The sequence below is a fragment of the Microplitis demolitor genome, chromosome 2 (assembly GCF_026212275.2).
Source record: "Microplitis demolitor isolate Queensland-Clemson2020A chromosome 2, iyMicDemo2.1a, whole genome shotgun sequence".
NCBI lineage: Eukaryota > Metazoa > Arthropoda > Insecta > Hymenoptera > Braconidae > Microplitis > Microplitis demolitor.
This window is the reverse complement of record NC_068546.1, coordinates 13785581-13857669: the sequence shown is the minus strand read 5'-3', so window position 1 is coordinate 13857669 and position 72089 is coordinate 13785581. Positions and strand designations below refer to the sequence as shown.

The 72089-nt window shown below is 32.9% G+C and overlaps 2 protein-coding genes across 2 annotated transcripts; both read left to right on the top strand.

The window, feature by feature from the left end:
• Positions 1-31103: 31103 nt before the first annotated feature.
• Positions 31104-32198, top strand: LOC128667310 (GATA zinc finger domain-containing protein 14-like; the record flags this gene model as incomplete). The annotated part of the gene is made up of 1 exon (XM_053736918.1): positions 31104-32198. A coding segment is annotated over one exon (1095 nt), but the record flags the coding sequence as incomplete, so codon positions are not given.
• Positions 32199-60286: 28088 nt separating this feature from the next.
• Positions 60287-66688, top strand: LOC128667348 (uncharacterized). Its single transcript, XM_053737013.1, has 5 exons — positions 60287-60391; positions 60475-62321; positions 62631-64004; positions 64188-64856; positions 66672-66688. The coding sequence occupies exons 2-5, from the start codon at positions 60512-60514 to the stop codon at positions 66686-66688; spliced, it is 3870 nt and encodes a 1289-aa protein (XP_053592988.1). The 5' UTR covers positions 60287-60391; positions 60475-60511.
• Positions 66689-72089: the final 5401 nt, after the last annotated feature.

Below are 72089 nucleotides of genomic sequence, written 5' to 3'. Positions count from 1 at the left end.
TAATAAGGTTTATGAAGGGTATCTAAGGTTTATGAAATTTATAAGGTTTTTATAAAGTTATAAGGTATAAAGTTATAAAAGGTTATAAAGGTCATAAGTTTAAAAGGTGAATTAAATAAATAAAAGGTTTAATTTGTCAAAAGAAATTATTAAATTATTTATAAATTATCTTTCCTCATCCTTCTTTTACAATTAAATAAATTACACCGACCCTGACGATCCAAGATCCGGCTCTGGGAGGCCGTTATTACTTCCAGTGGCGCCCTTAAAAAAAGAATTTAAGGACGACCAGAGTAACAGCATAGCCCTATTATAAAAAAATAGTTTGGTAGCTATCAATGAAACAAGTTTGTCATCGAAACTAGCTCAGTGGGTGACTGATTTCAACATATTATGTGAGGCAGCGAATAAACTCCTAAAAATATTCTAAACATCGAATCAAGAAAAAATCAGTTATCTACCTCTTGATTCTCGGACCTTACTTGGTATACCGGAAACGCCGATAGTAACTCGTGAAGCACCTCCTGGTCAATATTTTCATTACGGGTTAAAAAATGCCTTGACTGATCAATTGAGAATGATTGATTATTATACTCTACCGGACTTGACTGTCATTAATATTAATATCGATAGGCTGCCAATTGCTGAAAGTTCGATGAGTTAACCTTATCCCATTCGTGCGCAAATTCATCCCAAAGTTTCTTAGCCATTTGTAATTGGGATATACCATGGATATGAAAAACCCAAAAGCGTTGACATTGTGATCTCCGTAAACTGATTTTTTTAAGATCTCTAAAAAATGTAATGTTTTCGACGTCTAACCGATGAGCTCTTAAAGATATCGTCATGTGGCGCGTAAGAGGCTTTTCTGATATCTTTCTGTTATCTTCGGGATAACTATTTCGGATGTCAGATCAAAAAAATATTATCTTTAGGAGCTCTGTATGTTATTTTTCTACCGGACGGGCAGATTGTTGTTGGTTGAAATTCGATTTGAAATCAATTTTTTTCAGGTGGCTTGATACTTGGTTACAATTCTTGAATGTTTAGAATTGTTGATGTAAATAAGCAAAGGGGGTATACTTATACTGGTTAATTGACAATCTGTCTGAATATACTTTTTAATATGACGAAATTTATTTAAGTGTAATAATAAAGTTTAAAATAGCAATAATATTTAAAAGAAATAATTTAATTATTTAAATTATTTGTAACATTGAATAAAGTAGGCTGGCAATAGCCTATCGAACAAGGTACTTGCTTACCAAAGCGTTGGACCAGGTTCGATTACGGCATGCACCAATAAACTTTATTTTTATAATACTATTTATGTGCATTACATTGGCAGCCCTCTGGTGGTGGAATGCCGACAACTTTTCGACCGAAGAAGTGGCGCCGATTCCATTACAAAATGATAGCGGAACACAAAACTCGATCGAATCTGCAGGACTCTGCTGCCTCTATGACTAGGCTAGCGGGTGGGGCTTCTTATCAGAGAATAACACTTGTATCGGCCGAGCATTGATGGTGGCAGACGCTCATAAAACATTCGCAGAACCTCTAGCTTCAGTGTAAACCAACGTGTCAAAGCAATGATAGAGGGAGTCCTCCACCACCAACGTTGCTCTTGAATAACAGACACCCTCCATTGTATAGGTGTCTTATCCAACACAGTGGGCTTTGAAGGATGGACTATAATTAAACCCACATTAACTTCTTAGGAGACATAATTTTGGTTGACAAGACCTAGGACTCTTAACGACGGGAGAACGACAGTGGGCTTAGCTAACACCCGATCCCGGTTCTTCCTGGACTAGTGGAGACTGCTGACAGCTTCTTGACCACTAAATTACTGAATAATATGTTGTGGTTTTACAGAACGAATTTACAGAATTATTATTTATTCACCTCAATGTCATAAATAGTTTCTGAAAATTAATAAAATATAATCTATTCATTGTTTATTTTTGTTTTATAATTTTTTTGCTAAAAAAAAAAAAAAAATTAAATGTATTGAGAATCACTCAGGTAGCAAAGATTACTTAGGTATACAGGTTCGTCGAACTGAGTGTTAAATTAATTTTATAAAAATTTTAAGCATGTAGCTGTCTGCGTGTATTATAAGTTGAATAAGCTGACGTAGATGTGTTCGCTAGAGTTAAATAATGGGTAGTTTTTTGTAATATCACAGTACTCACAATTATCAGTTGCAAAGTCCATTGTGAATGTATGCCATCACTTAATAGTATTTAGCACTAGAATTTACAAGTTTAGAAAGCTATTATTTATTTTATGCGTAAAGGAAAATATAGTTACACACACATAACCTTTCTAAAATTATTTATAAGTCCCAAAATACTTCTCAAATTTATATTTAATAACAGTGGATTCCCTATCCGAAAATTTCCATAGAAACCACTCAACTGCGACGAAAAACGCATAGAATTTTATAGACTGTATTAGTTTCTATGCGGTTTTTGTCGCACTTGAGTGAATTCTATAGGAATTTTTGGATAGGGTTATTATTTATGATTCTATTCTTATTTTTAAATGAGTTAAAAGCAATATACCTCACTTATTTAGATCGAGTATTAGGCTAGAGAACCCATTAACGTCACTAAATAATACGAAAATAAAAAAAAAATGTAATTTGTGAATGTTCAAAATTTGAGAAATATTTAACTTACGCATTTTTTGTCCGTACAAAAACTGAAGACGGAAAAAACGAATTTCAAAATTGAGTTACAATTACTACGTGAAAAGTAACTCGATAGTATTCATAGATCCGATAGATACTACTTTTAGCTTAAGGGACAAATTACTATTCTATAAGTAAAAGATACAAACACTTAGTCAAAAATACAAACGCATAGTAATTTTTAATTTATGATGGCACATTTTACTTATGAAATGGTAATTTTCAACTTTAGTCAAAAATAGAAGCTATTGGATTCTATTAGTGGTTTCGAGTTGCTTTCTGCCAAGTAATTTTTGTTTATTTTTTTTTCTGTGTAGTACTTTGAAAAATCTACTATTTGGTTTTTTGTTTTATTTTGATAAATTGAACATTGGCTAGCAGGTTATTATAAGAATACTTTTTGTCGCATGAGTAAACTTAAACTTTAATTTGAATTATAAAATTCGTGAAGTTACCTTGATTTGAAAAAAAAAAAAAAAAAAAAAAAACGATTAGAAAGAATTCAAAATAATTCAGTTTTAATGCTATATAGATATACATTAGAGTGTCCATCACTCACCAAATTAGATTTTTTTAGTTAGCCATGATATCCATCATTTATTTGTGATCCAATAATGATAAAAAAATGAAAAAGTTTATTGTAGTGCCGTTTAACCCTGCCTAAGTAATGATACATTCTCATTTTAGTACAATGGAACAGATTTTATTACTTGCTTAACGATAAGTTCACAGCAATGACTGATACCTATTTTTTATCGAATTTCCCCCCTCTTCAAAAAAGGTCTCTTATGTTTTTTCCGTGAGTCCAACTGCTCAAGAGATATTGAAGGTCAAAGTTTGATTTGTTTAAAAAAATTCGCGTTTTTGTTTGAAATTTTATCACTCTGTAACATCTAGCTATAAAATCGAGCCCTACAAACTTTTCGTAGGAAATTGATCGCTCTTCAAAATAGGTTTCCTACACTTTTTTCGTAAATCTAACCATTTAAGTGATATCGAAGCTCGAAATTGACAGATTTAAGAAATAGTGTTTTTCGATTAAAATTATATAACTCTTCAACAAACGGATGTTTGCATAGGCTTTTAACAAGTTTTTGTTGGAAATTTATCGCTCAACAAAGAAGGCCTCTTTGATTTTTTTGATAAACTCAACCGTTTAAGAGATATTTAAGCTTATAGTTGACAAAAAAGTTTCACAAGCGAACTCAAAATTTTGCTGTGATGATATAAAAAATTTCTTTTATTTTAATCTTAAATATCTCTTAAACGGTTGAGTTTATCGAAAAAATCAAGGAGACCTACTTTGTTGAGCGGTAAATTTCCAACAAAAACTTGTTGAAAGCCTATGTAAATATCGGTTATTTGGAGACTTATATAATTTGAATCGAAGAACACTATTTTATAAATCTGTCAATTTTGAGCTTCGATATCACTTAAATGGTTAGATTTACGAAAAAAGTGTGAGAAACCTTTTTTTAAGAGCGATAAATTTCCTACGAAAAAGTTTTTAGCGCTTAATTTTATGGCTAGATGTTAGAGTAATAAAATTCCGAACGAAAACGCGAATTTTTTAAACAAATCAAACTTTGACCTTCAATATCTCTTAAGTAGTTGGACTCACGAAAAAAACGTAGAAGACCATTTTTGAAGAGCAGAAAATTTCCGAAAAATCTGAATTCTAGTCATTGCTGTGCACTTGTTTTTAAGCAAGTGACAACATTTATCTCATTGTTCTAAAATGAGGATGTATCATTACTTAATCAAGGTTAAACGGCATTAGAATGAACTTTTTAATTTTTTCGTATCACTTTTGGATCACAAATAAATAATTTATATCATGGCCAAATAAAAAAATCTAATTTGTCAAATAACGGATACCCTAATATACATTTATCATTAAGTAAATTGTCTTGATTTATAAAGGTTAGTTTCATTGACATTTTATTAATTTCAAAATATTCTAAATCGTAATTTGTTTGTTACTTTCTTTTCCACCATTCAAAATTTTATACCGGCCATTGTAATATCCCGCACTTCAGAACTTATTTTTAACCCATATGAATAGCTATTAGTTACTAGTATCACCGCCTATCGGATTAGTTCAAACCGAGGATCTACCGGAGTGAAGTCCGAGTACTCTTAATATGTGGCAACCTCGTTCAAAAATTTAAATGTTGGGCGCCAGGTGCGTTTATACTCACGAATAACAATTATCAAAAATGTCGGCTCAGGGTGGCGAATCGGGAAAAGGTCAGGCACTTAAGATTACGATAAATGGTTGATCAGAATTGAACGAATTAGTGGTATATCAAATAAACAAAATAATTGATCGGTTCACACATATAATCGATTACAAAAAAATACTAAATGCCGTGGTCGGCTTGAATCGATATAAACAAAATTAAAAAAAAAAACGTAGTTGATTGAAACCAGTCAGTTCATTGCTCAACAAAAAAAAGAGTCAGTTGTAGAAATAGAAATACACTTATTTGATTTCACAAACACACACGACGTAGTTCTTAACGAAATACTCGACCGGTAACGTCAGAGTATTCTTACACGGCGAGGCTACAAGACGGCCGACGCAAATGAGAAACAGATAATCCGTAATTCTCAGAATTGTTCGATGAAATAAAATGAAATATAAAGGAATATTTTATATCGGTAACGCGTTTGAGTTGCATTATCATATAATTATTAGACGTAATTAATTATTAATTACACACAACGCGTTTCACTAGTTCATCAAACACAATCAGTATGTCGTACACTGTATTCAGTTCTCGTGCCGAGGCTTCAGCTTGTTCACTTGTTCGCAAAAACTCAGATTTTTGTGCACAAAATAGTCGGATTATTACACACGTAATAATTATTACTCGCAATTTAATTGTTCTCCCGTAAATCAAAATTGTTCTTTTTTGTCGTAAATCGAATTGATTAAAAACGTGGTCGTTCAGTTCGAAGTCTATCCCGGATCTCTCATTTCAATCCATGCGGTGAATCGATTGCTTGGTCCACGTTGAAATTTTCGATTCTAGATGTCAATAAAAATTGCTCATCCGGTAACTATTCATTATGTCAAATAAATTCAAACCACGAGTCGATGTCGAATTTTCTATCATGTTACAATATATATATATATATATATATATATATATATATATATATATATATATATATATATATATATATATATATATATATATATATATATATATATATATATATATATATATATACATACTAGCTGACCCGGCAGACTTCGTACTGCCTCAATCGATAAAGCAAAATAAAAAAATCAACTATGTTTAGATTTCTACTATATAAAATTGATGTATTACCGTACGATGGACGGTAATGTTTATAGTCATTGGTACTTATAGGTTACAATGACATTAGCTGACGAAAGTTGAGGTTATAATAGTCTCATGAGAAAGTTATTTTTTTGATGTCCTAGAGACATCCATAAATAGTTATCATTTTGCTAACTTTCAGATTTCTTTTAAGTGACCTCAACATAAAGTTATCGAAACGATAATATTTTTCTGAGCTCTTGAAGGTAACATATTTTGGATAACATTATGTCATCTTTTTGACATTGATGCCGGACGGGTCTATAGTCATAAGGTATATCATTAATTTTAAAAGAGTTTAATAGAATGATACACAATTTAATTAAATTATAAAATTTAAATTTAAATTTAAATTTAAATTCTTATACCAACTAATCCTGCCTAAAACTACCAGTCGATATAGCAGGTATGTATCCAAATACATAGATGTCGCTACTTTCGGCTTCTAGTTGTCTGAGTTGTAATGTTGGGGAATTACATGAGTTCTTTTCGCGTCTAACCTCCGCAGCGATTATATCGTTGACATTTTAATAATTGTAAGCATACATTTTTTTTTTTTAATTGATAAGAAAATTTTACACTATAAATTATTAACAAATTTGCTCTGCGATTTTTGCAATAATTAATTATTATGATGGAAATGTGAAAGTGGTAATTACAATATTTTTGAGTGTTCGTTGTAATGTTTGAATGTATATGGATTCACTTGCATATCTATGGAAATGGTTTTAATTGCATGTTTATTTTTTTATAATGTATGTACTAATTAAATCTGTGTGCAATTATATTTTGTGTGCAAGTGCATGTTTGTATGCGAGTGCATTTTTTGTGTACATATGAATTCTCTGTATCCATGTGTAAACGTTTTTTTTTTCTTTTCAATTATGTATTTAAGATATTGTCTGGTTTCTTTTTTTCTTTTGGCTAGATTTTGTAGGCTTGTTTTTTTTTTTAACCTAAAAATAAAATGGAGAATTTAACACATTTTAATTTTGTAATCTCAGCACGCTGGTTGAAACACTTGAGTGTTAATAATATATTTGATTTGTTGAAATCACAAATCACGGCCATTGTTTTGGGGGTGTAAATTTAATTTCCGTTCAAATTAAATTTATAACTTATTGAGCCACACCGTCCATCGTACGGTAATATACCACTTTCAAATAGTGGAAACCTAAACAGAGTTGATTTTTTTATTTTGCTCTACAATCGATTGAGGCAGTAGGAAGTCTGCCGGGTCAGCCAGTCATTATATAAAAAGAAATTGAAGGTCTATTCGGAACGCATCGTTTTGTGTTAGCGCCTGTGTCTTACTATATTCTGATTATGTCGTCACAGATCTTGAAAAGAATAGTTTTCTCATGTACATATTTGTTTTGAAATTGAGAAACTTAATTTAACGACTTCTAAGGATACGAGTTGAACGTGTCAGCCGTGACCTAAATACAGGCTAAATTTATTTAATAATAAAAAGGTTATATTAGGTTTTATAGTTTATAAGTATCGGTTGAATTCATATAATAATCAAAAGGTTATATTAGGTTTCATAGTTATAAGAATAGACTGAATTAACTAATATATTAATTAGGAAGATTAATTTAAAAATAAGTTCAAAGGACACATTAAGATAGGTTAAAAGGATAAATTATTTGCAGAAGTTTTTTTTTCATTCTGTTTGTTTTTTTTAATATTCACTCAAATAAAATTACTTCAATATTATCATTAACTTAATAATATATTATATTAATTATATGTTTACCATAACTTAATGATCGAATACAATAGAAGAAGGAAACATAATAAAATTGTAGAAAAACAAAATACTACACAAAAGCAAAAATAAAAAAATCGGGACAAAAAATTGCGAAAATTAGGATATAAAGAAAAAATCATCAGCATATATGGATTATTGAAGTATGGGTTATTGATATTATGTATGTAAGGGTTATCGATATTCTATAAGGATAATTGGAGTATGAATCTTGATATAAGGATCGATGGAAATTGAAGTATAAGAGTGTTAATTAAAGCCCAAGATGATTGATGAAAGATTGTGTTCTTAAATGTGGATAATAAGCTAACGATAAAATGATATAATCATTAGCACTTAAATAATTTAATTAAGAATAAAGATAAATGACCTGTATTAATCGCCAACCAGATCGATTATTTCTGGAGAAAACTGATCAGGATATCGAGGAATGTTAGCAGACGATCTCAAATTCGTAAATTCGAATGGCCACTTGTTTACAAACTTTGATAAGAGATAATTCAAAGTAGGATTAACAATGTTATTATCTTGGATTATAAGATTATCTGGAACTTCAGCTATCCTGAAGTTTCAGTATTGGTGCAACGGCAACATTACTAATTCAGTCGCAATATTGCGGACAATGAAAATTTGACCTTGTAAACATTCACCCCCAAAACAATGGCCGTGATTTGTGATTTCAACAAATCAAATATATTATTAACACTCAAGTGTTTCAACCAGCGTGCTGAGATTACAAAATTAAAATGTGTTAAATTCTCCATTTTATTTTTTAGGTTAAAAAAAAAAAAACAAGCCTACAAAATCTAGCCAAAAGAAAAAAAGAAATCAGACAATATCTTAAATATGTAATTAAAAAGAAAAAAAAACGTTTACACATGGATACAGAAAATTCACATGTACACAAAAAATACACTCGCATACAAACATGCACATGCACACAAAATATAATTGCACACAGATTTAATTAATACATACATTATAAAAAAATAAACATGCAATTAAAACCATTTCCATAGATATGCAAGTGAATCCATATACATTCAAACATTACAACGAACACTCAAAAATATTGTAATTAACACTTTCACATTTTCATCATAATATTTAATTATTTGTCACGTAACGATTCAAATTATCTTATTTTAGTTAGTTGTAAGTGAAATATTTTAATTTTACATTTAAATTTGAGTCGTTACGCGGGCATTCCGCCATTTCGCCGATGGAGACGGCAGTCCGTGCACAGTGCTGGCGCATGCGCGCCGTGTATGAGAGAGCACGTGTGCAAAATAATTTTAATTTATAATTTAAAAATACAAACAACTGATTTTCGTTATATTTAAGTATTTGTTTATGATTTTTAAACAGTTGGGATGCATAATCCAGTGTAACATTATGCCCCAATATTTGTTTACCATATTATTTTATTTAAACTTGTCATCCGACTAAGGATGTCAGTTGTCGTTTAGAAAAATATTGACCGCCGGGTATAGGTCAATCAATACCTTGGCTATATTCCCGACGTCAATTTTATGATTGTTAAATAATTATTATTTCATTTATTATATAAAATAAAAAAATTCATACGTTATAAATAAATGGTTCATACACTAAATAATTATTCATGTATCGTTTAAGTGTCCAGAAATGATCTTTATATTTTATATTTTTTTAATTTAAAACTAGGCCCAGGGCTAGTAAAGATAATCATAATAGTAATTAAGGGCGATGCGTGCGCCACGTGGGCGACGACCAACAGGTGGAGGATAGGGTAATGAAATCAGAAAGATACGGGCTAGCATTGTGTGTTGACGCTGTCATGTGTAAGACAGTGCATTTATTATTTATTTTGAAAAGCAGAGTATAGTTATTTAAGTTCACCGGGTGAATTAGCTGGATTGCATATATTTGTAGCAACTCATATTATTTTGGTTATTGGAGATTATTAATTTTGAGTAAGTACTTTGGATTTCTTTCACGGCAAATGTTTTCATGTGATAACCTCCCCCGGTAGTTGTTTGTCGCCGCGGCGAGGGAAATTAAATTATTTATATTTACTGGCTGAATGGTACATGGTATTTACTATAATTAACTGTAGTTAATTATTGTTGGAAATTTTTCTTTATAATTGTAAAATTAAAAAATTTCCAGATATTTCTGTACATATACAAATAGAGCAAATACAACGTAGTTAAACTTGCCGGTAGAAATATATATATATTTATATATATATATATATATATATATATATATATATATATATAGTGCGCATACAGTACTTGAGCAAATTCCTCAAGTACTGACATCATCACTTGGGTGAAAATTCCTCAAAGTTAAAATTATTTTTTTCGGTTTTCACTTAAACGTATTGGTATAACTATTGAGCATTATTATTATTATTTAATATTATTTAAAATAATTAAGTAACTTTATTTTTTTTTACTTTCGATTTATTTGTTAACCCCAGCGGTCTAAAATTATTGTTGACATTTATTTTAAAATTATAAATTATTTTAATATCGAGGAATTTATTATTTTGAGTATGAGTAAGGATAAATCCCGTGTCTTTCTCTCTCTCACAAATGTTAAGGGATAGAATAATAAATAAAAAAATTGTTATTGTTTATTATCCTTATTTCGGAAAATTTAAAAATTGAATAATTATTTCAATAACTTAATATTAAATTAAGATTTTCTTTAAATAAGTGAAATTATATTTATTTTTTTTTTGGTCTATTAAGCTTATATGATTTATTGTAATACTGCGATCATATATTGTTAGCAATCACCAGGTATTATCGTTGTTATTAATTTAAAAAAATTAAATATAGTAAAGTATTATTTTTCAATTGTTTAGTAATTAAAACGTGGAAACCAACAGCTGTCGGGGAAAGTTTAATATTTATTTCTCTGGATCTTTTCCTACTGCGTAATTTTATTTTTCCTGATCTTATTTGTTATTTGTATGTAATTATTTATTATTCATCTACAATTGTTCATCATTTATTTAATTTTTATTGTGTCGTTCGAGTGTTTATCCGCTTCGCCGCAAACTGCTTGCTCGGACCTTTTCCTCGTAAGCTTTCCTCCTGAATAATTTTCGTCCGTTTTGAATAAACGGTCTGGCACCTGCGTGCACTAACCCAGCCTGAGGAGCTGGTCCAGGCACGACAACATTTGATTATTATATATATTTTGACGATTATTTAAATCTATTATTTTATTTTAATTTGATCTCGATATTCATCATCATTTAATATCGTTTAATATTATTCATTATTATTTAGTATCACGCGTGAGCTACCGCATACGCTATATTAGTCTGTTTCGCGTCTTCGTCGCGAAATTTCAGCAAAGTATACGTTACATGGCGCCCGACGTGGGGCCAGGGGTTCGATAATTAAAAATTTATAAATTATTAATAAAAATAAAAATTTACGAGATTCCACGGAGGAGTAAGACACCATTAAAAATTTTATTGGCGGATAAAAATAAATTTAAAGATTTCTTATATACATTTAATTTTAATATACATTAATTACATTTAATTTACTTATTTACATACAACAAAAATGAACGCGTGGGAAAAGATTTTTGCTGAAACTGATCAATTGATCGCTTGGGCGTCTTTGATACGGGTACGAGGTGGCCATACGGATGATGAAGTCATTCCGGGTGATGATAATGATGCGAACGGGAACGCGGGCATGGTTGAACCCGCGAATAATATTGAACACCAGGATGCCCCGACCATCGAGACCGAGAACAAGGGCCTGCGCGAGTTTTTTTGAGCATAGCCGTGGGCCTCCTCAACAGCAGATGATCCCGACGATCATAAACGGTCCAGTGAACCGTTCCTTCCAGGAGGTAGAGATCGTGGATGAAAACACCCACCTTGCCCATGCGACTGACCCTGGGCATAGGGGCCGGGGGCGCGGACGAGCGTCACAGACGGCCAGGGATGTTGGATCACACGACACCTTTACTTCGGTACCAGAAACCGAGCTCACTTGGATGCTGACGCGACCGGATGATTAAATCTGGATGATTTTATTCGGATTGGGGTTATCCACCGCTGGTAGCCTCAATAAACGGCGGGATCGGTTAAATCGTTATCACAAACGGGCTTTAGGGGTTCCAAACATACCCTGGGATCCGACCAAAGATAAGATAACGCCTGATGTGGACGCACGGGCCCAGATGTGGTTTTGGCGCCCTCTAGGGGACGCCAAACTAGCAAGTACCACCCTCTTCGCGGGTTCTGGGACCAGTACCCCAACCGTTAGCCGTGCCCGCATGTCTTGCACCCGTAACATGCGTCAACTCCGTGGTTGCAGGAAGCCAATAGGTACCTCTGCGTGGGCAAAGCCGACCCCTTTTGAACGTCTTAAAATTCTAAGGGTAATAGCCCGTACACAATACTATCACTAGCATATAGTGATAATTACTCGGTAATAATAACTAAGGTCAAGTCTATTTAACTGCTGTCTTAAACCCGAGTGAGTATAATGTGGAAGAAACCCTTTTTGGGGTAACGAGTGCAAGCTGTAACTCGCCACTTATTCTCCAGCATGACGACCAATACATGGAATTGGTACCATGGGGGACCCAATCCAAGCCCCACTTCGACCAGAGTCTCTCTATTTCCTGAGATGGGAGGAGTGTTTGGGTCCAAGTGAGGACGGTCTCGTGGTGGTTGTTGGTGAGGCACCCACATGCACTGCATGCCTAATGGGTAAGCTAATGTGAGCTTATGCTCACATTTCGCATTTATAATATTATGGTAGTGGATAGGCGATTACGCAGCGCGAGTATGCCCAAAAGAGCGTGGTATCGGCCTCCCGTAAAACGGAGGTGGACCTAACCGTCCTGTTACATTAATTAATTGTGGACGCACGGGCGACGAACTTGACCGACGCGGAGATCCGTCGATACTTGTTTTCACAGCAAGTCAATACATCAGGTACCAGCGAGGTAATTCAGGACCGTTTTCGGCGGCTACTAAGACGCGAGGACGGAGACTTCGATGCACCCTGGAATTTGTGGAAGGATAAGTTGGTTCCAGTTGGCCCAGAGATACCTGAGATTTCTGATGGCATGTATGCATATGTCACAGGGGCGACGTTTGTCCCAGCGTTGCGTATATTGAAGGAGAAGATGGAGCGTGGACAACAGAGACTGTTTGAGATGATCGAGAGATTGTCTGAAAATAATCCAATTCGCGCATCTTCCCCACATGGTGGCCCCACAGTACCTGCGGCACTCCCGGAGATCAGTGTAATTCCCACTGTTGCTACTACCGTGAGTTCTGGACAAAACCCGAGACCTGCCACTACTCAAGGCAACCATGCGCACGACCCCAGGACCAATCTGCTGGCTCCGCACCCAGATGATATCACTTATAACCAGTGACGGCAAAATACTGGGCCTGGAGGCCCTCCTAACCCCACACCGTCCAGAGTTCAGTTCCAGACACCCAAGGATTCCCACAGAGGTCGTAATTCTGACTGATATCATCACAATTCGTCGGGAGAGTCGGATTCAGACAACAGTTATACGTCATCGTCATCTAAGTATCACTCACATCAGAGTTCGGGTAGCGAGAAACGCAATTCACCCCGCGTGTTCGCTCGTCATCACGGTGCCATTGCCAGAAATTGGAAGTTATCGTTTTCTGGTGATGGTCCCATGACCAGCGATGAATTCCTGAGACGCCTGGTCATGTTAATGCACAGCGCCGGGATTCGTCGAGCTGATCGTCTTGCTGTACTACCAGAGGTCTTCAAAGGCAAAGCTGAAGTCTGGTTTAGTGCGAATTGCCACCGATGGTCGAATTGGGAGTCGTTCCGATCAGAATTTTTGACGTGGTTTAAGAGTGGTGGTCGTCAACGTGAAATCAGGGATGATATTCGCGCACGGAATCAGGGCCTGAAGGAAAATGCCTGTGATTACTTGATATGCCTGCAGAATTTATATTCTCGCCTGAGACACCCACCATCGGAGCGTACGCAAGTCAGACGGACAACAAAAGGATTGTTACCTACGTACTGGGACCACTGTCCACTTGGTGACATCGATACTTATCACTCGTTGTTGATAAAAGCCACTCAAGTCGAAGAAAGATGGAAAGCAGCGAGAAACCATCGCCAACCACCACCGAGGGAAGAACCGAACATTAAGGAATGTTCGTATTCTGCCGGTATTCGATCTCCAAGGGACCACCGAGCTGGCATGCACGCGGTTGACACCACGGCCGAACACTCTGACTCTACCAGTGGTTCACAGCCGGGACAGGGGACGAAAAAGAAGAGAAGATCTCGTCGATCTCGCCAACAGAGGGCTGCTGAGCAGCATTCGGCACCTGTGACACCTGGTGGAACTGACCAGTCCACAAAACCGGTCACCAAAGCGACGGTACAGACTGCCGACCAGCGTCGGAATGCGCAAAACCAACCATCGGACCGACAGAACAACCTGAATGCGCAGAATCGCGGCGCGATCCCGAAAAACCCTCCCGTACAGCATCAACAACCTCCGAGGGTGTCGAATCCACCTACCGGTAACTCTCCAAGAGGTCCAATGACTCCACATGGTGCTAATCGATCGCCTCCGGGATTCAATAATGCTAGTAATCAGTCGTTTACCCGTAATACGGGTCAGATGGGACAAAACAGAATCGTTCGTCCAAGATTCTGTTACAATTGTGGCTCACTGGAACGTTTGGGCTACTTCTGTCACGAACCACGCCGGGACGTGTGCATGAGATGCGGAAAGGTTGGAAAGACGGCCGTTACATGTGTTTGTAACGTTGACAGCCGTCCCAACACTTTTCAGTTACCAAAAAACGACGACGCAGCCCGCCAGTAGAGGTTGGCGGTGCTGGATGTTCATTAATCCCTCCAATAACAGTCACCAGGGAGCGGGTTTCGATGAGTTTACGTCGTATTGTTGTCCAGGCGGACATTCATGATGTTTTTGATCCACTGTGCGAGGCCAAGTGTGAAGAAGATGCCACACTTGATGAATTAACCGGGGTAGATGATCGTACAGCTGTTACAGTGCCATTTATAAAGCAGCCCAGCGATGAAAATGATGATTTTTGGCGTCTACGTCATGGTAAACCCCGACCGCAGGTTTACATCCGCGCGGGTATTCGTCAAAAGGTCGCAATAATCGATACTGGGGCTAAAACAACGGCTTTTGGTGACTTCGCGAGAGAATTAATGGCTGATGGTTTTCCATGTCTGATTGAAGCTCGACCGACTCGCTTTGGCATGTCAAACAGAACGACTGACGTGAGTGGAGGCGTGGTAAACGTGAAAATGACCCTCGATGGTGTTGAAGAGGTCGTATTTCCAGTTCATTATATTCCTCGGTTGGGAAGTTTGAATTTGATCGGTACCAATTTCATAAATTATGTGAATAGGGAATTGGATCTGAGAAACCGATCTTGGCGTATGCGCAATGGTACCTGGCATGAATAAATGTTCGAACCTGAAGTTAATGCCCGACCTGAAGACGTTGCAGCTGTGCATGAACTCACTGGAGATGAAACCAAACAGTTGGGTGAATTCTTGGACCTTCAACGGAAACTAATGCCACCTGGTTTGGGATTGACCTCGTTGGTTGAGCATGAGATTAGGCTCAAAGACGAGCGACCGATTAAACAGCGGGTTTATCGTCGATCACCAGTGGTTCTTCAAGCATTACACGAGGCAATTGATAAGATGCTCGAAGATGACATCGTTGAACCTGCTCGAGCGTCTGAATGGTCCAGTCAGCCTATTATGGTCAAGAAACCCGATGGAACATATCGCATGTGTGTTGATTTTCGCGATGTGAACAATGTCACTGAAAAAGACACCTATCGACCGCCGGATATGATCGAGATTCTCGAGAAATGTCGTGACGCACATTTTATTACGACACTTGATATGAAATCAGCGTTTTGACAAATCCTAATGAGTCCAAACAGTCGCAAATATACTGCTCTTTGGGTTTCCGGTCGCGGTCTTTTTCAATACAAACGTATGCCGATGGGGTTATGCAACGCTCCTGCGAGTTTCCAGCGTGTGATGGACAAGATAATTACACCTGATTTATTTCCGTTTGTGTTTGCGTATCTGGACGACATAATTATCGTAACCCTGACTTTCAAGAAACACCTGGAGATGTTAGGAGTCGTTTTGAATCGGTTACGAGGCGCTGGGTTTGCTTTGAACTTCGACAAAATAAGTTTTGCCAACAACAAGTACGATTTTTGGGCTTTTTACTTGACAAAGAAGGACTCAGGCCAGATCCTGAGAAAACTGAACTGATATTAAACTACCCGCGGCCGAAAAATGTTAAACAAATACGTCGTTTCAATGGCATGAATAACTGGTACCATCGCCATTTGAAAAACGTCGCGTGCGTAGCTGGTTCATTATATCGTTTGACGCGGAAAGATGTACCCTGGCGATGGACTGAGGCTGAAAAAAAGTCTTTTCAGTCTCTCAAGAAAGCACTCGCGGAAGCTCCAGTCTTGTCAACACCTAACTACACGCTACCGTTCACGTTGTATGCGGATGCTAGTCAGTGTGGACTCGGCGCAGTCTTAGTTCAGCGTAACGGGGACCGACAATACTTACTTGCGTGCGCGAGTAAGTCATTGAACAGCGCTGAAGCCAACTACAGTACGACTGAAAAGGAATATCTTGCGGTAGTTTGGGCCGTACGTAAATTTAGACATTACCTTGAGGATTTTAAATTTACAGTCGTAACTGATCATGCCAGCCTCCGGTGCCTTATGAATGCTCGAGATCCGACGGGAAAATCAGCCCGGTGGGCTATGGAGCTCTCCAAGAACGATATGAAGATCGAATATCGGAAAGGGGCGGAAAACGAAGCCCCGGATGCCCTCTCGCGCATCTACGAAGACCAGGAGCCTACCGAGAGTCAGGTCAACGCATTAGGCGAGGCTGGAAACGATGAATGGTACGAGGAAAAATGTCGCTTGTTGACTGCTGATCCTGAGGCTCTACCCGACTACCATTACGAAAATGGTAGATTGTATCGACGACGGCCTGAATCCATGAGACAAATCCTCGATGAAAAAAATAATGACTGGAAATTAATCGTACCAGTCGATCGACGAGAACGCATACTCCAGGAAGTCCACGATCATCCACAATCTGGTCACTTGGGCGTCCAGAAGACATACGCACGGGCGTTGCTGAGGTATTATTGGCCCGGAATGTTCCGTGATATACAGAGATATGTCAATACTTGTAAACGATGTCTTGAGTCTAAACCAGTTCAACGCAAACCGATCGGGTTTATGACTCCGAGGATACCCAGTGAGCCTTGGGAAGTCGTAACAGCTGATACGATGTCGTTCACGCGTTATCATGCGGGTTATTCATATTTACTCGTTTTTGAAGACCTATACACTCGGTGGATCGAGTGCGTGCCCGTTCGAGCTGCAAGCGGAAAAATTGTAGCTAAGAGCTTTCAACAGTTCGTTATTAAACGCTGGGGCGTTCTGCGCGTATTCTGTACCGATAACGGACGCGAGTATCTGAACCGAGATGTCTCTGATCTTATTCAAGTCTGTGGTATTCAGCATACTACCACACCACCGTATCATGCCCAAGCTAACCCGGTTGAAAGAGCCAACCGTAATCTGAAGACCATGATTATGAGTTACTTGGGTGATGATCATCGTGACTGGGATGTAAATATTCACGAATTCTAGTTTGCGTACAATACTGCGGTTCATGAATCACTCGGTGTGAGTCCTGCGTATTTGAACTTGGGCCGTGATCCATATCCTATTCGCACCTGTCGAGTTGCAGATGACGATAATATTGTTGTTGATGATAATGTCGATCGCAGTGGTTGGATTCAACGGATGGATCGTATGGTAGAATTACGCGATATTGTGAATCAACGTATTCGACGATCCTCCGAACGATACGCGGCTTATTATAACAACAAACGGCGCAATATTTTGTTTGAGATAGGTGATCAAGTCTATAAACCTACTCACGTCTTGTCGAAAAAGAGTTAGCAGGTTGTGGGTAAATTAGCACCGCGCTATGCGGGCCCATATGTCATCTCGAAGGTGGTTACTCCAGTCATTGTCGAAATGGAGACCCCCGAGGGCAAATATATTGGCCGTAGCCACGTCAAATTTTTAAAATTAGTTAAGCGAGCTGAAAATGTCCGTCAGAGGCAGGTGGACGCAATCGCATGGCTAAATGCTTTGTCTATAACTACTACTTGAATATCTAGGCTTTCCTACTGCTATCTATCTCTATCAATGTCTACTACTATACTGTTGATGACTATTACTGTCTTACTGCTACCTACAACTACTGTCGCTTGGTTAATCTGTATTGTATATACCCCAGGGGAATTGGCGTACTAATTAATAGTTATCTAGGAATGGCGCTGTCACACGGGGATATGATGAGGTATATGGAGATATACCACAACCTGCAGGGTATTGCGATGATACCCCGTGGGTCAGCCACCTGGAAGGCGCACTTGACCCTTATGCTACAAGTGAAAATCCATATGTACCGGAGACAAACCCCGCGCCGAAACAATCTCCCGGCAGGTTGTGCCAGATGTGGACAGGGTGGACACCCGGCGAGGCTGTGTACCAACATGCCAAGAGAGGACAGGCCTTTCTGCAATGAGTGCCTCAAATTTTACTCCGGGAGATGCGATGGACCCCATGGAAGACTACATCTCGGGAACTTAGGTGATCAATTAAGTGAGCTACCATGGTAAGGGTGGTTGACGGATGACGACCGGCTACGCAGAGTTTACTGCTTGAACGAGATGGGTCCTAGCGACCCTAAGACGGCCAACTTGGAGGCCGTATGAGAAGATGGGCGGATAAGCCACCACCGTTTTTCCTTTCTTTTTTTTTCTTTAGATGTTTCATTTATATTTATTTATTATTTACATTCATTTGTTATAAGACGCCCTGTGAAGTAGTCATCAGGATTTTGTTTCTGATAAATAAAACGGAGCAACCCAACCAATTGAGAGAGTACTTAATTCGTTGATCAAACTAGTTCACCCCCTTTTCCCTCCCATCGACGGTTCGAGCAGGTTGGTAAGTGACGGAGTTGTTTGACATTTTGTTCGAGTTCTTTTTGTTTTTGTCGTTTCGGTTAAATTATTTTTCTTTTGATTTTGATTATTTTGTTTTATATACCCGGTACAAAAGATCCAGGTATAAGTATTGAATTTAAGGTTTCAGGTGATTGTACCGGCGGAGGGAATGCAGAGTCTCGTCCGTGTTTCAGGGGCAAAACACTGCCTGGTGGGGAGGTGTCACGTAACGATTCAAATTATCTTATTTTAGTTAGTTGTAAGTGAAATATTTTAATTTTACATTTAAATTTGAGTCGTTACGCGGGCATTCCGCCATTTCGCCGATGGAGACGGCAGTCCGTGCACAGTGCTGGCGCATGCGCGCCGTGTATGAGAGAGCACGTGTGCAAAATAATTTTAATTTATAATTTAAAAATACAAACAACTGATTTTCGTTATATTTAAGTATTTGTTTATGATTTTGAAACAGTTGGGATGCATAATCCAGTGTAACATTATGCCCCAATATTTGTTTACCATATTATTTTATTTAAACTTGTCATCCGACTAAGGATGTCAGTTGTCGTTTAGAAAAATATTGACCGCCGGGTATAGGTCAATCAATACCTTGGCTATATTCCCGACGTCATTTTTATGATTGTTAAATAATTATTATTTCATTTATTATATAAAATAAAAAAATTCATACGTTATAAATAAATGGTTCATACACTAAATAATTATTCATGTATCGTTTAAGTGTCCAGAAATGATCTTTATATTTTATATTTTTTTAATTTAAAACTAGGCCCAGGGCTAGTAGAAATAATCATAACAGTAATTAAGGGCGATGGGCGCGTCTCGTGGGCGACGACCAACAGGTGGAGGATAGAGTAATTGAATTAGAAAGATACGGGCAGTGATTGTGTGCGGACGCTGGCCTTTGAGCAAAATTATGCATAATTGCGTCTTATTATTTAATCTTTGTTAATAATTAAAATTGTCGCTAATATTAGCTATTAGTTGTTGTTCACCGGGTGATTGTTTGATCATTTGGATTTAATCATCGGGAGATTATTTTTTTTCCGAGTAAGTACTTTTGTATTTTTTTCACGGCATATATTTTCACATGATAACCTTCACCGGTAGTTGTTGGTCGCCGCGGCCAGTGAAATTAAGTTGTTAATAATTGACTGCTGAATTATACATGGAATTTATTATAAATAATTATTGTTAATTATCGTTGGATAAGTCCTATCTTATTGTTAAAAATATCTAGGTATTTCCATATATACCTATAAAACATATACAACGTAAATAAACGTTGCCGGTAGACATATATATCTATAGATATAAATATCTATAGAGCGCATACAGTACTTGAGCAAATTCCTCAAGTCCTGACGTCACGACTTGGGTGGAAAAGTCCCCAAAGTATTAAAATTATTTTTTTTGTTTTCACTCAAAGTATTTGTATGAATATTAAGCATTATTATTTATATTTATTATTATTTAAGATAATTAAGTAACTTTACTTTTTCTTTTCATTTTGGTTTACTACCCCAGCGGCCAAAAAAATAGTATTGCAATTATTTTATTGTAAAATTATAAATTATTTTAACAGCGCCGAATTTATTATTTTGAGTGTGAGTGAGGAAAAATTATGTATCTTTCTCTCTCACACAGGTGCTGAGAGATAAAATAAGAGATAAAAATATTGTTATTATCTATTAATTTTGGACAAATTCCAACTGGGATAATTAATTCTTTTATTCAATATTAAGATTGATGGCACTAACTAAATTGAATTATATTAGTTTATGTTAAATTGAGTATAAATAATTTTTTCTAGTTACATTATTTTCCGAGTTGAGTACTTTGTTTTGATGATGCGATATTTATCTAATAAAATTTATCTCCAGTGGCAAAAGTGTGTAACGGTCTAAATTTTATTTTGGCAATCCCGAGGTATGTATCACCAGGTTGTTAGCAATTTGAACCCAAACTAAATATTGTGACAAATTATTATTTGTTTTTACTGTTGTTTATAGAATTAAATATTCAGAAACCAACAGCTGTCGGGGAGAATTTAATATTTATTTTCCTCTGGATCTTTTTCCACTGTCTCATTTTATTTTTTTCTACTCGCATTTATTATTTGTATGTAATTATTTATTATTCATTTACAATTTTCTATTATTTCTTTAATTTCTATTGCGTCACTCGAGTGTTTTCCGCTTCGCCACATGTCGCTTGCTCGGACTTTCCCTCGTAAATCCCCCCTGTATAATTTTTGTCCGTTTTGGATAAACGGTCTGGAGTCTGCGTGCACTAACCCAGCCTGAGGAGCTGGTCCAGGCACGACAACAATTAATTATCATTTATAGTTTAACAATTATTTGAATTTATTATTTTATTATAATTTAATTTTATTATTCGTTAATAATAATTATTATTAATTTATCACGCGTGGGCGACCGCATACGCTATATTGTGCTGTCTCGCGTCTACGTCACGGAATTTCAGAGCGGTATACGTTATAGAGTATAGGAGTTCTTCAATTACCAAACAAAATTTATTCATTTTTAAGATGTATTTATAAATTCACCAGATTTATAAAACTTTACATCTTTGTTTTATTCTTACAAGAATAATAATCTTTTGTATACAGAAGTATACAGTCAAATTTCCCAAAATTAAATAAGACAAATAATGGCGTCGATAACGACGATGATTTCTAATATTTTTATTTGTCTTTAATTTCTGAGGTGATTCGATCCAAATTTGATCTATCTGATAGTATATTGATGGTGATCTGCCTATTGATGTAGTGGAACAATTTTTAAAAAACCAGTTTCTTAAACATCTTACATTATTATGAGTACAGGAATAATAATTGTTCTCAGAGTCATAAAATTTTTGTATGAACAAAAATAATTTCTAATGAATTTTTTCAATGATAGACATTTCATCTCTTCTGGGTCGATGATTGGTTTTTTATCATCAAATGCTGAATCCAGCCGATTCTTTTTCATAGTTCTTTTGACATAAATGTAGGTTATTGTTATGTCTAAATTAATTTTTTTTATTCTTATAATTATGGAAAAATAATTATTACAGAGCTCTTGTTTTCAAAAGTGCGCGAAAACGCAGCGTCAGCTTTTTCAACCTTTTTATGCGACAAAGAATAGTGGGAGGATAACTGCAATAAGTTTAACAAATAATTAATAAACTGTTGTCACCTTCCACCAATGACAATAATTAAAAATTACCCATCAATCGTCGAATCAAAGTTTATAAAAAGCCTGATCACCCACAGCTCACGGCTAGTCGGTTTATAAAACTTACGGTCCGCGAATATTTGAACGTCGAAATTTCGTACAGTCTTATTGCAGGATTCCGCCTAGGCGTTGAAAGGTCAATAAGAAGATCTTTAATATTTTTTATTTAAACCTTATTGCAGGAATCCGCTTCGACGATGAATAATGAATAAGGCATTCTAAAATTGACATCTTTTTGCAGTCAATTATTGCAGGAATCCGCTTAGGCGTTGAAAAAGCAATAATTGACCTCTTTATCTATAGAAAATCCTCAAAGATTGATAGAAACATCTGGTCTGATCGAAATAGTGACGCTAATCACGTGAGTTTGCGATTCCATCTCGGGCTGAGTTATTTTGTGCATAAAACCACTTTCCGGGTGTGTAAAAAGGACGCATTAAACATAAAATAAAAATCTTATATAAATATCCATCGATAATAAATATTCTCAAAATATCAATTGTTTAAAAATTGTGAAAAGATTCAGTGTACAAGTGAATTGTAATTAAATCAGTAATAAAAAGACAAAAATCATAAGTTCAGCCTTCCGAGTTTCACTTGAGAGTAGCTCCTAAGTTTACATCCTATTACCCCAGCCGCGCCCATCCAACCAAATCCTACAGGAGGACATAAGGTGAGCTGCAACGTTCTGGAGGGATTTAACCTGCCGTATCTAAAAAGAAAGAAACGTCGAAAGGTAGGTGAAAGATTTACATTCTACTCTTTCATAATATAACAGGTTCAACACAAGAGCACCAGTCTCTTCGGATACGTTTTGGGTTCTTACTTTTCGAAAGACCCACCATAAATAATAAATTATAGGAAAATAACTCTTTCTCGCATTCTTTACTGTTGTCCGCAACCTCCAAATCGCTCGTCTAAATTTTTCTATCGCTACTGAAGGGAGAAATCCCGGATAATTAATTTAAATTTAAGCGGCGGATATAACATTATATTTCGTAAAATAATAGTAAGTATATCTTTTACATTTTTATATGGTATTATACCAGAATTCCAAGCTAATCCATGATTAAAATCAGCTAATCATTCTGACGTTTTTCCGGAACAGTTAGATCTACTTGATCAAATGATGATCAAAAAGCAGAGAGGTAGAATTCACGAAATTATCAGCATCATCATGAATACTAATTGATGATTACATTTGACAATAAAATAATTGTCAATCATAAATCCTTAAACATCCAAGATACGCCATTTTTAACTCTGTGTTGAAGTATGATGCAAGACTGAGCAATAATTTTTGAATTTTGTGCCATATATATTTTTACAATCTTTCTTTCTCATAATGGTGTCTATAGCATGTGTTAGAGTCTTCTCGGAATATGGCGTCATCTATTGCGTTATATTTTTATGTATTCAAGAAATAAGTACGCTACTATTTACGATACAATCAGAATTTTCTCAGAATCTAATGTACCCAGATAGCAAAATGACGTCTAGATAAGTTCTGAATGAGTTCCTATTTATGATTTGGACGTCTCATCAGCATCTTGAAGAAGTCTTTGATAAGTTCTCAAGATGTCTAATGAGCCCCCTAGCGAACTCAATAAGATGTCTTTAGAATGAGTTCTTAAAGAGTTCTTTTTTCTGACTTCGCAAATAACACTTCAGTATGAATTTATCATGACGTCTTTAAAGAGCTCCTAATTTTAACTTTATAAAAAAGTTTGAAAATGAATAAATTTAGACGTCACAAAATTGATGTCTTGTTTATGAAGTCTTCAAGAACTCTTAATTAAGAGTTCTTAAAAATGATATCTTTAAGAAGCCATTATAAGACTTCTTGAGGACGCCTTTAAAAAGACGTCGTAAAGCAGTCATTCTGACTTGAATGCTGTCTGGGTAATGACTTATTCTGTAGAAATTTCTTGACTTTTTTTTTTCACCATAGAAATATGAATATTTGTTGCACAGCTCAAGAGCGAAAGCGCTGAAGGTGCTTTATAATCGCTCTAAATTTTTTGACTCATTCACTCACAAATTATCTCTAGACTTTTTCGATTACACTAAAATCGTTCAAATTTTATACCAACACAGAGACAATTTGTAAATGAATAATTTCGGACTAATATTAAGTCGATTAATTATTCCATTAATTAAATATAAATTATTTTAATCCCAGTGACATGAGTTGTCAATTGTCGTGTATGAAACTTGGTAAACCAAATAACTCTCGAAAGAAACAGTTAATCGGTCTAATTTTTTTTACTATCTTTGTATTTTTGATCACAAGAACCCTATTAAAAGTTATTGTCTAAATCGTTTTAATTTAATTGTAATTAATTAAAAACGTAAAATTAATTATTCACGAAAAGTTTAGCGGCAATTTTTATCTTTACTATTGTTATTATTACAAAATTAAATTTTTTTTTCTTTTTTTCTCCCCATCAACTACTGACAGCAGCACTAGCGCATAACAGTAGGTTTAAAAAAAAAAGAGCTACTTCTACAACAAAAATGCGGGATTCTTAGAAAAAATTTAAATAAAAAAAAAAGAAATTTAACTGGAATCAAGAAATGAAAAAATCAAAGTAATAATTCAAAAGTTGAATAAAAATTCATAATAAAAAAAAAACAAATAAAAATAATGATTAAAAATAAAATGAGCGATTGAAGTGTGCAATTTTTGATTTTCCAACATTTTTTACGGAATCCAATTGATCTATTATTTTGGATAAAAAACGTTTTTAATTTAAATTGTAGACACTAATTTTTTCTTAAAATTATCATACAATCTCTTACAATTATCTCTAAAACAATATTTATTTATAATAATTTCCTGAATTTTCTATGGAAATATCATTCTCAACAAGTTGAAACTTTCTAAAACGAGTTGAAACCGGTTTCAACTCGATTATACCCCATTCTGAAAAAAGTAAAAACGCGTTTTAAACAAGTTGAAACCAATTTCCAGTTGCTTAAGACCAATTCTAAACATGCTAGAACTTGTTCCAATCAAGTTCAAACTTGTTTATGATCTCGTGAGTCTCAGGATTGCATCAGAAAGAAGGGGGCTCGAACTTATGACGCCTTCTCGAGAACTGTTAAAAATACGTCATTATTCCGATAAATGCTACGTGACTGATGCAATAAAGGTCAGTATTTCATCATCTTTCAGAGGTTGTTCAGTAACGCCACCACAGTCGCGCAGTCCATATAAATAGAGGATCGTTGTAGAGCAGTGAACATTATTTTCTGAATTTATATCCAGTAAACATAATCTAAGGTAAAAGCGTCCATTATTGACAGGACCCCTACTATTGACATATTGTTTTAGTTTATTAATTCTTTAATTACCCGGATGAATTATCACACTGCTCAATACTTCTTATCAATTTTTTTATAGTTTTCAATGAAAAAATAGTTCAATTTTATTTCTGGGTATGAATTATTCGCTCCAAAAAAGTTTGTTTTTCAAAGTAGACCACCATCGCTAGAATGTACGAAATTTCTTAACAATTTCGCTTAGAGAGATCGTATTTTTAGAAACGCATTTCTCTATACAGTTCTAATGTAAGTGTATCATTCAAAAGTATTTCAGATTCTGTATGGCCTAAATAACCTCTGAATCATTGATTTAGACTGATGAATCGTAGTTATTATTCAAAAATAGCAGATGTCAATAATCAGTACATAAAAATTGACGTCTGTTAACTAGCGACAGGCCACAAACGGAAGTAACTTAACCTCCTAAACATATATCGATATATTGATGTTTACACGCTGTCTAAGAATTTCATAATGAATAAAACAGTGAACAAAAATTGTTGAAGCAAGAACAGTGTCGATGAGTGTATGAAGAAATAAAACTGTGTCCTAGATGAATTTTTAATTGTAATTATCGTATTTTTTCGCTTTTAATTATTATAACTATAATTGATTTTAATCTAATTGACGGTGGTCTACTCATTTTCTACGAACTTGATTTGTTGGTTTTAAATTAATATATTTTTTATTTGATTCATCGCTATTGAAGTAAATTAATTAAGATATACGAGTAGAAATATTAATTAAAGCGTCCAATGCAAAAAAGTTAATTACAATTTTACGTCCAGAATAACGAACACAAGTTATTCAGTCCCTTAATACCGAGTCAAAGCACTTAAGCCATTTACTCGGGTAGCGGGGATCTCGCTATCTAGTGTCGAGTATGTCAATGTACGAAAATAAGATATACGGGGTGAATGGATGTGTCTTATCACTAGATAAATGAACAATTAATTAAACTTGCAATTAGTTTGTTCAATATAATAAATTGTCAGGATACATTATTTGGCTGAGCTAGAGACCAGATTGTTGATGAAGATTGTCACGATATTTAAGTATCGCGGCAGTCTCACATCAGGTCGGTGAGCAACAGATGGCAACACACGCTGCTCACACGTCTCTACACTCATTAATTTTATGATTATTTTGTTTATATGTACAATTTTATTTCAATTACTACACTCCTATTACTTAACTAATTTATTAGGTGAAAACTGCGCTGAAGTCAGCAAAAATTACTGATCATGTGGAGTTTACAAGTAGATTTTATGAGGCTGGGAGATAATTATTCATTTTATTTATATGCTTGTAGTTATTGTGGTTGGTCGGCGCATGCGCGGCGACGCAACAGTTGTCATCAACAAATTTATTATGTTATGAATTAATTTTAGAGTTATCATACATAAATCAGCTATGGATTTAGCAATTTATAATACTGGTAATTAGTAATGCGAGAAGTAATTGGGCATTTGACGTCGGGAATTGGCGAAGTTACACAATTGACATCGGGTACGTTGTCGTTGGTAGTATTTGAAATTAACATGCGACGGAGATAGTTCTCCATTGGTTAAACTGAGATGCAGATATACAAGATTGCCGGTCGAGGGGCCGGCATGAATAATAATCGAGCCTAGTGGATGATTAAATTTTGATCGCAAATATTTATTATTATTTGAATGCCGAATATTTATTGTGGAAATATTTTGATATCATTGTTATTTTATGTCACGTGATGACAAACATATGCGACTGGGTTTCGATAGTCTTATATATATGTATATATACATCACAAACTGTTGATTATTAATTTGAGTTATTAATTATTATTTATTTGAGTATTGGTTATGAATTACTAGTAATTTGCGTATTGATGATTATTAGTTTGAGTTATGAATTATTATTTATTTGAGTATTGGTTATGAATTACTAGTAATTTGCATATTGATGATTATTAATTTGAGGTATTAATTATTAATTATTTGAGTATTAATTATTAATTATTTGAGTATTAGTTATGAATTATTATTAATTCGAGTGATGAATTATTATTAATTTGAGTATTGATTATTGTTAATTTGAATTATTAATCATTATTAGTGTGAGGATTGGTTGTTATCAATTTGAGTTATCATTATTATTAAGTTTAGTCTGAACTATTAAGTTATTATTTAATTATCACGTGAGAGTGATCAAGGTATAAATACCAGTCATAATTATTTTACCCAAGAGGTGATATTTATTTTATTATTGCGTCCAAAATAATATTATTTTGAAATACCGTAAATTCACCAGTGGAATTTACTGGAAAAGTTGACTGGAAATAATTGAACTGAAATTACTTATGTTCACGTGCGAGTGAAATATTAATTATCACCAGATGTGTTTTTTTTTTTTTTTTACAATACATTTATTGTTTCTGTAATATTATTATTATTTGAATTCTATATACGCATACTATTATTATTATTGTTTTGTCAGTGAGCTACTATTATTTTTCCGAATATTATTTATGTACATATGCGATATAGCTGATTGATTAATTAACTAATTAACTAATTGATAATTAAAAACAAATGGTCATCAACCCGGTATTTCTGTAACTTTGTCATTTTAATTACTGCTATCTTTTCTTGCTATCCTTATTCCTAAATCCGGAATCGCTATCCTGTTATTTATTTATTTTCATTTTCATTTTTCCGTTGTGATTTTCGAGTTCATTTTTGTTCGTGGGGTACACGAACTGGCGCCCAACTAGGTTATCTAACCCAGCCTGAACAGAGTCGCGAGTCCAGGGAGATTCAGGGTATCTTCAGGTGGGACATTTTGGGTTTGGTATCATTTTACTTTCAGGTCTTTCAACCAACGGAGAGCCATAACGGCTATTGAATGCCAACCACACTCCGCCGTGGGACGCGTAAAATAGTAGGGAACGTTATAAGATTCGATTCTTATTAAATTGTTGTTGGTTGTAATTCGGTTCGAAATAAATTGTTGTCAGGTGGCTTGGTAGTTGGTTACGATCCTTGAATGTTGAGAATTGTTGATGTGAATGAGCAAAGGGGTTTACTTATACTGGGTAGTTGACACTCTGTCTGAATATACACTTTAAAAATGACGAAATTTATTTAAATGTGAATAATAAAGTTTAAAATAGCAACAATATTCAATAGAAATAATTTAGTTGATTATATTATTTATAATATTAAATAAAAGAATTAACAATCGAAATTATTTTTATTTAGATTAATTTAATTTTATATTGTATAAATTCTGAATTTAATTGTTAATGACTCGAACCAAGAGATTAAATTTTAATATTTTAAAATAATATGATTCTATGAAATCAAGAGCTTGATAATTAATGGGCGCAGAGGACTAATTTGCGGCGGTTTTTACAGACGCTATCAAAGGCGAGGGGTAACGCGCGCGACCTTGATTTGATTTTGTTACCAAAAACTAGTGTTATTAAGGTGAGTTGAATATTTGCGGGTCATGGTGTAGAAAGAAAGTGCACGGGACGACATAGGGTAGAAGCTTCTAGAACAATGACTCACACCCAAAAAAAAATAGCCAAGTCCCATGTTAAAAGATAGTGATTATTTTGGTTTGTTAATTATTTATTATTAATTAGATTTATGATTTAAGTGGTTACTCATTATTAATCCGTGGTTTTTTATCCTTCGATTGATTTTATTAATTTTTTTCTATCGTTATTGGCTCAAATATTAAAATTATTTTTAATTATTATGGAGCGATTATTAAATAATCTAAAATTGTTATTGGTTCGGTTAAATATGAGGAACAATAGGATGACACTGGGGCTTCTGAATTGTCATTATTCTAATTATTTATTAGGTTATTATTAAGAGCTGAACATAGATATAGTCATATGTGTTAGATAGGGCGACAGAAGATGAGTCGTGAGACTGGCCTCAAAAGGAGATTTCATAAATCTAGATCAGTGTTAGTAAATGAGCCTTAGTTTAGATTATTAATTACTGGTTGTAATTATTAAATAATCCGAAATTGTTTGTGGCTTGCTTGGATGAGATATATATAAGAAGAGAATTATGGTGGTATATATAAGAGAGCATTATGGTGTTTTTAATTTATCATTGATTCAATTATTTATCGAGTTATTTAAATAAAAATTATCGTTATTTCCATATGTGTTAGTACGGTACGCGGTGGCACGCGTCGCAAGCAATAATAATAATAATAATAATAATAATAATAATAATAATAATAATAATAATAATAATAATAATAATAATAATAATAATAATAATAATAATAATAATAATAATAATAATAATAATAATAATAATAATAATAATAATAATAATAATAATAATAATAATAATAATAATAATAATAATAATAATAATAATAATAATAATAATAATAATAATAATAATAATAATAATAATAATAATAATAATAATAATAATAATAATAATAATAATAATAATAATAATAATAATAATAATAATAATAATAATAATAATAATAATAATAATAATAATAATAATAATAATAATAATAATAATAATAATAATAATAATAATAATAATAATAATAATAATAATAATAATAATAATAATAATAATAATAATAATAATAATAATAATAATAATAATAATAATAATAATAATAATAATAATAATAATAATAATAATAATAATAATAATAATAATAATAATAATAATAATAATAATAATAATAATAATAATAATAATAATAATAATAATAATAATAATAATAATAATAATAATAATAATAATAATAATAATAATAATAATAATAATAATAATAATAATAATAATAATAATAATAATAATAATAATAATAATAATAATAATAATAATAATAATAATAATAATAATAATAATAATAATAATAATAATAATAATAATAATAATAATAATAATAATAATAATAATAATAATAATAATAATAATAATAATAATAATAATAATAATAATAATAATAATAATAATAATAATAATAATAATAATAATAATAATAATAATAATAATAATAATAATAATAATAATAATAATAATAATAATAATAATAATAATAATAATAATAATAATAATAATAATAATAATAATAATAATAATAATAATAATAATAATAATAATAATAATAATAATAATAATAATAATAATATTAATAATAATAATAATAATAATAATAATAATAATAATAATAATAATAATAATAATAATAATAATAATAATAATAATAATAATAATAATAATAATAATAATAATAATAATAATAATAATAATAATAATAATAATAATAATAATAATAATAATAATAATAATAATAATAATAATAATAATAATAATAATAATAATAATAATAATAATAATAATAATAATAATAATAATAATAATAATAATAATAATAATAATAATAATAATAATAATAATAATAATAATAATAATAATAATAATAATAATAATAATAATAATAATAATAATAATAATAATAATAATAATAATAATAATAATAATAATAATAATAATAATAATAATAATAATAATAATAATAATAATAATAATAATAATAATAATAATAATAATAATAATAATAATAATAATAATAATAATAATAATAATAATAATAATAATAATAATAATAATAATAATAATAATAATAATAATAATAATAATAATAATAATAATAATAATAATAATAATAATAATAATAATAATAATAATAATAATAATAATAATAATAATAATAATAATAATAATAATAATAATAATAATAATAATAATAATAATAATAATAATAATAATAATAATAATAATAATATTAATAATAATAATAATAATAATAATATTAATAATAATAATAATAATAATAATAATAATAATAATAATAATAATAATAATAATAATAATAATAATAATAATAATAATAATAATAATAATAATAATAATAATAATAATAATAATAATAATAATAATAATAATAATAATAATAATAATAATAATAATAATAATAATAATAATAATAATAATAATAATAATAATAATAATAATAATAATAATAATAATAATAATAATAATAATAATAATAATAATAATAATAATAATAATAATAATAATAATAATAATAATAATAATAATAATAATAATAATAATAATAATAATAATAATAATAATAATAATAATAATAATAATAATAATAATAATAATAATAATAATAATAATAATAATAATAATAATAATAATAATAATAATAATAATAATAATAATAATAATAATAATAATAATAATAATAATAATAATAATAATAATAATAATAATAATAATAATAATAATAATAATAATAATAATAATAATAATAATAATAATAATAATAATAATAATAATAATAATAATAATAATAATAATAATAATAATAATAATAATAATAATAATAATAATAATAATAATAATAATAATAATAATAATAATAATAATAATAATAATAATAATAATAATAATAATAATAATAATAATAATAATAATAATAATAATAATAATAATAATAATAATAATAATAATAATAATAATAATAATAATAATAATAATAATAATAATAATAATAATAATAATAATAATAATAATAATAATAATAATAATAATAATAATAATAATAATAATAATAATAATAATAATAATAATAATAATAATAATAATAATAATAATAATAATAATAATAATAATAATAATAATAATAATAATAATAATAATAATAATAATAATAATAATAATAATAATAATAATAATAATAATAATAATAATAATAATAATAATAATAATAATAATAATAATAATAATAATAATAATAACAAAAGAAAGATTAGTCATAAAACACGCGTTCGAAGGAATTTATAGATCTAGATCAAGGTTATTGGAGGAGTTTTCATTTTAAATAACTAGTTGCAGGTTACACGAAATGGTAAATTCCTTGATCGATCTCTGGTGTTTAGTTAGTTGGTATAGTAGTGTTTATCTAATCTCTAATTCTATTTTTCTTTACCCACTGGTTTATTATAATTATCTCGTGTTGTTATCGATAAGTGTCTATGAATCTAGTCATTACCTATAGGATGTTAAAACTTTATTATTATGGCTGTGTGCTCTGCTGCGATATGTGATGGCTGTCCGATAATATGTAGTTAATTAATTGTTATTTTATTTATTTTTTCGCAGAATATAGCGTCTTAATTATGAATGTTTAGTCTCTTTTTTATTATTACGTTTCTGGTGATATAGCGTTCTTGTTTACATCAACAATTTTGACAGCTCATCTGACTTTAGATATATTTAATTTTTAATTTATAATTTTTATCTTTTCTATATATATATACATATATATATATATATATATATATATATATATATATATATATATCACTTCTGTATTTTGGCATGTTACGCCGTAACATACATTAATTTTAAAAACGATAAAAAAATCCAAACAATCTAGTTGACACACTGTAAATTTTTCCCTAAACTGTGAATTTTATAAACTATAATATAATTTTTTACACTGTTGATTCACATGTGTGTGAATCTTGAATTAATTTTTAATTATGAACCTGAATGATATATATATATGGATAACGATATGGATAATTAAAAACATTGATAGTTTTCTTGTTTTATTAGTGAATATAATTGGTAATTAAGGATATAGATTTATATCCTGCGTTTTTTGTTTATTACTTTCTGTCTATAGTATATATATGAGGCATTCCATGCCAAATCGTCCTACAAATGGATTTTGCATCTCCGATTCGGCTGAAATTGGGTCACTTTTTTGTACCCCTAGAAAAAGGTTTTCATGAATTTTTTCACATTTTTTCATCTAGCCAATCGGGAGATATGAATTTTTTAAGATTTCGGGGATTTTTTTTTTTTAAATAGCCATAACTTAATGGAAAATTGACCAATTTGGGTAGTTTTTTTTTAAATTCGTGTTTTTTAATGAATTTTCTAGAAAATTCATGCAAAAAATTATTCATTATGAATTTGATTGTTTTTGTTTTATTTTAAACTCAAAACAGCAATTTTAAGATTGTTTGTATCCTTCGATTTTTTATTTCATATTTAAAGACTATTACTCTCCAAAACCCGAATTGTGAGCCTAGTCTCGTAATGGGATGATAATGGGTTATGATTTTTTTTCATTTTGAAATTAACTATTTTTTTTTAGTTTATAGCAATAAAAATTTTTTTTCATTGAATTTTTTTTTTTTTGCTAATTGGCACACTAGAATAATATTAGTTATTATTTTTAACATGAAAATTTCCGAAAAAAATTAAAGAATTTTCAAAAAACTTAGACTAATAATTTAAAAAAAACAAAAAAGTGGGTTGAAGAATCGAAGATATTTGGAAGAGATATTTCAACAAAGTTGAAATATCACTTGAAAATTAAAAAATAACGGTGAAAGAAAAATTTTACGGATTTTTATATTTTCTTTTTTTTTTTTCTAAAACTACATTTCAAAACTACGAAAATAGCCTTCAGTAAAATAAGGTTACAATAATTTAATCAGGTCAGAATTTCTGAAAATTACTATACCGTTATTTTTTTGTGATATTCAAAAATTAATATCTTTGAGGATTTGTAAAATTAAGGGTTAAAAATTTAGGGGTAGGCGTCTTTTGATTCGCACAAACACAAAAAAATCAACTAAATCTAAAAATACAATTTCTAGAATCTGGTGATTTGGTGTGAAATGACCCATATATAAAAAAAACCATTTGTTATGGTCACTGGTGTCATTAGTATTTAACCACTCAACCACTATGCGGTGCTGCTTACGCCGAATAATTAAGTGATTATAAGTTAAAATATCTACTTAAGTTTAATGATAAAGAATATAAAAGGCGGATTACGATATAATACAACTTAATCTCAACTTCCAAAAAATTCAATGGGTGCTGTAATCCATTTTATTTAAATAATCGCGTAGTAAAAAAATATTTCAGGTTAGCGTCAATAAATGTGCAACCGAAGTTTAATATTGGTAGTACCGATTATCTATGTACAGTAGGGGGTCCATTATTTACCAAATTAGATTTTTTTAATTAGCCATGATAAAAATCATTTATTCGTGATCCAAAAATAATAATAAAAAAAAAAACGTTTATTTTAGCGCCATTTAACCCTGCCTAAGTAATGATACATTCTCATTTTAGTAGAATGAGAAAAATTTTATCACCTGCTTAAAAATACGTGCACAGCAATAACAAATATATATTTTTTTAGGAAATTTCCCGCTCTTCAAAAAAAGGTCTCTTATGTTTTTTTTTGTGAATCCAACCGTTTAAGAGATATTATAACGGCGTAGATTTGAATTTACCGCGTATAAGTTAAGTCAAAATAAAATCTATGATACGACTAGTCGTCCGGAAGTGAAGATTCCCAATGCTCGGACGTCATTCCCCAATTTGAACTAAGTACTAGTCCGAAGTCGAGTGGGGAGCGAATAATTATAAACTGGGACCGGAACGAGAATAGACATTAACCATCGAAACGACCGGACCGAGCGGATCGAGTTGAGAACCGGGTGCAATCTACCAGCTACGAGACGCCATAACAGACGCCGGCTTTTGGGCGCTTAATTTTATATCAGGTAATTAATTAATTGAGAACTTGTGTTCTACTGTGGAACCAAGCGATAAATTATTCAAATCTTTTATCAGATACCAGGCATGTAGCCGGTATCTACTATCAACAATGCTGATTGCGTCTGATTAAGCAGATTGAAGGAGAGAACGGGGCTTAGAGAAAAGACAGAGAGTGATAGCAGACTGTACGAGACAGAACAGAATTACGAGATAACCACCACGACAAAATTACAAAGAGGACGACTACGACGAGAACCGATCTGCGGAAGGTTAATTATTGTGAAGGTATTTATAAAATTATTCCAGGCAGTAAGCCGGAAAATTTTATTTAAATACATAGTATACGTCTGATAGCATCGCTTTAATCGTTCATAGATTTATTACTTGTAAATTAAAATAATTCAATAAAATCGAAATTAAATTATACAAAAATAATTAATTAATTAACTCCAGGCAGGTAGCCGGAGCTATTACGTAGTCAAGTATTTTCAGGCGGGTAGCCGGAAGATTCTAGAAGTGTCCAGGTAATCTAGTTATAATTGCTAGACGGAAAAATGGATTAATTATAAGTAAATTTCATAATAAAATAGATAAAATAATTATAAATAAAATTAAGGGTAAAGCGTCTCGGTAAAAATATAAGAAGGTCCGCGGCTAAAGTTACGGATGAAAATCAGATAAATAAAATTGAAGTCAATGGATAAATAATAATTAATTAAATAAAAGAATTAATAAAAGAAAAGGTATTGATAAAATAAGAATATTATTGTGATGATAAAAGTACCTGGAAAGAGCATGTAAAAAGAACGGATAAATTGTAACGGCGGAACTTTGAGTTTAGATAATTTGGTAACGTGGTGATGAAATTACTGAGTAAAAAGTCGTGATATTTCCAGAGTAAAAATAATTTGTAAGAAAGTGATAAAAGGAAATAATAAGAATTGAGGAAAACTAAAATTAAATAATAAATTAATTAATAATTATTTATTTCTCGAATTAATTAATTTATTGCGGGAAAATTATATTATAAAAATTCAGAGTGTGTGTAAAATAAGTCCAGAGGACTGAGTGCGTGTGTGAATGAAATAAATAAAGATTTCAATGAAAAATTGTAGTAATTAAGTATCGCAAAGGTTAAGCGATTTTAAAAATAATTGTGTGTGTGAGTGTGTGGACAATGCCGAAAGTAGTTGGCCAATTTTAATAAAGAAAATATGGCGGGTTAATAATTATAAGGTTCATAATCATAAATGATGAAGGTAATAAAGGTACAAAAAGGTAAAATAAGTTTTATAAGTTATAAGGTTTATAAGTAAATAAGGTGTTATAAAGTTATAAGATATGAGGTTTATAAAGATATAAGGTTGATAAACGTTAATTGAATAAATAAAAGGTTTAGATTGTTAATTCAAAATATTAAATTATTTATAAATTATCCTTCCTCATCCTTCCCTTACAATTAAATAAAATACAACGACCCTGATGATCTACGATCCGGCTCTAAGAGGCCGTTATCACTTTCAGTGGCGCCCTTTAAAAAAGGAATTTAAGGACGACTAGAGTAACAGCTCAGCCCTGTTATAATATTGAAGGTCAAAGTTTGATTTGATTAAAAAAATTTGCATTTTTGTTTGAAATTTAACAACTGTCCAACACCCAGACAAAATTGGGTGCTATACATTTTTTCATAGGAAATTCATCGCTCTTCAAAAAAGCTTTCTAACACTTTTTTTGTAAATTCAACCATTTAAGTGATATCGAAGCTCAAAGTTGATAGATTTAAAAAATGACGTTTTTTGATTAAAATTCTATAAATCTTCAGAAAACGAATATTTACTCGAGCTTTCAACAGTTTTTTGTTGGAAATTTACTGCCCTACAAAAAAAGTATCTTTGATTTTTTTGATTAACTCGACCACTTAAAAGATATGCAAGCTTTAAATTGAAGGAAAAGCTTCATAAACCAACTCAAAATTTTGCTCTGATGATATAAAAAATTTCTTCTATTTCGAGTTCAAATATTTCTCAGCGGTTGAGTTTATCAAAAAAATCAAGGGTACCTTTCTTATAGAGCGGTAAATTTCCGACAAAAAACTGTTAAAAGCTTGAGTAAATATCCGTTTTCTGAAGAGTTATAGAATTTTAATCGAATAACATTATTTTTTAAATTCATCAACTTTGAGCTTCAATATCACTTAAATGGTTGGATTTATAAAACAAGCGTAAGAAACATTTTTTGAAGAGCGATAAATTTCCTACAAAAAAGTTTATAGCGCTCAATTTTATGTCTGGGTTTTAGAGAGTTATCAAATTTCGAACAAAAACGCCAATTTTTTTTAACAAATCAAACTTTGACCTTCAAAATCTCTGAAACAGTTGGATTCACGGAAAAAACGTAAGAGACTTTTTTTGAAGTGCGGGAAATTTCCCACAAAATTAGATATTAGTCATTGCTGTCTACTCATTTTAAAGCAAGTAATTAAATTTTTCTCATTGTACTAAAATGAGAATGTATCATTACTTAGGCAGCGATAAACGGCGCTAGAATAAACTTTTTTATTTTTTTTATTATTTTTGGATCACAAATAAATGATTTTGATCATGGCCAAGTAAAAAAATCTAATTTGGTAAAAAACGGACACCCTAATGTACAGTTTGTCAGAAAAAGTTGAATCTCAGTTTAAAAGGAGAAGAAACAGAAGAAATAGATGACGAAGAAACAATATCCGTAAGTAGTAGTAATGAAGCTACTTCTGATATTGAGGAGATAGATGCTGCTGGAGAACTTCTCGACCAAACCTTGTTAGGTAGAATTTTAAAAATAATTTTTGGGCTCGTCAATTAATTTTATAAATGATAAATTCGATATTTTTAGAAATAACATTTGCATTGCTTATTTTTTTAGGAATAGATTCATTATCCGGTCAATCTACAGCTCGTAGTAATAGCCATTTTAAACTGAGCATTACTACACAATTACCTGTTATCAACAATGCCTTAAATTTTCTAAATCAATCTCCTATTTCTCAAAAAAAATTAACTAATCAAAAATATTTGGATAAAAAAATTACTGGCGAGTATTTGTCAACTGCTTTCGGCTTAGTGGAAAAAACTAACAATCAATTACTCGCGCAAGAATTTTTAGACACAATTGAAGCGTTAAAAAAAAATTTCATGACGAAGAGATTGCTAAAAAAGAAAAAATTCAAATTCTCACTTTATAACCACCCGATTGGAGTACCTATAAAGTTTGTAATATAATGAAAACAACAAAAGATATTGTCAAAGTTTCGAAGTCTCTGAGAGAACGACGTGGAATATTATCATTACCTCATTTAAATCCAGGTAAATCAAACTTTATTTGATATGTGAATCTTTCTAACTAATTCTGGATTTAAACATTTATTTTTAGGCCGACCTTTATCTGAAGATGTTAAGTCAAATGTATTGAAGTTCTATGTTGATGACGAAACGAGTATTAATATGCCGGGTATGAAAGATTTCGTGTCTCTTAGTGTTCAGTCACGAGCTTGACTAATTTGAATCAAGCTTCGTGCGCTCCCGCTAAGTCCGGGAGTTACCGAACTCGCTACTGACTGAAGGTCAGAATAGTGCCGGGTCACTTGTTATTTCGGCCCAGTACATACAATTTCTAATTCAGAACCGTGTCAAGACGTCTTGAGAACACGCCACAAGCTGGCCAATCACATAATTCGTTTTATATTGGTCAGCCAATGAGAGAGTTCGCTATTAACTGCTACCTGTTGGCGCGCTTTTAAGCCAATGGGAAAATTCGTTATACGCAGCATGGCTGCCACGTCAACACCAAGCTTCTCGACGACTCAACGACGCTACCATCTTCATTGATTCTACAACGTGCGTCGCTACTTGTTACCTCGTGCTCTTGAAACCGCTTCGCTATTCTTTTGTGATATTAAATCAACCCGCTACGCTAATTACTCTCTTTATTTAGTCAGTATACTAAGGCTGCTATTTACTGAGAGTAAATTAATAAATTGTGATTTATAATTATATTATTAATAATTGCCGCTTAGATAATCGCTCTTACCACGTGTTAATTATATACGTGAATCTTATCACTAAAGTTGCATTCGCTATCGTGTTTGTTTTATCGCATTCGCTATCAATCATAATTTCTTACAATTTAAGGTGTAAATAAGCGTAAATAAATCTCTCATTTATTTATTGATAAAAACTGTGTAACTTTTAATTGTTTAATTCCTCGCGCCTAAACCAGATCTATTTTAGTTTATTGGCTCACTTTACACTTAGGAACAATCAAGGCATACGTAAGCATATTTAAAAGAGGCTCATTTTATCAAATGTAAAAGAGTTATATGAGCTATTTAAACTGGAGTATCCTGGATATAAAGTTGGATTTTCCATATTTGAGTCATTGCGCGCTAAGTATTGTGTACTGGCAGGATCCGGTGGTACACATACTGTGTATTCATCTCCTATCCACCAGAACGTAAAGCTCATGATATTAGGTTAGATTGACTGAAATTCAAATTTTTCTTTATGATTATAAGTTTTCCTAAATTATGCATTTAACTCCATATTTTTTTAAAATTATGTTTAGGTTCTAATTTACGAAGATTGACCAGTGATCGTCTGACATCTATAGTTGAATATAGTGATTGTTCAAAAGTGATTGTTTGTCAGAATCCATCTTCGGCGTGCTATTTTGAGGAGTGTAAAAGTTGTCCAGGAATTGATGTGCTCGAAAATTTTCTGAACGAAATTTTTGAAGAAAATGATATTGATGAGTTGACCTACCAATGTTGAATTTCAAAGCCACAGACAACCCTCGAAACTTTAATGGTAGTTTCATAAGAATTCATCAATGATTTTTGTGAAAAAATAACAGAACTTTTACCTCATGCTTTTATTGTAAAATCGCAAGCAATATTCATGGAATGTCTTAACGAGTCTCTCGGAACCAATAAATTTCTTGTTATTTGTAATTTTGCCGAGAGCTACAAATTCGTTATCCAAAATGCAGTGCCAGGATTCCACTGAAATAGTGATCAATCGACAATATTTCCTGTGGTTATTTATTTTAAGAAATATAACGAATTATTGCATAGAAGTTTAGTGATCATATCGGACCGTTACATACATGACTCGACTGCAGTTAACGTCTTTTTGAAAATCGTTACTGGTTTTATAAAGTCCTTGTCCGATGATGCTAAAAAGATCTACTGCTTTTCCGATGAAGCTCCACAACAATTTAAAAACTACAAAAACTTCGTTAATTTATATTATCACAAAAAAGATTTTGGTGTAAATGCTGAATGGCATTTCTTTGCCAGTTACCATGGCAAAGGACCTTGTGTCGGTAGAGGAGGGACACTAAAACGAGCTGCAGCAAGAGCTAGTCTTCAACTACCATTTTATAAACAATTATCAAACCCCCAAGAATTGTATCAATGGGTTGTGTAATCAAATAACTTGCCAAAAATCAAAGTAAGATATTCAACTACTACAGATTATGAAAAAGCAACGAAGACTTTAGATATACGTTATTCTAAAGCTAAAACTATCACAGGCACATAAAAGTATCATTGCGTCATGCCAAATACAGATGGATCTCTTACAATGAAACTGATTTCTAGCTCGATTGAGACTTATTTTTGTAAAATATTTAAACGCCAAAAGGAATGAAAAAAAATTTTGCAAAAGTTATAAATAAAATTGAACCTTGAAATTTAAATTTTGACTTAAATTGTTTATTATCATAATGTTTAATATTTTTCCAAATATCATCGCATAGAACTGTCAATATTACATAAGTAGTAAAAAAAAAACTAGAAAAAAAAAAAAAAATAATTTCAAAATGAAACAGAAAATCATAACCCATCATTATCCCATTACGAGACTAGGCTCAAAATTCGGGTTTTGGAGAGTAATCGTTTTGAAAGTTTAAAAAAAAAACGAAGGATACAAATAATCTTAAAATCGTTGTTTTAAGTTTAAAATAAAACAAAAACAATCAAATTCATAATGAATAATTTTTTGCATGAATTTTCTAGAAAATTCATTAAAAAACACGAATTTAAAAAAAAAGAAGACCCAAATTGGACAATTTTCCATTAATTTATGGCTATTAAAAAAAAATCCCCGAAATCTTAAAAAATTCATAACTCCAGATTGGCTAGATGAAAAATTTGAAAAAATTCATGAAAACCTTTTTCTAGAAGTACAAAAAAGTGACCCAATTTCAGCCAAATCGGAGATGCAAATGCATTAGTAGGTCGATTTGGCATGGAATGTCCCATATATATATATATATATATATATATATATATATATATATATTAGGGTGGTTAGTTTCAGAGCAATATATTTTTTTTTCAAGTTGCTGACTCAAAATTTTTGTAGAATGTGTAGAAAAAAAAATTTGCCCAAAATTTGAGCCCTTCACTACTATTTTTAGAAGTCGGCGATTCATTTGCCAGTTTCCCATTTAGATAACATACAAAAATCAGTTTTTTACACTTTTCTTCACCGCAACCTGTGAAGAATTTTTCTACTACTTAGATCATAATTTATTCTTATAGAGCATAAAATTCTCTAAAAAAAAGTATATGACGAAAAAATTGTCTGACGAATATGTTTATTACTTAATTAGTCCTGAATGTGCATTTATATAAAAATGTATCTCTAATTGTATTTGTAAAATGAGCGAATAAACTAATTGGATCTGGTTTAGGCGAGGTGAATTAAACAATTAAAAATTACACAGATTTTATCAATAAATAAATTATAGATTTATTTACACTTATTTACACTTAAAATTATGAGAATTATATACAATAGCGAATGCGACTAGATAAATTATACGCGATAGCGAATGCAACTCAGTTATTTTATTCACGTATAAAAATTGACACGTGGTCAGTAGCGGTTACTTCAATGATAATTAATTAACAATTAATTATTAGCGACAGAACAGTTTATTTATTCTCAATAAATAGCAGCCTTGATATACTGTCTAAATATTGAGGATAATTTAGCGTAGCGATTTGATTTAGTTTCACACAAGTTAATAAGCGAAGCGGTTCAAGCACGAGGTTGCAAGTAGCAAAGACACGTTGTAGAATACTCTGAGCGAAGCGGTTAGACAGATAGTTGTAGAATGAATATTGGTAGCGTCGTTGAGTCGTCGAGAAGCTTGGTGTCGACGTGGCAGCCTTGCTGCATATAACGAATTTTCCTATTGGCTTAAAAGCGCGCCAAAAGGTAGCAGTTGATAGCGAGCTCTCTCATAGGCTGACCAATATAAAACGAATTTTGTGATTGGTCAGCTTGTAGCGGGTTCTCAGGACGTCTTGACACGATCCTGAGTTAGAAATTGTATGTGCCGGGCCCAAATAGCGAGTGACCCGGCACTATTCTGACCTTCAGTCAGTAGCGAGCTCGGCTTCTCCCGAACCGAGCGGAAATGCACGAAGCTTGATTCAAATTAATCAAGCTTGTGACTAAACATTCTCCCCAGCGCTGGCGACTGTGTCGACTGGATTGTCTTCTGGAGAGTGCACTGGTAGTACACACAGCTTAGCGATTGGTCGTACAAGTTCCGTGGTAGCGGTTTTCAGCGTGACTACTCGAGTCAGGCCATCTCTGCCTGGATGTAATGCGAGTACTCGAGCAAGCGGCCATTTCGATGGTGGGAATCTTTCATCAGTCAACAAGACTAATGAACCCACTTTGATGTTGTTTTGCGGATTATGCCATTTCGAAATAGATTGATGACGTTGCAGGTACTCTGATGACCATCTACTCCAAAATCTCTGGAACATTTGTTGTAATTGTTGCCAGCGTGACAACGCAGCTGAACTATTTTCCAGTAGCGAGGGCCCAGGTACAGCGATAAGCGGTTCACCGATGAGAAAATGTCCAGGAGTTAGAGCGGATAAATCTGCAGGATCTTCAGATAGAGGAGCGATCGGTCTTGAATTTAACACAGCCTCAATCTGTGTTAGGACTGTAGCGAGTTGGTCGTAAGTCAATAGCGATTCACCAATAGTTCGTATGAGATGGAACTTGATTGACTTTACGGCTGCTTCCCACTTGCCACCAAAGTGAGGAGCGCTTGGTGGGTTGAACTTCCAGTCTGTGCCATCTGTAGCGAGTAAATACTGGAGTTCCTTTAGTTGCCTCGATCCTGCTGCGAATTCTTTCTTTAGCGTGGCGTCTGCTCCTACAAAATTTGTACCACAGTCCGAGTATAGGATACTGCAGGCACCTCTTCGACTAGTGAATCTTCTAAATGCTGCGACGAAAGCGTCAGTAGAGTAGTCGGTGACAATTTCAATGTGTATAGCGGACGTAGCGAGACATACAAACACAGCGATCCATCCTTTATAGGTTTTGGCACCTCGACCTTGGAAAGTCTTCAGTGTTACTGGCCCAGCGTAGTCTATTCCAGTGTGTAAGAATGCTTTAGATGGTCTTACACGAGCGGATGGCAATTGTCCCATTAATTGTTGTGCACGAACACCTCTATGTCTCGTGCACACGACGCAGCGAAGAATATGTGATCTGACTGGAACTCGACCACCTTCTATCCAGACAGATCTCCGTAGATCAGCGAGAGTCAATTGAGTTCCCCCATGGAGTGTTCTTTGATGCGAATGATCTATCAATAGCGTACTTAAGCGTGATGACCTTGGTAAAATGGCTGGATTTTTCTGTTCATCATCCAGCAGCGAATTCTTCAAGCGACCGCCGACTCTGAGTACTCCGTTATAGTCGACGTAGGGAATCAATTTAGCGAGATGATGATTTCGCTGTAGAGAATCACCATCTTTCAATAGCTTCAGCTCTTGCGAATAGTACTGACTATGAGTATACTTGATCAGCAAAGTCTTAGCGAGTTCCAGGTCAACTGTAGAGAGTGGTGTATCCAGTGAGGACTGTGGCACTTTTTTAAATTTAGCGATGGCACGAAGACAGATTCCAAGCGTGCGAAGTAATGGTGACAACTTAGAGAATTTTTCTAGTAGCGTGTATAGCGGGTGTGAATCTGCCTTGAAGATGGTAAAAACCAGACCTGGACGTTCTTCAAGATGTGATACCGTCTGCGTAGGGATAGCAAAAGATGGCCAGTTATCTTTTGATTGACTGAGCCACTTTGGTCCCGTCCACCATAGCGAATGCTGTTCTAGTTTGGCTGCTGTTAGACCTCTTGAAGCGCAGTCAGCTGGGTTAAGTTTCCCAGGAACAAAATCCCAGTTGACACTTGGTAGCGATTCTTGAATCTTGGTAACTCTGTTGCGAATGTAGACTTTCCATCTAGCTGGGTTGTTTCGTATCCACGTTAAGGATACAGCGGAGTCTGTCCACATGAAAACTGGAACGTTTTCAAGTTTCAAAACCTTCTTGACGTAGAGTACCAGTTGAGCGAGTAAGACAGCGGCATTGAGCTCCATTCTTGGTATAGTTATAGGCTTCAGTGGTGCAACTTGTGTTTTGGCACACACTAGCGAAATATTGGAACTTCCAGTAGCGTCAGTAACTTTTAGATAGACTACAGCAGCCATAGCGAGTTGTGAAGCGTCAGAGAATCCATGTAATTCGATTGATACACCATTTTTTACATGATTCCAGCGAGGTATCTGAATCTTCGAGATCTGATGTAGTTCATCTCGAAACAAATTCCATTCTTGAAGAAGCGACGGTGATAGCGTAGCATCCCAGTCAAAGTTCTGCAGCCAGAGCTTCTGCATGAACATCTTGGCTCTCACGATGATCGGTGCCAAGAAACCCAGTGGGTCAAACAAGCGAGCAATTTCAGATAAAATTGTGCGTTTAGTTGTTGGTGATGCTTCTGCAAGCGAATAGCCGAACTGGAATTTATCCTGTGTTGAATTCCAGGTTAGCCCGAGCACTTTTACCGTAGTATCCCCAAGCTCTCTTGGTGTATCTTCTTGGGTTTCACTTGGAGCGACTTGAGAGAGTAATTCAGTTGAATTACTTGCCCACTTGGCAAGCGGAAAACATCCTGTAGCACACATATTTTTTGTGTCGAGAGCAACTTGAATTGCCTCAGCGAGTTCATCTGCACCTCCATAGATGTCATCAACATAGCGTGTGTTAGTTAGCGGTTCGACAGCCTTCGGAAATTTATTCCCTTCGTCTTCAGCGAGTTGTAATAGTGCTCTTCCAGCGAGATATGGAGCCGATGTTGTTCCATAAGTAACAGTAGCGAGTGCAAATACTATTGGGATGTCATCTTCGTCAAACCAGAGTATGCACTGTAGATGATGATCTTCCTTGTCAACTGCAATCTGACGAAACATTTTTGTTACGTCAGAAGCGAATAGATAGCGATGGCAGCGGATACGAATAAGTACATCACTGATGTCAACTTGAATCTTTGGGCCCACATGAAGTATCTCGTTGACAGATACGCCAGATGTTGTTTTCCAGGACCCATTGAATACCACCCTGAGCTTGGTGGTAGTGCTCTGCTCTTTCAGAACCCCATGATGAGGCAACAGGTAGCTGTTCGGTGGTAAATCCTTTAACTTAATGCGTTTCATGTGTCCCAAGTCTTCATATTCTTTCAGGAAGTCGAACTACAACTTCTTGTAGACTGGATCAGCTTCCAATCGTTTGCGCAGACGTAGTAAGGCGTATTGTGCAGCTCTAAGCGAATCACCCAGTTGACTTGGCGAAGATTTAAGCGGCAAGCGAACGACATATCGACCATCAGACTGTCTGTAGTGTGTATTGACAAAGTGTTGTTCACACTCTTCTTCTTCTTCAGTATAGCGTGTAGCGAATTCTGTCTGTGGCTCTTCTTGGTACCAAAACTTGCTTAACAAGTCTTGTAGTTGATCATCAACAGCGACATGATGACCATAAGCGGTCAATTTTGATGTAGCGGTGTCCACAGATCCATATATGATCCAGCCAAGCGATGTTGACTGAGCGATTGGGTCATTGTCACTTCCTTTTCGTATTTTAGCGTTGATTATATGTGCAGCTGGTGCTGCACCCAGAATGATGTCAATAGGTCGTGATGTCAAGAAGTCTGGATCAGCGAGTTGTAGCCCAGTTATATGCGGCCATTTCTTCTTGTTAGTAAGCGTAAATGACGGTAAGTTTACAGTCAATAGAGCAAGCACATGAGCTTGGATGGTAATAGAAGCGTTGTTGTGTAGCGAATGCAGCGTCATCTTGCATGACCCAAGCGAATGCCCAGCTGACACATTACCAATTCCACGTAATGGTACAGCTGCTTTACTGAGTTGAATATCCAGCTTCTTGATTAGCGAATGCGTCACGAAGGATAACTCCGATCCTTGATCAATAAGTACACGGGCTGTACATGTACTTCCTGTTAGCGAATTCAACTTAACAATAGCGGTAGCGAGTAAAACATTGAGCGAATGAGCTGGGTCAGCTACAGGAGCGTCCTGTGCTGGTTTAGCGGCAGCACCATCGTCAAGATGCGTTGACGTGTGATGTGGCTGATCACAATGGCGGCACTTCTGCTTAGTCCTGCAGTCAGCGTAGCGGTGGCACCTTGGGTAGCGAGTACAGCGTCAGTTAAGCGAGCAGACATATTGCGCATCGTGTCGATGCGGTTCATTTGAAGAGCGACTTGAGCTTCGGCGGCCATCTTGTTAATACGTGGCACACAAAATGGACGCGATGACGTGAAACCGACGCTAAGTTTTCGATCTTTTTTTTTGATTAAGTGTCCTTTTTACACCGGTGTGTAAAATAGATCACCCCGGGCAGCACTCTAGCAGTGCTCAGCAATGTCCACGGCACTTAGCGATTTTCACGATGCAAACTGGCACTGCACTTTTTCTCACAATTTTTTTTTTCTAAATAATTTTTAATTGTTTAATTTTCGCCAGATCCGGCTCGAAGGACCAAAATGTAAAATGAGCGAATAAACTAATTGGATCTGGTTTAGGCGAGGTGAATTAAACAATTAAAAATTACACAGATTTTATCAATAAATAAATTATAGATTTATTTACACTTATTTACACTTAAAATTATGAGAATTATATACAATAGCGAATGCGACTAGATAAATTATACGCGATAGCGAATGCAACTCAGTTATTTTATTCACGTATAAAAATTGACACGTGGTCAGTAGCGGTTACTTCAATGATAATTAATTAACAATTAATTATTAGCGACAGAACAGTTTATTTATTCTCAATAAATAGCAGCCTTGATATACTGTCTAAATATTGAGGATAATTTAGCGTAGCGATTTGATTTAGTTTCACACAAGTTAATAAGCGAAGCGGTTCAAGCACGAGGTTGCAAGTAGCAAAGACACGTTGTAGAATACTCTGAGCGAAGCGGTTAGACAGATAGTTGTAGAATGAATATTGGTAGCGTCGTTGAGTCGTCGAGAAGCTTGGTGTCGACGTGGCAGCCTTGCTGCATATAACGAATTTTCCTATTGGCTTAAAAGCGCGCCAAAAGGTAGCAGTTGATAGCGAGCTCTCTCATAGGCTGACCAATATAAAACGAATTTTGTGATTGGTCAGCTTGTAGCGGGTTCTCAGGACGTCTTGACACGATCCTGAGTTAGAAATTGTATGTGCCGGGCCCAAATAGCGAGTGACCCGGCACTATTCTGACCTTCAGTCAGTAGCGAGCTCGGCTTCTCCCGAACCGAGCGGAAATGCACGAAGCTTGATTCAAATTAATCAAGCTTGTGACTAAACATTCTCCCCAGCGCTGGCGACTGTGTCGACTGGATTGTCTTCTGGAGAGTGCACTGGTAGTACACACAGCTTAGCGATTGGTCGTACAAGTTCCGTGGTAGCGGTTTTCAGCGTGACTACTCGAGTCAGGCCATCTCTGCCTGGATGTAATGCGAGTACTCGAGCAAGCGGCCATTTCGATGGTGGGAATCTTTCATCAGTCAACAAGACTAATGAACCCACTTTGATGTTGTTTTGCGGATTATGCCATTTCGAAATAGATTGATGACGTTGCAGGTACTCTGATGACCATCTACTCCAAAATCTCTGGAACATTTGTTGTAATTGTTGCCAGCGTGACAACGCAGCTGAACTATTTTCCAGTAGCGAGGGCCCAGGTACAGCGATAAGCGGTTCACCGATGAGAAAATGTCCAGGAGTTAGAGCGGATAAATCTGCAGGATCTTCAGATAGAGGAGCGATCGGTCTTGAATTTAACACAGCCTCAATCTGTGTTAGGACTGTAGCGAGTTGGTCGTAAGTCAATAGCGATTCACCAATAGTTCGTATGAGATGGAACTTGATTGACTTTACGGCTGCTTCCCACTTGCCACCAAAGTGAGGAGCGCTTGGTGGGTTGAACTTCCAGTCTGTGCCATCTGTAGCGAGTAAATACTGGAGTTCCTTTAGTTGCCTCGATCCTGCTGCGAATTCTTTCTTTAGCGTGGCGTCTGCTCCTACAAAATTTGTACCACAGTCCGAGTATAGGATACTGCAGGCACCTCTTCGACTAGTGAATCTTCTAAATGCTGCGACGAAAGCGTCAGTAGAGTAGTCGGTGACAATTTCAATGTGTATAGCGGACGTAGCGAGACATACAAACACAGCGATCCATCCTTTATAGGTTTTGGCACCTCGACCTTGGAAAGTCTTCAGTGTTACTGGCCCAGCGTAGTCTATTCCAGTGTGTAAGAATGCTTTAGATGGTCTTACACGAGCGGATGGCAATTGTCCCATTAATTGTTGTGCACGAACACCTCTATGTCTCGTGCACACGACGCAGCGAAGAATATGTGATCTGACTGGAACTCGACCACCTTCTATCCAGACAGATCTCCGTAGATCAGCGAGAGTCAATTGAGTTCCCCCATGGAGTGTTCTTTGATGCGAATGATCTATCAATAGCGTACTTAAGCGTGATGACCTTGGTAAAATGGCTGGATTTTTCTGTTCATCATCCAGCAGCGAATTCTTCAAGCGACCGCCGACTCTGAGTACTCCGTTATAGTCGACGTAGGGAATCAATTTAGCGAGATGATGATTTCGCTGTAGAGAATCACCATCTTTCAATAGCTTCAGCTCTTGCGAATAGTACTGACTATGAGTATACTTGATCAGCAAAGTCTTAGCGAGTTCCAGGTCAACTGTAGAGAGTGGTGTATCCAGTGAGGACTGTGGCACTTTTTTAAATTTAGCGATGGCACGAAGACAGATTCCAAGCGTGCGAAGTAATGGTGACAACTTAGAGAATTTTTCTAGTAGCGTGTATAGCGGGTGTGAATCTGCCTTGAAGATGGTAAAAACCAGACCTGGACGTTCTTCAAGATGTGATACCGTCTGCGTAGGGATAGCAAAAGATGGCCAGTTATCTTTTGATTGACTGAGCCACTTTGGTCCCGTCCACCATAGCGAATGCTGTTCTAGTTTGGCTGCTGTTAGACCTCTTGAAGCGCAGTCAGCTGGGTTAAGTTTCCCAGGAACAAAATCCCAGTTGACACTTGGTAGCGATTCTTGAATCTTGGTAACTCTGTTGCGAATGTAGACTTTCCATCTAGCTGGGTTGTTTCGTATCCACGTTAAGGATACAGCGGAGTCTGTCCACATGAAAACTGGAACGTTTTCAAGTTTCAAAACCTTCTTGACGTAGAGTACCAGTTGAGCGAGTAAGACAGCGGCATTGAGCTCCATTCTTGGTATAGTTATAGGCTTCAGTGGTGCAACTTGTGTTTTGGCACACACTAGCGAAATATTGGAACTTCCAGTAGCGTCAGTAACTTTTAGATAGACTACAGCAGCCATAGCGAGTTGTGAAGCGTCAGAGAATCCATGTAATTCGATTGATACACCATTTTTTACATGATTCCAGCGAGGTATCTGAATCTTCGAGATCTGATGTAGTTCATCTCGAAACAAATTCCATTCTTGAAGAAGCGACGGTGATAGCGTAGCATCCCAGTCAAAGTTCTGCAGCCAGAGCTTCTGCATGAACATCTTGGCTCTCACGATGATCGGTGCCAAGAAACCCAGTGGGTCAAACAAGCGAGCAATTTCAGATAAAATTGTGCGTTTAGTTGTTGGTGATGCTTCTGCAAGCGAATAGCCGAACTGGAATTTATCCTGTGTTGAATTCCAGGTTAGCCCGAGCACTTTTACCGTAGTATCCCCAAGCTCTCTTGGTGTATCTTCTTGGGTTTCACTTGGAGCGACTTGAGAGAGTAATTCAGTTGAATTACTTGCCCACTTGGCAAGCGGAAAACATCCTGTAGCACACATATTTTTTGTGTCGAGAGCAACTTGAATTGCCTCAGCGAGTTCATCTGCACCTCCATAGATGTCATCAACATAGCGTGTGTTAGTTAGCGGTTCGACAGCCTTCGGAAATTTATTCCCTTCGTCTTCAGCGAGTTGTAATAGTGCTCTTCCAGCGAGATATGGAGCCGATGTTGTTCCATAAGTAACAGTAGCGAGTGCAAATACTATTGGGATGTCATCTTCGTCAAACCAGAGTATGCACTGTAGATGATGATCTTCCTTGTCAACTGCAATCTGACGAAACATTTTTGTTACGTCAGAAGCGAATAGATAGCGATGGCAGCGGATACGAATAAGTACATCACTGATGTCAACTTGAATCTTTGGGCCCACATGAAGTATCTCGTTGACAGATACGCCAGATGTTGTTTTCCAGGACCCATTGAATACCACCCTGAGCTTGGTGGTAGTGCTCTGCTCTTTCAGAACCCCATGATGAGGCAACAGGTAGCTGTTCGGTGGTAAATCCTTTAACTTAATGCGTTTCATGTGTCCCAAGTCTTCATATTCTTTCAGGAAGTCGAACTACAACTTCTTGTAGACTGGATCAGCTTCCAATCGTTTGCGCAGACGTAGTAAGGCGTATTGTGCAGCTCTAAGCGAATCACCCAGTTGACTTGGCGAAGATTTAAGCGGCAAGCGAACGACATATCGACCATCAGACTGTCTGTAGTGTGTATTGACAAAGTGTTGTTCACACTCTTCTTCTTCTTCAGTATAGCGTGTAGCGAATTCTGTCTGTGGCTCTTCTTGGTACCAAAACTTGCTTAACAAGTCTTGTAGTTGATCATCAACAGCGACATGATGACCATAAGCGGTCAATTTTGATGTAGCGGTGTCCACAGATCCATATATGATCCAGCCAAGCGATGTTGACTGAGCGATTGGGTCATTGTCACTTCCTTTTCGTATTTTAGCGTTGATTATATGTGCAGCTGGTGCTGCACCCAGAATGATGTCAATAGGTCGTGATGTCAAGAAGTCTGGATCAGCGAGTTGTAGCCCAGTTATATGCGGCCATTTCTTCTTGTTAGTAAGCGTAAATGACGGTAAGTTTACAGTCAATAGAGCAAGCACATGAGCTTGGATGGTAATAGAAGCGTTGTTGTGTAGCGAATGCAGCGTCATCTTGCATGACCCAAGCGAATGCCCAGCTGACACATTACCAATTCCACGTAATGGTACAGCTGCTTTACTGAGTTGAATATCCAGCTTCTTGATTAGCGAATGCGTCACGAAGGATAACTCCGATCCTTGATCAATAAGTACACGGGCTGTACATGTACTTCCTGTTAGCGAATTCAACTTAACAATAGCGGTAGCGAGTAAAACATTGAGCGAATGAGCTGGGTCAGCTACAGGAGCGTCCTGTGCTGGTTTAGCGGCAGCACCATCGTCAAGATGCGTTGACGTGTGATGTGGCTGATCACAATGGCGGCACTTCTGCTTAGTCCTGCAGTCAGCGTAGCGGTGGCACCTTGGGTAGCGAGTACAGCGTCAGTTAAGCGAGCAGACATATTGCGCATCGTGTCGATGCGGTTCATTTGAAGAGCGACTTGAGCTTCGGCGGCCATCTTGTTAATACGTGGCACACAAAATGGACGCGATGACGTGAAACCGACGCTAAGTTTTCGATCTTTTTTTTTGATTAAGTGTCCTTTTTACACCGGTGTGTAAAATAGATCACCCCGGGCAGCACTCTAGCAGTGCTCAGCAATGTCCACGGCACTTAGCGATTTTCACGATGCAAACTGGCACTGCACTTTTTCTCACAATTTTTTTTTTCTAAATAATTTTTAATTGTTTAATTTTCGCCAGATCCGGCTCGAAGGACCAAAATGTAAAATGAGCGAATAAACTAATTGGATCTGGTTTAGGCGAGGTGAATTAAACAATTAAAAATTACACAGATTTTATCAATAAATAAATTATAGATTTATTTACACTTATTTACACTTAAAATTATGAGAATTATATACAATAGCGAATGCGACTAGATAAATTATACGCGATAGCGAATGCAACTCAGTTATTTTATTCACGTATAAAAATTGACACGTGGTCAGTAGCGGTTACTTCAATGATAATTAATTAACAATTAATTATTAGCGACAGAACAGTTTATTTATTCTCAATAAATAGCAGCCTTGATATACTGTCTAAATATTGAGGATAATTTAGCGTAGCGATTTGATTTAGTTTCACACAAGTTAATAAGCGAAGCGGTTCAAGCACGAGGTTGCAAGTAGCAAAGACACGTTGTAGAATACTCTGAGCGAAGCGGTTAGACAGATAGTTGTAGAATGAATATTGGTAGCGTCGTTGAGTCGTCGAGAAGCTTGGTGTCGACGTGGCAGCCTTGCTGCATATAACGAATTTTCCTATTGGCTTAAAAGCGCGCCAAAAGGTAGCAGTTGATAGCGAGCTCTCTCATAGGCTGACCAATATAAAACGAATTTTGTGATTGGTCAGCTTGTAGCGGGTTCTCAGGACGTCTTGACACGATCCTGAGTTAGAAATTGTATGTGCCGGGCCCAAATAGCGAGTGACCCGGCACTATTCTGACCTTCAGTCAGTAGCGAGCTCGGCTTCTCCCGAACCGAGCGGAAATGCACGAAGCTTGATTTAAATTAATCAAGCTCGTGACTGAACAGTATTCAAGGGCTAAACTATTGACTCTATGAAAAAAAGTCAAATGACAATTTTGTAGAGCTCATTGAGCTTTACAAATTTGTTGTGTAGGACTCAGTTATGTTATAAATAGCTCAACAGTTATGAGCTATCAAATAAAAATATTAATGAAAACAAGTTTAAGTTTAAAAATTCTTTGAAGAAAAAATTTCATTAGCTGCTTTACGAGCACAGTGGAATTTTCAAGATTAACTCATACTACTTTATTGAAAAGAGAAAAATTTAAAGATATTCAATTTTTAATAAAATGTTCTAATTTTTTTTTTCATTTTTATTTTTCTTTTTTATAATTGATAACTATAAAAGAAATACATTCTGACAAATAATAAATTATTTTAGAAGATACCAACTAATGTTTTTTTATGGCAGTTCCGTTGTTGGTGTCTGTTTTTAGCAACGGGTTGAAGAATAGCTTGCATTTGCTCTTCATCTTTAGTTAAGCAATTAGCGTATTCATCCACTAGCGCTACACCTCTCTCGCAATATCATTTACAACCGACAGATCTTTAAGTATCATTTCGCAGTGTATATAACTTTCATTTGATTTCCATAGATCTGGATCTAGATCTAAAAACTTATATGAAAGTTGATATTGCTCAAATAAAAATAGTGATTTCTTATTTACAAAATCATCAATCACTTGAGATGATAATGAGTTTATGCTATCAACAATCAATACATCAATCAATCGTTTCGGATTGATTGATGTATTCTCTTTTGTTGTTATTGCTTTAGCCATTAGTATCTTTTGTTGCTTTGGAACTTGGTTATCAAAAAGTGCTAAAGCAACGAGCTCTTCTGACAAATGCCAAAGATGACGTGACAGCTATGAGCTTGCCCTTTTCGCTATATATTTATGTACATTTTGATACTCAATCAACTGTTGCATCATTGTTAAATTTTAGTATAAAGCCTTTATAGCAGAGGGAGCATCGAACCAAGTTATCACATAAAAGTTAATTGCAAAAAGACAAATTTGTTTCAAACCTTTCAGTTCAAGTAGTTTTAAAGGGAATTGTTCTTTGAACATATATATTTTTAAGCAATAAATTGTTTTCGAAAGCCATCTGGCATGGTGATTTGCTCCTGCAACTTTGAATTTTATTCTATTGCTTGGAGTACCACCTAAAAATATGTACAACAGTTCCAGCAATTCTCTGAAATCGTCTCTATCGTGATGTTTCTGAAATGATAAGTGAAAAATTTTGTAAATAACTAGTTTAAACAACATTGCCATTCAAATTTTCGAAAATACACTGCTGAAAGAAAATAAATAAACATATCGAACTAAAAACTATTTCTTTCGTTTCCTTCACAACACTGGAACTTGGTAAAAAATAATCATACGAAGATAATACAAATGTAATCGATAGCTAAAAGATTCTAAATTTGGATAGTTCCATCGAACAAGCCATCAATTTAAGACTTTTGCACAGACAAAATAAATATAGTAAATACAAAATTCTCAAATTTTTTTCCATCTCTAAAAGTGTTATTAGATTAAAGATTTGTTTTTTTCGTTACTTGAAATAATATCAGGATTATAGTTAAGTTATTTTTAAATTTTAAATTGAGTTTTCAAAAGTCTTCGGTTAATATTTTGTTGTTTAGGTATTAGCTCTAAAATATATAATCAACTTTTGATAGCGTACTATGTACATTCGAACAGTGTATCAATTTTGAATATATATTTGAAGAACTATACATATATCAATCTATCTGAAATCAACATGAACGGTGATATATATCTATACATTATAAGTACATTTATTCCACTAGGAGAGCTTGCACATTACCGTCCTAGTACAACTGTTTTTTTTTATGTTATTGCTAATTGGTAAGCCTGAGTTTTTTCAACTCAACTCAATTCTTTTCTTTTATTTTTTTTTATTTACATATATTTTTTTTGATATTAATCGACATATCTTGAAACAGTTCGTTTATAATTATAAAAAATTACGAATATAATGAAAAAAAAAAAAAATTTTTTAATGACAGAAAATTGTATATATTTTAAATTTATTCGCGCTTCCCGCTATTTTTTTATTATTATTTTATTATTTCATAATAAATGAGCATTATGAGTCGTGCACTTTTAGATTTTTCAATTTTTCTTTTTTCTATTCCTTGATTACGAAAATCTAATAGATAAATTTTTTTTCGTTCTAAATAGCAGCCAGTCGCTAATTCGTTGATAAATTGAAATTTAAATTTATAATACTCACTGAGAAATGTATTATTTTTGAAATTTAAATCAACTCATCTAGAGGTATTTAGAAGTCTTAGTTAGAGGAAAATGGAAAAAATACATACAGCTATAATAAATTAATTGAGTAATATACTTCATTTTCACACTACTTAAAGCTTTTATAACATAAAAATTAGTCGCAATGTATTTTACCTTATTTCATTTAAATGGTTGTTTTTTACTGTCTGTAGAATTAACTTTAAATAAGATTAATTTTAGAGCTCATAGTTATTTCAAAAATATATAGTTGTTATTTTTAAAAATTTTATAATAAAGATGATTTTTTTTATCTACAATTAATTTTTGATGTCAGTAAATAGCATAGCAAGACTCCAATAGATTCAAAATTATCAAAAACTGAGTAAGGATTTCAAAAAATAATTGACGCTGTATTTTTTTAATTTTTAAAATTAAAATCCGACAACATCTTGATTAATGACATAAATTGATGTTTTTTAATTTGGTAAATGGAATTTTCATTAAAAATTATGCTTGAGTTTTTTTTTAATTGCATAAAGCAATTAAAATTGTAATGTTAAATTATTAACTGTTGTTAAATTCCACTACAATTATCTTTAAAAAACGAAAAAATCTCTAATGGCATACGTTAGTAATGATTAAGTATTGCATACTCCAAATAAAAATTAAGAAATATTTTTAACTTTCCGCTAAGAAAATCGACGATTTTCAAAAATTTCGGGAAGTTATTGTTTTCACCCCGATTTTCGAAAATCGAGTTTTCATCAGATGTCGACATTTTGAGGTCCTAGGAAGCTATTCTGACTATTTTCAGAATGATGTCCGAGTGTGTGTATGTATGTATGTATGTGTGTGTGTGTGTGTGTGTGTGTGTGTGTGTGTGTGTGTGTGTATGTAAACTCTTTGTAACTTTTGAACTAATGAATCGATTTGGATGGTTGAGGTGGCAATCGAAAGAGCTTGTTGGCTATCAACTTTCCAGAAAATTTCAGATTATTTGATCGAATAGACTCGAAAATATTTGCGAATTACGAAAAAAAAAAAATTTTTTTTTTAGTTTTTTATTGATTTCTCAAAAACGACTTATACGATCGACTTCAAAATCTAATCAGCTCTAGTACTTAATAAAACGCGTCGATTGCCACCTCAAACATCAAAATCGGATAATTCGTTCGAGAGTTATCGCGGGAGAAAGAAATGGTGAGAAACGGTTTTTTCTAAATATTTTCGAAACGACTGACGCGATCGATTTCAAATTTTAATAAGCTCTAGAATTCAATAAAACGCGCCGATTGCCACGTCAACTATCAAAATCGATTGATTAGTTCAAAAGATATCGGCGTTGAAAAGTTAAACAAATAACATTTTATGTTATTTTTTCCGGATAAATCATAATATAACGTACTAAAATGTGCCTGATATCATACCAACTCATCTTTTTTATGGTTTTTTTTGATCATATAATGTCATCGAACTTGGTTTTTCGTTTAAATCATATTATCAACAAAAATCGATGAATCGTAGTTTTTAATATTTTTATCGGATATTTCATATTTTATTGTTTCTTACATGAGTCAAAACTTAATTAAATCTTGATTTTGATCCCTAACATTGATTTCTGCCTCAATACACTTATTTTACAGAACATGATCAGGAACTAAATTTTAAAAACCGCTTCATTGATGATTTTCGATTCTTAAATTTTCAAACTTCAGCATAACAGGTAACTTGTTAGAGTTTGAAAAGATCGTAAAAAAACAATTGCATGTGATAGCTTTTTCGAGCTCGAAGAGCTCGAAAATATATCTACACTAATGTTTTCGAGCTCTTTGAGGCCGAAAACAGCGGGAAGTTTTGGGGCTGGCCCGCAGGGTCAACCGACGCCCAGATTTTTTTTAATTCAAAACAAAAAAAAAATTATTTATTAGATTTTCGTAATCAAGGAATAGAAAAAGTAAATGAATAATCAACTATTAATGATATAATAGACTTTCTACGAGTTTTTTTCTTATAAATTTAAAATAGTGCTAAAGAATCTTGATTAAAATTATTTTCAACACATAATAGTTTTAACTGATAATTTAAATAAATCTATAATTGAGACTTTTGGAGCTCAAATTAATTGAGCTGTTGAAGATAAAATTTTCCGCGTATGTACGTAGAATATCAGATTTTTTACTGAATTTTCTAATAACTGTTGTCTCTATACTCAATACTCTGATTCTGATAAGTAAATAATTAAAATAATGAGAATTCAAGCGCCTGTAACTATTAACCTGTTCATCATACAGAAAATTTCATGAATAAAATTTGGTAGAAAATTGAATGTACTACATCACCATTCAATTTTTTTTATAGACAATATTTTAATTGTTATAAGTAAGTAATTAAAATAATAAGACTTCCAGAGCTCATAAATATTGAACTGTTCTCATACGAAAAAGTTCTTAGTGGCAGTCTTGTAGAGGATTATTTTTACTATAGAATTGTAATCTAACTTTTTTTTCTATAGTTAATATTTTAATTGTAATCAGTAAATAATTAAAATAATAAAACTTCAAGAGCTCATAACTATGGAATAGTTCATCAAACAAAAACGTTCGTAGCGACAATTTTGTAGAAAATGGAATGTACTACAAAGATACCGTTTAAATTTTGTACGTACAACCAACACTTTAGTCTCCAGATGTAAAAATAATAAATTTTCGTAAAATTCGCGTATTTTAACGTCATTAATAGACGAAATATTGAAAGCATAGATTCGATTATTTGGACTTATTTATAGAAAATTTATTGCATAAGAAGGTTCATTGATCAATAATGTCAAAAAAAAAATTTTTCACAGTTTGCAGCCATAAATAATGTAAAAAAATAGTTTTCTCATGTTATCTAAATGGAAAAACTTTGAGATCGATGATGGACCTCTTAAAATTAAAATTAAGGGCTGAAATTTTGACTGAATTTTTTTTTAGGGCTGTTATGTCCGCCGCTTAAATTTAAATTAATTATTCGGGATTTCTCCCTTTGGTAGTGATAGAAAAATTTAGACGAGCGATTTGGAGGTTGCGGACAACATTAAAGAATACCAGGAAGACGTATCTTCCTATAATTTATCATTTATGGTGGATCTTTTGCAAAGTAAGAACCCAAACGTCTCCGAAGAGACTGGTGATCTCGTGTTGAACCCGTTATCTTATGAAAGAGTAGAATGTAAATCTTTCACCTACCTTTCGATGTTTCTTTCTTTTTAGTCACAGCAGGTTAGATCCCTCCAGAACGTTGCAGCTCACTCAGCTTCCTCCTGTAGGATTTGGTTGGATGGGCGCGGCTGGGGTAGTAGGATGTAAACTTATGTGCTACTCTCGAATGAAACTCGGAAGGCTGAACTTATGATTTTTGACTTTTTATTACTGATTTAGCTACAATTTACTTTTACACTGAATCCTTTACACAAATTTTAAACAATTGATATTTTTAGAATATTTATTATTTACGGATATTTTTATAAGATTTTTATTTTATGTTCAATGCGCTCTTTTTACACTACCGAAAAGGGATTTTATACGCAAAATAACTCAGCCCGAGATGGAATCGCAAATACACGTGATTTGCGTCACTATTTCAATCGGACCGGAAGTTTCTATTAATCTTTGAGGATTTTTAATAGATAAAGAGGTCGATTATTGCTTTTTCAACGCTTAAGCGGAATCCTGCAATAATTGACTGCAAAAAGATGTCAATTTTATAATGCCTTATTGATTATTCAATGCCGAAGCGGATTCCTGCAATAAGGTTCAAATAGAACATATTAAAGATCCTCTTATTGACCTTTCAACGCCTGGGGCGGAATCCTGTAATAAGAGTGCACGAAAGTTCGACGTTCGAATATTCGCGGACCGTAAGTTATATGAACCGACTAGCCAAGAGCTATAGGTGCTCAGGCTTTTTATAAACTTTGATTTCGCGATTGATGGGGAATTTTTAATTATTGTCATTGGTGGGAGGTGACGACAGTATATTAATTGTTCTTTCGTCTTATTGCAGTTATCCTCCCACTATTCTTTGTCGCATAAAAAGGTGGAAAAAGCTGACGCTGCGTTTTTGCGCGCTTTTGAAAAGAGGAGCTCTGTAATAATTATTTTTAAATAATTATTAGAAAAAAAAAAAAAAATTTACTTGGACATAACAGGGCTGACCAACAAATATTTCGTAGGAGAGTCCACGAAAAAAAAAATTATCGATTTTTTTTGGAACACCTTAATATATATCTATACTAATATATAAATCTATAGGCTCTGTCTGTACATGGTGATTTTATTTCGAATTATGCGTCAAATATCATTTTTATGACCTACTCATACTGTATCTACCTTTTTTAGAATTTTCGTCTGTCTGTCTCTCTGTCGGTTTGTACCTTTATAACTAATCAACCACTTATCTGATTGAGATGAAATTTTTTATACATATACAAGATGCTGTCACTTAAAATATAGGCTACTTTTTAAATCAATTATAAATCAGAATTCGGGTATATAAATTATTTTTCTAAAAGTATAAGAAAAAAACAGTTAAATTACAGCCATCAATTGTTTTTATTCCATTAGCGTCAATTGTTTTTATATAACGCGTATCAATTGTTTTTTATATTTTTTTTTTTTAGATTAGATTTTGTTTCATTTATCAATTGTTTCTGTCAATTAAATCGTCTATCACATTTCATTAAGCAGTCAAAATAAGAGTGTCTAATCTGACTTATTTGTAACTAAGTAAGAATGTAAATCTATTTAATTTATTACTTGAATTTTTTTAATTTATTGTATGATATATAGGATTAAAAAGTCAAAATTACGTATCTTACGCAATATGTAAAATAAATGAAGATCATAACCTATAAATAATCATTTATATTATTTATAAACAATTTTTGTGCATTAACTTATATAAAAAATTGGATTCAAAAGATAAAGATAAGTACTTGATTTCACTTAGTTATCTATAGTAATTTTTATTTTTGTATGCTAAGGTAACCAAGATTGACCAATTCAATATAACTTATCGTAATTAATAATTTTATATTTTAGATATGTATCGTTATTATTCGTTATATTTTCATTAAAAATGCCTAAAAAACGAAAATCAAACTTGAGTTCATCATCAGCCAAAGCAAGAAGCAACAAACTTCTTCGCCTATCTGAAACTCAATGTGAACGAGAGGAGAGACTGAAAATTCAGAAAGAAAGGAAAAGTAATTTACGAGCTAATGAAACACCAGAACAATCTGAAATTCGCCTTGCTTCTGATAGAATGCAACATGCTAATAAGAGGAAAGTCGAATCAGAGATAGCTTATGAAAGAAGATTGGCGGATGATCGTGCACGCCACCTTATTACATATCATAATGCATCTGATGAACGACGTATCCACCGATTATCACGTGATCGTCAACAGCACACTATTGCACGCAATAACGAATCAGATGAACATCGTAATCAGAGATTGACTCACGATCGTGAACACCATACTTTATCTCGCTCACAGGAATCTATATTTGATCGTGAAACTCGCCTAATGATCGACCGAGAACATCACGCTCTTCAGCGACGATCAGAATCTGCATTCAAACGCGATGAAAGTAGAGCTGCAGCTAGAAATAGATACTACAGGTTAAAGAAGAAAAAAGAAGCAAATTTTATGATGGAAAACGAAAGAATTTCGGCTCTTCGTGAATCAGAGTTTAACGACAGACGAACAGAAAGATTGTCTTTGGATCGCCAATGGCATACCGTCCATAGACAGTTAGAATCTGATTCAGAACATCAGCAACGATTAAATGCTGATAAGAATAGACAAACTCAGAGACGAAATATCCGTTGGCAATCAAAATTGAATAGTGGTTTCTCCTACGATCCGTCTATTAATTACAAACAGGAATCTGATGTTGGTCCAATGACTAAGGTTTGTAATTACTGTAATGCATTAAAGTGGGTCGGTGAATCTGTTGGATTATGCTGTTCATCAGGTAAAATTCGATTAACACCTTTACTTGAACCTCCCGAACCTTTAAAATCTCTGCTGGATGGAAAACACGTTCAATCAAAATCATTTTTGAACGCTGTAAGGTCTTACAACAATGCTTTTCAGATGACTTCATTCGGTGCAAATATTGTATCTGAGGGAAACTTTATGCCGACTTTTAAAATCCAGGGACAAGTATACCATTTAATTGGTTCATTGTTTCCTGAAAGTGATCAACCTTCAAAATTTTTACAGATATATTTTATAGCTGATTATAATGAGCAAATTAAACTTCGAATGTCCTATAATAATAATTTAAATAAAAATCTCATAACAGACCTACAAAATATGCTCCTTCAAGTAAATCCTTATGTGCATGACTTTAAATCGGCTTTAGAATCTATTCCACTCGAAAACAAAGATAATTATCAATTAGTAATCAATGCAGACCGTAAACCAATTTCCGATCATAAAGGCCGGTATAATAAGCCTTCTACAAATGAAGTAGCTGTAGTGTTAGTTGATCAAGAGTGTCAAAAGAGAGATATTGTTCTATCTTTGCGTACAGGAGATCTTCAAAGAATAAGTGAGACTCACCGGTCGTATGATGCCCTTCAATATCCACTTATATTTTGTCGTGGAGAAGACGGCTATAATTTTAATATATTTCATTCTGGACAACAAGCAGAAGACACGAATAAAAAAATTTCAGCTTTACAATTTTACTGCTACAGACTTATGATGAGATCTAATGAGTTTAATAATTTACACCGTTATCGTCAAATTTCAAATCAATTTTGGGTTGATATGTATGCGAAAATTGAAACCGAGCGATTGTCATTTATAAGAAATAGTCAAAAACAACTTAGAGCCGAAAACTATATTCACTTACAAGATGCTTTGCGCGTTGAAAGTAATATTGATCATTTAGGTCGTTTAGTTATTCTCCCATCCAGTTTTACAGGAAGCCCAAGATACATGCATGAGCGAACACAAGATGCATTTAGTTATGTAAAGAAGTATGGTCGTCCTGATCTTTTTATAACTATGACCACTAATCCTAATTGGATAGAAATAACAAGAGAGCTGTACGAAGGGCAATCTGCATCTGACCGGCACGATATTATATCTAGAGTTTTTCACTTGAAGTTGAAAAAATTAATTGATTTATCATTTAAAGGAAAAATTTTTGGATCCGTTAAATGTTATATGTATTCTGTAGAGTGGCAGAAACGAGGTCTTCCTCATGCTCATATTCTCTTATGGCTTGAAGATAAAGTAACACCTAATAGAATAGATAGTATTATAAAAGCAGAATTTCCTAATCCTCAGGAGGATTTAGATTTATATAATATTATTAAAAAACATATGATTCATGGACCATGTGGAATAATTAATTCAAAATCTCCGTGTATGAAAGACAATCGTTGTAGTAAACGATTTCCGAAAGCATTTGTAAATGAAACGATAACTGGAGAGGATGGCTATCCATCTTACCGGCGGAGATCAACGGAAGCGGGAGGATTTGTCGCTCAAGTTAAGGTAAATGGAAATAATATAGAAGTAGATAATCGTTGGATCGTCCCTTATTCACCAGTATTATCCCGAACTTTTGAAACACATTTAAATGTCGAGTATTGTAGCAGTGTGCAATCTATAAAATACATTTGTAAATATGTGAATAAAGGAAGTGATCAAGCAACGTTTGGACTTAAAAATGAAAACGATGAGATAACGAAATACCAATCTGAGAGATACATTAGTACCTCAGAAGCAACTTGGCGTATAATGTCTTTCCCAATACATGAGAGATTTCCTCCCGTGGTTCACTTGGATGTTCATTTAGAAAATGGACAGCGAGTATATTTCAACACAGAAAATGTTATTGATCAAATTACTAATCCCAAAAACACAACATTATTGGCCTATTTTCAATTATGCCGAGAGGAAATTTTCGCAAAGACACTTTTATATGACGAAGTACCTGCATATTATATATTTGATAAACAATCTAAAGTATTCAAGAGGAGGAAAAGAGGAAATCCTGTTGAAGGTTATCCTGGTATTTTTAAAGAACACGTTATTGGAAGAGTATACACAATTCATCCTGGTAATACAGAGTGTTATTTCTTACGTCTATTACTTCACACCGTTAGAGGCCCAACATCTTTTAAAGATATAAGAACAGTTAATGGTGTGGTATATCAATCATATCAAGCAGCTTGCAAAGCTCTTGATCTTATTGAAGATGACTCCCATTGGGATGAAACTTTAAAAGAAGCGTGTGTTACCGATAGTCCATTTAAACTAAGGCAACTTTTTGCAATTATTGTAGTATTTTGTCACCCTTCTGACCCTAAAGAATTATGGACAAAGTATAAAAAATATTTATATGAAGATTATGGAAGAAAATTGATAAGAAGTTTTCCTGATATTGATTTAAATTTACATAAAGAAGAGCTTGAGAATCGTTGTCTCATAGACTTAGAAAATACAATTATTTCTATCGGGGGAAAACCTTTAGATCAATATGGAATGCCGATACCGAATATTAATGATAATTTTCAGATAAACAGAGAATATCTAGCTGAAACAAGTTATGACAAATCGATACTGATGGCTTTTGTAAAAAAAAATGAATTCAAAATTAATGTAGACCAAAAAAAAATTTACGATGAAATTATGAATAGCATAGACACGTTAGAAGGGGGAATGTTTTTTATTGATGCACCTGGGGGCACAGGAAAAACGTTTTTAATAAATTTGATATTATCTAAAGTTAGAGGTAGTGGTAAAATTGCGCTTGCAGTAGCATCTTCAGGTATCTCAGCAACCCTTTTACCTGGTGGTAAAACGGCCCATTCCATGTTCAAAATACCGATAGACATTGACAGATATGAATCACCAGTTTATAATATCTCTAAGAATAGTGATAAAGCAAAAGTGATGAGAGATGCATGCTTAATAGTCTGGGATGAATGCACGATGGCCAACAAGAAAGCAATAGAAGCTGTTGACAGAACACTACAAGACTTACGAAACAATACAAAAAGAATGGGGGGCATAACTTTTTTATTTTCCGGTGATTTTCGTCAGACTTTACCGGTAATTACTCGAGGTACAAGAGCTGATGAAGTGAATGCATCTCTTAAACGATCTTATCTATGGAATAATATTAAAAAACTATCACTAACTGTAAACATGCGAGTCCATCAAGGAGGTGATCCAATTTCTCAAAAATTTTCTAATTTATTGTTGGATGTAGGGGGTGGAAATATAAACGATGAAAATGGAGAAGTATCTCTGCCTGATGAATTATGTTCAATAGTACCATCTATAGAAGATTTGATAGAAAAAGTATATCCAGGTATAAGAGATATTAAAAATAAAGAGGACTCGTGGTTATCAGAGAGAGCTATTTTATGTCCTAAAAATGAAATGGTAGTCCGTATTAATAATACTATAATAGATAAGTTTGATGCAAATGAGATGGTTTATGCATCAATCAATACCACGATTAATCCAGATGACGCAACAAACTATACTGTTGACTTCTTAAATTCAATAAGTGTACCAGGACTTCCATCGCATACAATTAAATTAAAAATTGGCGCTCCTATAATTTTATTGAGAAATTTAAATCCACCTCAACTTTGTAATGGTACAAGATTACGAGTCACAAAATTACAAAAGAATGTTATAGAAGCTACTATATTAACTGGATCAGGAAAGGGTGAAAGTGTATTCATTCCTCGCATACCTCTTATACCTAATAATTTTCCATTCGAATTCAAACGCATTCAATTTCCTGTCAGTCTTTCTTTTACAATGACAATAAACAAAGCTCAAGGACAAACGATGAGCATTACTGGAGTAGATCTTCGAACTCCCTGTTTTTCACATGGACAACTATATGTATCATTATCAAGAGTAAGATCAAATAAAAATGTATATGTTTGTGTCAATGGAGAAAAAACCCGTAATGTAGTCTATACTGAAGTACTGAATTAATAAATTAATATTTGAAAAATATAAACTTCGATATAATATTATTTATAAGTAACACAACTCATATAAACATATATGTATGCATAACTTACATAAATACATATGTATGTATTTATATAATCATAAATTTATATGTATAAAGTATAATTAAAATATTAGAATATTTATATTATTTTATTTTCATTGATTATTTTTTTTATTGTTTTCGTACAATCCACATCATTATTAAAATAGAAATAATTAAATATATGTTTTAATTTTCTAAGTTAAATTAAACTCATAAATAACTGTAAACAATACAAGTATCTACCTGATATAATTTAAGATAAAAATTATTCATCTTCCTCAGTCTCAACAATAATTTGAAAATTGCTTAACGGCTGACGGAAATCATTTGTATGTAAATAAATGGGTGTTATTTCAACATTTGCTAATTTGTCGACTTCAAAATTGAAATGAGACAGAGGATAAATGTCCAAATTAAAATCAATTCTGAATGTTGCATATGCATCTTTGATTTTGAGAACCTTTATCGACATAAAAAAGTTAACTATTATTAATTTGCAAAATATTAGATACATACTATTTTATTAATTATTTACTTGATTCAAAGAAATCTTATTTTCTATTTCAGACGGTCGATCGTTAACTATTATTTGATAGTTATTATTATAACCTTCGTTGATAATAAAGATAAATTTATTTTTTCCATTTATTATTTTTGACCCAACAATCATTGAAACGTACCCGGTAAAACTAAAATTTATAAAGTTTATATTATTTTATTGCTATTATCATTTTTATAACTATACGTAGATATTTTATTTATAATCAATTTTTATCGACCAATCAAACAAATATTTTTAGTCGTGTAAATGAGAATTGACTAAAAAAAAAAAAAAAAAAAAAAAAAAAAAAAAAAAAAAAAAAAGCGAAAACTAAAATGTAAAATATATATATATATATATATATATATATATATATTTATCAATATATATATATATACATGTAAAATATACATCATAATATAAACATAAATTTTATTATTGTATATATGTGGTTACCTTCTCTTTTTTCTAGGATAAATAATTCCACAAGGATCGGTTTTAGAAAAATCAATATTATATTGCTTCATCATTTTGTTTTAAATAAATTAGTTTTTAAATTTAAATTTTATTTTATAAGATTTTATTCATTTATTATAATTATTTCCAGATGCACAAAATTATTTTGTTAATTCTTTTATGTGTGATAGACGTTATGAAAATATAATTTAGTAAATAAACAGTTTTTTTTTTTAATTACTTTAATTAGCTAACTTCACGTTTTCATAAAATTTATTTATCACATTTCAATTATTTTTATTTACTAATTCATATAGTATTATCAACATAAAATATTGGTTCAATATAATAATTTTGAACTGAAAAAAATGGCGGTAAATCACTATGACTTAGAATTTTTATTGGAACAAGCAAATAAATTATTCAGTAGAGATAATTGGGCTCATGAAATAATTGATCAAACAATTGGTAATATTTTGCTTTTAAAATAACTGTAATTGATAGTTTTTTTTATTCATCTAAAAATTATTTATAAATTAAAATTTTTTAATTTATTATTTAGATTTTGTAAATGAAAATAATAAAATTGTTTATGTTGGGTGTTCGACGGTGGTAAGAGTTTTTCTCAAATCTGGAAGATTTCATGAAAATGTAGGGTTTCATGAAGGCGTGTCTGAGTCCGCTGGGAAAGCTTTCGAGGATGCGAGAAAAGTTGCTATCATTTAAAATATTATTTGTAATCTTAAATATTATTATAATAACTACTCTATTAACTACTAATTTTTAAATAATAGATATCATACACGGATGCCCTATATAGGACATTACTATCATTCGAAGAATTTGGCGAACTGATAATTAAAATTGAAGAAAAAAAAAAAAGATTAGAAAAACAAAAAAAATTAAAAAATGATTGGATAAAAAAAAGTAATAATATATTGATAAAATAATAAGAACTAATCCTGATTAAACAAAGCGATTTACTCAATAATAAATATGTATCTATATAGCATTAAGATTAAATCGTTTTGAATTATTTTGAATCGTTTCTTTTAATCAGGGAATTAATTAATCGCTATCATAATATAAACATTTGATATTTAATATAGATATGGTGGAAGCTACAGTTAGTAATAAAATCTTAGAGGAAATGGAAAAAGATTCGATGACAGAAGTTTAATTAAAAAATAATTGATTTAATAAGAATTACGTTATGTGATAATTAATTGTTCATAAAAATATTTTAATTGCTATTGACATGATTTTAGTATAATTATAATAATGAGACTGACTATGATGATTATAGGAAACATAATACTTGAAAATGAATCGAAATAAGCTCAAAGAACATAAAATAACATACACATACATACATATGTATATATATATATATATATATATATATATATATATATATATATATATATATATATATATATATATATTATAACGACAAAAATTAAATTATTAATTCCGCGCTACAAACTTCGTTCTCTATCCTTAGCCTCCAGTCTCAATACTATCAGGGCGCCAGGTAATTTTTGTCACTGGAATCACCAAACCAGTAAATCTTAAGAATTAGATAAAATTTTTGATCTGTGGAACTATCTCAAAACCACGCATAAATAAAAACCGGATAATTTTTGATCTGTGGAATTATCACCAAAACCACGCAACTAAATAAAAACTAAAGCTTAACAAAATGCTCAGAACTTATAAGCAAAACAAAAACAGAGACTGGAAAACTAAAAACAGAGTTACGGTATGCCATGGTGTCGCTCAGTGTGTAGGTTTATGGAGAGAGGGAGTGGTCCGGGTTACATCATTCCAAATTCATGTAGATTATCAGTGAATTTGCAATTTTTTATTAAACAACAAATAATCTAAAATCTCCATTTAACAATTAACAAAATACTGTAGCTTCGTACGAACGATTCTTCTTTATAACAAAATACTAAATCTAATGATAATGAAATTAATCTTAACAAAAAGGTAAATCGACATCTAAATAAATTAATTAATTACTAAAGCTAATTAACAATCAACTAGTATTCAGTAACCTGGAACAATAACTTATAAAACCGATATTCTAGAACATTCGCTTTTAACAAAACTCATAAAACTAACGTACATGGGTCTAATATTGACGTCAATTAGACGACAATTGCTTTAATAATTAAACATATTTCTTATAATTATTTGTAAAATAATAGTAACAATAAATCGTGAACATGACTCTAAACTGTACCAATATTCTCATAATTCTCTCAGTTCTTAAATATTTTCTTTAATTACAACAGTAGCATCGTATCTCAAGACTCTGACTCGAACTCAATTAATTATTGATAATTATAATAATTATTTCATACCTGATTGCTGATGAATAAAATATCGAGTAACGTCTTACACTGTTTTAAATAATACTTCTATAACAATACTCAATCTGTAGCCTTCCGCAATGCCATGAACTGTAACGCCATTTCTGGACACGTCTGCTCGCTTCGAGCGACCAGAGCTGAATGCTCACGTCCGTACTCTTCGAAGGTCTCCCTTCGACTCCTTTTTTTTTCAATCCAAAAATCCGAAACTAAATCTTATCATTATTTATAACTGACCTCTATATTCTAAATCCATAAATCAATTCCCAAACTCTACCATATCGATAACTGGAGGCTTATACCTCACCAAACGTACTCACTAAACCTGACTTTGAGTATGGATATCCTTGGTAGTTGCTCTCCTGGAACCGACTTCAGCTGGGATCATAAAACTTAAAACTAAGTGACCTATGACTTCCTCAGCGGTACAAGTGGTCATGACTTGTCCTCTGAGGCCTGTCAGACAAAAGCAATTAAAAATGACCAAACGGCTTCCACAACAGCAACGGTCACAATATTACTGTTGAGGCCTGCCAAACCAAAACTCAAAACTGATCCCAATCTGCATCCATCAGATTCCTTTTATACTGGAGCGCTAGCATTTCAGCTAGACCTCTGCAATCTACCAAGAAGTCTCATAGGGATAGAACTAGGTTCTATCATCAGATGATACCGGGTGACTAATTCAAGTCTTGCTCCACGGTAACACTGACTTCTCCACATACTCAAAATTCCAAAACTGTAAACTAAAACTCAAACTTTATCATTATCTCAAACTTTAAATCTCAAACAATATTCCATACTAAATTCCCATCATTCTGATTCTAAGTCTTTGCTATAATTTTTCTTAACAAAACCCATAACTGTAGCTAAACGTTACTCCATATTTAATTCTTAAACTATAACTTAAATCAAAAATCTGTATCAAAATCGTTAATACATGTACGCTAAATTCTAAGTCTTGAGTTACCACGCTCGTAAATACAGTAAAAATCAGTTGGTGCTTGTGACGTTCACTTTGATTTGACCCCCATACGAAAAATAACGTCACAATATATATATATATATATATTTACTTGAATTATTTAGTAAATCTTATTATAATAGTAATATATGTATTGTAGAACTTACGTGTGCGAAGCCACGGGTAGCGGCTAGTATATATATATATATATATATATATATATATATATATATATATATATATATACTAGCTGACCCGGCAGACTTCGTACTGCCTCAATCGATTGTAGAGTAAAATGAAAAAATCAACTCTGTTTAGGTTTTCACTATATAAAATTGGTGTATTACCGTACGATGAAAGGTGTGGCTCAATAAGTTAAAGATATAGCCGGATAGCTCAACTGGTTGAGCACTCGGCGCGATACTGACATGGTCTGGGCTATACTCCCAGTTCGGGCTATCTATGAGACCTTTCATGCCGAATCAGACACTATTTAGCTTCTAAACCTCGGATTTTTATGAAACTTTTAAATCTATTAGCATAAGTTGAATAAGACCTTCATGATTTTTTTCAAATTTTTTTCTCCAATCGTTCTCGAAATATCTAAATTTTAAAAAGGAAGATATTTTTCTTTTAAATATCTGTAACTTTGCGAAAAGTAGTTTAAACAAAATTTAAAAAAGTCAATAAATATTTGTTTTTAGATATCTTTTCGATAAAAAAATCAAAAAAAATTTTAGAACCACGCTTCCATAGAAATTGTAACTTCTAAGAATAAATGGTCGATTTACAAAAAACACGTACTGATCGATTTTCCTTATAATTTCTAACGGCAAACTGTCACCTATTCTACAACTTTTTTTAGCTATGCGACAATGGGACAACGATGGGATCTATTTTTATTAGATATCTAAAATTTCATATTCCAGTTTTTTTTTGAAGAAAATTGTCATAAAATAATAGCATGCTCAGGATGTACTGCTAATAATTATCTGACACACAACTTTCATCAAAGTTTTCAAATTTTTTTCCACAGAAAAATTAGTACTGATTAATTAATAAATGATAATTTCAATTAATAACAATAATAATTAATCAATTAATAATAATTTTCTGAGGAAATAAAATTAGAAAATTTTGATGATAGTTGTGTGTCAGATAATTATTAACAATAAATCCTGAGCATGCTATTATTTTAAGCCATTTGCCTTGCAAAAAAGTTGGAATATGAATTTTAAAAAATAAAAAAAAATTGATCTCATCGTTGTCCCATTAGGAGCATAGCTAGAAAAGTTGAAGAATGGGTGAGAGTTTGCTGTGAAAAATTATGAGGAAAATCGATCAGTACGTGTTTTTTGTAAATCGAAAATTTATGCGGAAAAATCTAAATTTCAATAGAAGCGTGGTTCAAAAATTTTTTTGATATTCTTTTCTGAAAAGATGTCTAAAAATGAACATTTTTTGTCTCTTTGAAAATTTTATTTAAACCCGATATTCTTAAATTCGATATTTTGAAACCGGTTTCCACTATATTAAATTGGTTTTTATATAGTGGAAATCTAAACATGCAAGCTTTCTCAATAAGACAACTAAGAAATAAATTGGGAAAAATATAGATAGCCCGAATGATCTGAATGAGACGTTCTTGGCAGCAACCGAATGCTTTTAACGAGTTCTAGAGCTGCTGATCAGATTTTGGAATTGATTGATTTGATAGTTTCCGAAATATTCACGGAAAATAATAAAAAAAACAATTTTTTCAGGCTTTCGCCGAATATATCTCTCGATCAAAATACCGATTGAGATATTCTTGGTAGCAATCAAATGCTCATATTGAGTTCTACAGCTGATTAGTTTTTCGAATTGATCGAAGCGATAATTTCCGAAATACTCACAAAAAACGAAAAAAAAAAGATCTATTTTCTATTCTTTTGAGGACGATATCTCTCGAACGGATTATCCAATTAAGACGGTGAAGGTAGTGAAATTAAAAATTTCTTTAATATCTCAAAGACTATTTAACTAAATGATCAAAAATTTTCTGGAAACCAAGTTCAGAAGGAATCTTTTGAATGCCGCAAGAACCATCTAAATCGGCTCATACATTAAAAGATATAAAAGGTTACTATCCACTCATAAAAACAGACACCTACACACACCTACCCACCCACCCACACACACACACACACACACACACACACACACACACACACACACACACACACATCGATCTGAAAATGTTAAAATTGCATCCTTGTGCCTTCAAA

Coding starts and splice junctions, on each gene's coding strand:
- LOC128667348 (XM_053737013.1), top strand. CDS start 60,512: ATGCCTAAAAAACGAAAATCAAACTTGAGTTCATCATCAGCCAAAGCA. Junction 62,322..62,630: donor AGATGCTTTGCGCGTTGAAA/GTAATATTGATC, acceptor TGTATTCTGTAG/AGTGGCAGAAACGAGGTCTT. Junction 64,005..64,187: donor AGAATATCTAGCTGAAACAA/GTTATGACAAAT, acceptor TATTATCTAAAG/TTAGAGGTAGTGGTAAAATT.